The following is a 72,089-nucleotide window of genomic DNA, read 5'->3' as shown; positions in this document are numbered from 1 at the left end:
TTGTAGAATTCGTGCTGCATCAGGTATGAATTTTATATGAAATGTGACCATCCCCAAAAAAGATTTCAGTTCTGTTTGTGTAGACCACGTTTATCAATGACATGCCCCAAATACTCGATTTTTTCTTGAAAAAAATAGGAATATTCATATTCATAAATAGATATTCAACAATTTTCTGAAAAATGCTTGGCCCACTAATGATTCCGTAAGGGAGGCGTGTAAAGCCAAACAACCCCTTATGCGTTGATATAGTCAATAATTTTGTAGTGTCCTCCGTAACCGCAATTTGCTGTTATGCTTGGCTCAAATCAATCTTTGAAAATTTATCACCACCTTCCAACTGGGCAAACAAATCATTTATTTTTGGTAGAGGGTAAGTGACTGCCTCCAACACAGGGTTAACAGTTATTTTAAAATCCCCACATATCCTTATGGTTCCATTATATTTTAGTATTGGTACAATGGGTTGCCCATTCTGAATATTCTACTGGTTTTAATATACCCTGATCTACTAATCTATTAATCTCACGTTCCACTTTACTTTTCATTGCATATGGTAATGACCTATGTTTGAAAAATTTTGGTGATGCATTTGGCCTCACTGCAAGACTCAAAGTGAAGTTTTTTAATAAACCTAAATCATTAATGAAAATTTCTGAATATTTTTCGCGAAGGGTTGTCAGTTTGCCATCACAGCCAATCGAATTGAAAGGTACAATTCCCAGATTCAATTTTTTTAAACCGTTTCTACCTAGTAAAGGAGGGCCACCCCTTTCAATCACATATGTTTCTAATACCCCTTCTTTATCATAGTATTGAAAATTCAAATAAAGTTTTCCCACTGGCGAAAATGAATACTCTACATAATCTCGTAGATGAAGGTCAGTGGCATGTAATTTATATTCGCAATTTTTTTTTAATGTAATTCCTCAGATATAGCAGAAAATGCAAAACCGGTATCAACTTCGAACGTAGTCCACTTATTTTCCACTTTCATCGATATCTGTGTAGGGTTTTCATCAATACCAATTTTCTTATTATGCATATGAAACAAATCTTTCTCATTGTCCAATGAGGTATCTGTTTCAACAAAAAAGTTTTTTCCGACAAATTTTCTGTTGGGAGTTTGATGACACATTTGAGCTAAATGACCTTTTTTTCCGCATTTGTTGCACACATAATCACGAAAATTGCACTTACTTGTCTCGTGGTTTTGCCTACCACAAACATTGCAAAAGCGTCTTTTATTGGTCCACGTACTGCTATTCCCCTGGCTTGGTTTTGTTTCCAATCTTATACTCTGAAAATTACTTCGGGAACTCAGCTGATGTATGGTTTTTGGAAGATTCTCTTACTTTTATAAAAAGTTCACAATTCACTGATCTCCTCTAATACTTGTTACAATCCCGTCCTCGTCGCCAATTGATATGTACGTTCGAGGAAAAAGAAAACCATTCATTTCCCAAATAAGGTTTATTCATCAATAAACATTACTGATGTACATACACACTTGGAATAAATATTATAATGACCCTTCAGACCAGTTTTCAAACAAAAACTACTCGATCTTTTTGTAAACTCATAAAAGAAAATATAAAATATATCAAACAAAAACAGTGGCGTTTCCTATTCAATAATACATTACATAAGGAATATGACTGCTGATGCAAATAGGATGCTTGGCCACCTTAAAATTGCTATATTTTGCGTATGCCAGATCTAAGTTAGATTATGGCTCTGTGTTATGGAATCCAGTTTACGACTACCCAAAAACATCAATTGAGAGCGTGCAGAGGAAGTTCCTAAAATACTTATGTCTAAAAGTTGATGGACAATACCCCACGAGAGGCATCGATCATAACATTTCATGACAGGATTTGATATGACATCTTTGGAAAATAGGAGAGTTATTATCGGTATAAAATTCTTGCATAAATTACATAACAACAATATTGACAGTACGGTTCTTTTACCCGAGATCAATTTCTCAGTACCAAGAAGTGAAGGTCGACACAATCTGAAGTTCTATTGCAAAGCATCACGCACAAATTTTATGCTACGATCACCATTGTATTTTATGTGCGGTAAATATGTGTGTAAAATCTGTGAACATTGCGATATTCATTTCGACTCTCTGAACGTCTTGGTATCATATATCCACATTCACTCTTAATAATACTATAAATAATCTTTGTGTCAGTACTGCTACATTGCATGATTTGTAGCTTTTTGTGTTATTTACTCAATTTTTCATTCCTATAGGTATATGTATATTTTACACATTACTATATTCCATTATTTTTGATATTTATTTCATATATACTCTGTTATAATAGCGTTTCCTGTAACTGAGTACACCTGTTGGAAATAAATCTCTTTTTTTTAAAAACCATTCTGTGTGGAAGTTTGATACATTCCCTATACATTGTTTCTTCATTCATATTGATATCGCAATTCGTTTCAAAACTATGAAATATTGAATTAAGAGTTGCATTTCTCTGCGTGTCCTTTAATCTTTATAATTGTTATGAAAAAATTGAACCGATTGATATCACCAGCGAAAGGTTAAAAAAGAAAATAATAAAACAATTCTGTAATATTGGATGTTTTCTTCTTTTGCTTGGACAATAGCTTTCATTTTCCGAGGCAATACGATCATTGGATTTTATTCAATTTGGTGATTTTCTTGAATTTCTAATTCTCATTTGTGATTCAATGAATGCTATCGTAATCAATTTGTAGATTATTTTAACATGAATGTCAATGTCATTGCATTAAATACTAATGATATGATATATATGAAAGGTATTTGATATATAAGAAAGGTTTTAGCTTTCTACTTTTCCATCTTGATCCAAAAAAAAAGCGAGTCTTCCAAAGAAAGGAAAAAAGCAATCAACCACAAAAATTAACTATATACAGAGATGTTTGGATCATCCAAAGAAGTAACTTTCAGACACAAACTGGAAAAAAAGCCCTCAGCTATGTTGAAAAATGTTTCAGCCGGGCTTTAAAAAAATCTGTTTGAAATTTGTTTTTCCGTTAACCAGCTGTCGCACCCCTACGAATCCCTCAGAAGTTCACAACTAAAAGATTTTTTTATTTATATTTGTTGATATCGATAGAACACTTACAAATCGTCATTGTAATATAGGTACTGTTTTTGAATAAATCATGAAATGAATAATTAGAATTTATGATAAATGAAAATACAATTGTCCACTTTTGTCATTATTATTCATATTCGCCAATTTTTTACTTATTTCAATTTTAGAAATATTCATTATAATTTTGAAACCTCTTTAGGTATGATGAAAAAATACACTCTCCATTCATAAAATATGTTTCGTTCAACAGAAAACGAAAGAAGAGTGAAAATAGCCATTTTGTGTTTCTACAACTATCAATATTCAAAGTGTGGAAACTTCTTCAAAAGAGAAAAGAAAATCTGAGGAATCGATACAAATGCTTCATAAAGATGTACAGAAATGTTTTTCAGATACCTCGAAAAAAATCATCCGACTCGACTACAATCAGAAAGTCATGGCGAATTGTTCAGTTGTACAATCATCTCTAGATAAGTAATTTTCCATGATATGTGTTAACAGATGATATTGATGTATTAGCTTGATTTATGATTCGAGCACTTGATGATGAATGGATGTTTTTATAAACCTATCGAAAATAATGTTAATATTTCCACCACGTTAATATCGTAGTATTACAACAAATAATGTCTTCTCCATTCATGTACTACTAGATGTGATACTACATCTGCCTTTTTTTTCAATTCAAATTATACTTTATTGTCTGAAGAATGAATATTTATTGACAAAGCCTTGTGCGAAATATAAATAACATATAGGTAAATGAAATCACAAGAGTATCACAAAAGTAAAGTCACTAAAAGTAAGTGATAACATGAACTGAAAAGGGACATGTAAATAACAATAACCTAATACAAACATTCAGGATATAAGAACATGATCAATAAAATAGAATAAATCAATTTAAACTGAATTGAATCAAATCAATAAAATACCGGAGATATTACAGTTAGTCATATTCAATTAAAATTATCCTCGTAAAATTCTGATAAGCTATAATAATGTCTCACAGAAAGCAAGTCTTTCAACTCTTTCTTAAGAGCGCTACGGTAATTTATGGTTCTTATAGCTTGGGGAAGGTGATTAAACCTTTTTGAGACCGTTGTAAATGATAATGGAATCTTTAACTAGGGTCGAAGAAGGCAGCGGTAATTTGAAGCTTAATCTTTGCCTGGTTTGATACATTGGCTCGTCCAAACTATTTTTGAAGAGAAGGCAGATTGTCTCATATATAAATAAGGATACCACAGGATTCTGTTAGACGCAAAAAAAGGCCGACAACAGTCCCTAGGCTTGGTTTTGCATATGCATCGTATTGCACGTTTTTGTATCAGTAATACTGATTGAAAGCATGTGGTAGAACACACACCCCAGAAGCAAATACCATAACGAAGATGGGATTCAAAAACGGAATGATAAACCATTCTAGCTACTGCAGATCTGAGCTCAAATGCTCGTATTGCTCGTATTGCATAACATCCAGAGGAGAGCTTGGATTTCAAACTATCTACATTTCTATTTAACTTTAAATTATTTTCAATGAACAAGCCAAGGAATCTAGAAGTTGTTATGTTGTCAATTTGAGTATTACTCAGATGTACGGCTGGAATCTGGCAACAATAGACATTAATTTGGTTTTTGATAAATTCAAGCTCAAGAGATTTAAGTCAAACCAGTCTTTCACTTTCGTGATGTCATCCTCAATAACTTCGTACAACGTATGGTTGTTAAGAGCATGCCATAAAATTGTGGTATCATCAGCAAATAAAGTAAATTTTCCTTGGGTGTTAATAGACGATAGGTCATTGATGTAAATTAAGAATGAAAGTGGGGCCAGTACGAAACCTTGTGGGACGCCGCAAGTAATTTTACCTTCATTTGAGTATGAAGTAGTTTTGACCATCTGGGTGCGATATGTGGGTGCGATCTACTAAGTATGACTCAAACCACTCAAGACTTATTCCAGTTATACCTGTTATACCTTATCTACTGAGTTTCCGTAAAAGAATTTTATGATTCACGCAATCAAATGCTTTGGCTATATCACAGAAGACCGCAGCCACTGTTTCTTTGTCATTTATGTTGGAATAAAGATTGTAAGAAATTTTTACATGCATCAGCTGACACTTTCATGGTTGAAGTATCGAGTAAAAAAAGTACTTTCTGAAAATTGTATTGATATTCTCACAATTTATGGTGCCACAACTGCAAATTTGATCCTGAACGATGGAACCAACAGGTGTATACTCGATAGGAATCGGGGTTAGTTATTGAAACACCATTTTCGAGAAATTTATATTACACAGGGTGTTTCCTAACTACGGTATGAAACTCCAGAGGGTAATTCGTTAGGTCGTTTTAAGAAAAAAGGTTCCATGAACATATGCCCGGAGTTGCTTCATTTCTGAAATACAGGGTGTTAAAGTTTCAAAAATACGGTATTTATGAAATATCATAAATATTCTTACAACGATTTGGTTGAAATTTGCTACAATTATTTGAAGTAATAAGACGCATATTCAGCCCAAACTAGATTGAAATCATCAGGTACAGTGGCGTCTCAGTGGGTACCACAGCCAACAGTATTGAGAGAAAAAAGAACGTCACCGACTATTTTTTGTTTTTGAGTTTGTTAGATTGAGCAATTGAAAATACAACTTTTTATGGCTTGTATTTTCTTAATACCAAGCTTCGTTTTCTAGAAGAAAAAAACTATTCTAAAAACTATTCATGGACAACATAAAGTAAAAACCAAAAGTAAATAATGAACAATTTCGACCTTAAAGTAAATCAATGAAATGTCCACCATCTGATGAAATACACGACTGCAATCGATTTGTCATTTGATTTCAAAAACTACACCTCACGATTTGATCTCCATAAACTTCATTTGAAAAATATAATCACAACAATCACAACAAGTGTATACATACACTTGAGAAAGTTACTGTGCGAGCGAAACATGTTGTGATTTTATTTTTCAAATAAAGTTTGTGGAGATCAAATCGTGATCTTCATCAAGCAACGGCCGAATCAATCAGAAAAGTGTCATTGATTGTTTGACACTTTCAAAAAATACCTAATGACATTGCAATGGTCAATTATTCGATTCATCCAGTCATTCACATCTGGTAGAGGAGTTTTATAAACAAGAACTTTCAGTCGATCACATAAAAAAAAATGCAGAGGATTCATATCAGGATAGGTGATGTCGAGATGCTGACAAGCGAAAACATTTAAATGAGCTGGAGTTCCATCGTGCATGAACCACATGTTGCCTCTTACCAAGTACCGGCACTTCTAACAAAATGGGTAAATGTCCGTATAGAATTCCCCTGTTAGTCTTGCTGGTAGAAAAAATCTGTAAATTATTTAGTCACCAATCATTCCTATCCAAACGTTTAGCAAAAATTGTTGCTGAAAACGACTTCCTCTAATAACGTGGAGAAATTCGTCGGCCCAAAAATGATGATTGTGAAAGTTCATAATAGCATCTCTTGAAAAATTTGCTTCTTTCATAAATGAAATAATTGATGAAAAATTATTATTGTGTGCCATCGTATGAATCAACCACCTGCAAAACATTAATTTCGGGTGAAAATTCCTAGGCAGTGGAACTTGGAATTGCTGTATGTGATATGGGTATCGGAGGTTTTCTTTTCAGAACTGTCCAGCTGCAGTACAATCTTCCTGGTGAAGGATCTTATATCGCATTAAATATAGCTTCTTCTAGTTCAGGCGATGTTACAGTTTCTGGTCTTCTACCACCTGCATTTTCATCAAAACTCCCAGTTTCACATAATTTTGCATGTAGCGTTCTAAATGTTTCAGCACATGAAATTATTCTGTTAAGATATCTGTCCAGGTGGATTCTTTGTGCTTCTTTCGCATTTCCATTTGCCAATCTATTAATGAAGTGCTTGTCAGCCATTTCAGAGTTAGTAAAATTATTCATAATGGAATCACTGCTAATTGACAACTCTGACTTTTCACCGATATAACAACAATATTACTGTCATCAGCTGGTATCCAAAGTAGGTGTTCATGATATGCAAAATGGCTCAAATGTTTTCTTAAAAACTAAGCTAGAAATGAAGAGAACACAAGCGATGAAAAAGTTATATTTTCAGTTGATCAATTTAAAAAATAAAAAACTACAACAAGTCAGTGGCAATTTTATTTCCAATCGTGTTGGCTGTGGTGCCCACTGAAACTCCACTGGATCTAATAATTTCAATCTAGCTAGGACTGAATAAGCGCTTCATTACTTCAAATAACTGAAGCAAATTTCAACCAAATCGTAGTTAGTATATTTTTGATATATTATTAATATTTTCTGAACTTCAACATTCTGTATCTCAGAAACGAAGCAAATCCATACATATGGTCATAACATTTTTTTTTCTTAATAGGACCTAACGAAACACCCTCTGAAGTTTCGTACCGCAGTTAGGAAACACCCTGTATTCACCCGCAAACAAAGGCCCAGGTATTTACAATAATTTAATTTGATCCCTATCGAGTACCTACTGACTGGTTTGAAAAAAAATGTTTTTCCGTTAACCAGCTGTCGCACCCCTACAAACGACAACCCTCAGAAGTCGCAATTTGTGTGAGCTAAGGACTAAGGTCTTACTTTTTAACGTGTGATTCCTAACACGGGTTGAACGATAGCAAGTGAAAATCGAGAATTCAGCCTGCGGTTTGAACCATCGACTCACATATCGGCCGATTGACTGAGTGAACAAAGCACTCACGTCGAACCGCCCGGCTACCGACCGATCATCATACACGATCAAACTGTCAATTCCGGGTACCTTTTAAAACACTATACAACTCAGTTCTTCACTTATTCGTTGGCGCCACTAAGTTGTACCTTTTTATTTCAGATTTTGATTGTTCTGCAATTCGAAACAATTTTGTGGATAACTTCAAAGTGCTTCATACGAACAGCAGGTATATACGTTGGGTTTGAATGCAGGTTACTTGAAATCCGAAATATCTCTAACCGCTGTTGAAACTTTCAACTACTGTTCTGCCTCCTGTACATTTTTCAATATTCCACAGTCCATTCCCAGTTTCTGGACAACTGTTACCTACGAAGCATGATAAGATAACGATGCATTTCCCATAAAATTTTCATCGACTCATTGTGATGATAAATATTTTTTAAATTGTTTTCAATGTCAATGTTTGGGGTTTTGGACTTTCCTAAATATTATCCACCGCGACTGTAAGGAAGCATCGCTTCACACTTTCTTGATCAAGAATATATACTGGTGATGCACTGTTTGGATACTTTACTGTAGTAATGAATATTACCAAACCGTTATTTCAACACCTCGAAACGTGTTTCGATCACCAAGTGATCATCATCAAAACAGTTTTGATCTTCCTCTTGAAGATGATCACTTGGTGATCGAAACACGTGTCGAGGTGTTAAAATAACGGTTTGGTGTTGGGAAAAAACTCCAGTAATATTCTATATATCATTATATGTATTAATATATGTATATTATTTCTTATGGACTCTCGAATCTCTTCGATTATTCCATCTCGTTCTTGGAATTTCTTTGAAAGCGCGCACACACTCAAAGTGCTAGGAATGTAACGATGAGTATCAGTCAATGGTGAAAGGATTCTCATAGGAAATTTGCCTTCAACTCAACGTATTTTCATGTTGGAAATTATACTGTGATATGTGATCTAATTCTAGATGTTGCTGTTTTGTGTAATGGAATTGAAGAATGAGGAGTAACCTCTTGATAGTGCTAACTTGATTTGACAAACGTACGTTGGAAGACAGTATTTTTGTTCTTGCAATATTTTTTTTGTTCCAATAGATACATTTCACATCAGAGGATCTGAATTCTACTCATTCAGAAGAATAGTATTTCAATTCGAATATAAAAATACAGCTTTTTGAAGGAACGTTGAACAAATATGAACTTTGGATCATCGTGGTTCACCAGATAACAGGTACCAACAGTATATGAATTATAAGTATAAATCGCAATCTTTTTTTATAATCGCTTTGAGATAATATAAGAAATCACGTTATCCAATCCCAGATAAATCAGTGTCGCAGCAACCTCTCGCAAAACCTTTTTAACTATAAAGATTTGTGATTACTTTGTAATTAATTTTCTATATATTATTTGGGTAACAGTAGCCAGATAGTTTCAACAATTACAACAGATAGCCAGACAAACTCGAAGGGTTGTGGTGTGAGCGCAAGACAATATACATTCAGATGGATATATATTGCCTACTGAGAGTGAGAACCTCGGCTATCATTTTTTGCGCAACTTTCGTTTACTTATTACATATTCTATTATTGAACTGAAACTGAGTATCAATTACTAAATCAAACGAACTCACCTGTAAAGAAGTTCGATTGTGAATATATGAAGTACTCGTGAAGTAAATGAGAACAAGCCTCACATCGCATATAGTTCAAGTAAATGATATAGATTTGAAATTATGTGAAATTATGTACGAGTAGCGGTGAGGTGACTGCCATGAATTTATCGTATACTCCGTTTGATCGTTTCAATGACAAAAATTTTTCTCTTTCCAATAATTCAGTACGTCCAATGCATTCAGTCATGCAATATCCATAACGGATAGCTGGCCATACAAAGATTAATTTTTCAATTATTTGGGCAGACATACCTGTGGAGTCATAAATATCGGAACTATTTGAGATGGTATAAGGATGCTCTTTTGATAATTCAGAACAGAAAATCATGAAGATATTCTATCGTAAATAAGTCATTATTACTGAGAAAAAGACAACAGGTTTCATCAGTTTGATGAATATAAAAAGGGACAATTAAAGCCAAATAGCATGCATTTGTATTCGAATAATTCACTATCAAACAAAAATTTTAAAGACTTCCTATTAGTATTATCGATGTCAACTAAAAAATATGCATTTTCCAGATTCAAAGTAAATGTACAGTGTGTCAATTTCAAAAATTACAATGGGGTATATCTCACGAACGAAAGCTGATATCGAAAAATGCTCGAAACCATTTCTAGGATAGTAAGGGTGAACTAAAATGACATGAAAGAGAACTCATCCCCATCAACCCCCTGGGGCCTCACCCACCAAAACACAAAAAGTTTAAATTGCAAACCCCTATTTGTGATACATCATTGAAAAGACTATAAAAATGCTATCCATTGGCATGAATCATAATTGTACAGAGTGAAGTAATAATTGTGAAAATTTGGCTTAAATGGAATATTTAATGAGGTTTTTGTTGAACTGCAAATTTATTAAAAATGTCATTTGAGTAAATGTTCAAAGTGGGTTCCGTTGTTTTGTAAACCATAATACAGCCTATTTTCAAATTCTGCACAAACTTTGGCAAATGTTGTTCTAGTAATGGCGTGACATGCTTGCGTAATTCTTTCTCGCAATTCCCCAAGTGACGCAGGTTGAGTTTTATAAACAACTGACTTGAGGTGACCCCACAGGAAAAAGTCAGGTGGCGCCAAGTCTGGTGACATCGGTGGCCACTCGATGGGACCTCTCCTTCCAATCCATATGTTCGGATAATTAGTATCCAACCAGTGCCTAACTGGAGCTGCATTGCGAGGAGGTGCTCCATCTTGTTGGAAGTGCAGCAAATATTCGTCTACAGCTAGGTTGCCATGGTCGTCCCTTTGGTTCTCTAATTCATGCACAATTAAAGGTTCGATGGTGTTTTTCAGCATATCGAGATAAATGTTGCCACTCAAATTGCCTGGTATGAACAAAGGACCAATTATAGCATCGCCTAATATTCCTGCCCAAACATTCAGTTTTTCAGGATATTGAGTGTGACCTTCTCTGAATCGATGCGGGATCATTTACATTACCATTCAGCATAAAAGTACATTCATCACCGAAACAAATAATTTTTAACATTCTCGATTCAACGCGAATTCTTTCAGTTCTGAGTTCACAAAACTCAATTCATCGTTCTAGATCATCATCGCCTAGTTCTTGAAGAATGTGTGTTTTGTAAGGTGTAACTTATGTAATTTCAACACCTTTCTAACCGATTCACTGCAGATACTGGACGTGTTGAGGCAGTAGGCTTCATTGCAAAATTTCCAAGGACCTCAATTTGGGTTGCTTCATTCAGTAATCTTGGGGCATTCCTTTTTTTATTTTGCACTGATCCCGTGTCTCTCAACTTCTCAACTAAATCGCGGACGTACACGTAACTTACATTTTTGTTCGGATGCCTTTTATGAAATATTTGAGCTGTTTTTAAATAACACTGGTTCTGGGAGGCAAATATGAAAATTTTCTCCACGCGCTCAGGTATACTGTAAACCATCGTGACTACTACAGGTGAATGACAGTACAGATCGTACAAAATATGAAAACTAATGACATTCAAAAGTATCAAACAAAACAAAAATTATTTTCAACTTGTTTTGCGAAAACGGCAAATTAAGTTTTTATTCAACAAAAAAAGTATCAACGGACACTTATCATTTGAAATAATAGTCCGGGAGGTAGTATTACAAATAAAAAAGTCATAGTAAGCCGGCTGATATTAAAGTTCGTTCAGACTTTGACAAGAGGCTGTATATTGTTTACAAAACAACGGAAACCACTTTGAACATTTACTTAATTGACATTTTTAATAAATTTGTAGTTCAACATAAACCTCATTAAATATTCCATTCAAGCCAAAGTTTCACAATTATTGCTTCACCCTGTATAATTATTATTTATACCATAGAATCGCATTTTTTATAGTCTTTAAAATGGTGTATCACAAGTAGGGGTTTGCAATTTAAACTTTTTGAGTTTTGGTGGGTGGGCCCTAGGGGGTTGACGGGGGTGAGTTCTCTTTCATGTCACTTCAGTTCTCTCTTATTATCCTAGAAACGGTTTCAAGCATTTTTCGATATCAGCTTTCGTTCGTGAGATATAGCCCATTGAGGGTTTTAAAATTGACACACTGAATGTAGAAATTTTGTTGAATAATATTGCATACCGTCTCATTTGAAATGTTATATTTAGGCAACTGATTTCAAATTTGAAATCAGTTGCCTAAAACCGCCTGGTTTAGGAAATGAAAAACTACTACGAGTAGGTAGGTATATATTCTTCCTTACGATGTATTAATTTCTGAAAAGGCCAGAAGCTAATGTAACCCTTTGATGATCAGATGTTTGATCAGATGAGGAATTTCTTTCTGAAATCCAGAATAAAATATTTTTGTCCTTAGTAATATGTTTCCACGTTAGTGAAAAGTTTCGCACACTGCTTAGTATCTAACCATAATTTTCATATAATGTTGACATTTCTGAATGTGAAGAAGTGGGTATTTACCTGAAGATACTTGTCTAGTTTCTCTGAACAGGTGATAGAACTGTCAAAAATGTATGACTTCTGAGCAAACAGTACTAACCTAAATAACAAATTTTATAAAGTTACATAGTAACAATTTCTACCTATAAATGCATTTAATGGAGTCTGGTGAAGTTTTTCACGTTACCAAGTATCTGCAAGGCGATTTTTAGGTTATTAATTTCAATATCTTTGCTGCTATAGTTATGACGATTCGAATTTCATAGTAGCTCATCGTATCTACCTGTGTTGGAGGCATGCGCAGAGGAAATTTCTGCTTTCATGGAATAAAGAAGGCCTGGTATTCATAGGCTTTTGTTTGTTTGTTTATTCAAACGTTTGTTATATAGGGTCTTTCCTAAGCGCTTCCTATCTTTTAATTTGAATGAAACAGTGTGCGTGAGATATCGAAATTTTTTATTCGTTTGAAAGACCTTTTGATTTGTGGTATATAACACCACTCAAACGTCCGCCTTGGCTTCTCTGGATTCATAAAACAAACACGGTGAATAGTTAATGCCAGTTAGGTGGTACAAAAATAAACATTTCTGTTTTTTGAGTCGATATAACCATATAAATGTTGTTTTAAACAATGCTCTGTTGCGAAATTTCGTATTCGTGGCCATGATAGCTATCGGAAAGTTCAATTAAGTGGAACGTGTGAACATATTTTAATTTGAAGAGATAAAAACTATGAAGTACCCATATCGTGAATCACGACCTAATTGATTACAACAATAGTAACTGTGCAGGATTTTGCACATTGATCAGTCCTCATGTATTGAAGTTGGCAATTAGAACCTGATGGGTGTTATGATTGATAGTTGATGTAAAGCATTCCTTTCAAATATGGAAAAAACTGATAATGGTGAGTGAATTTTTGAAATATCTATTGAGATCGGAAAAAATCTCTTCATCGAATATCCTATAAAAATCTGCAGAAGAATTTTATCAGAAACCAGATTACACTGTTTCTTAAATTTTATAAGTACTGAATTTGTATCACTTCAAAAATTAACGATTTGCAAAGTGTATAACCCACACTCATTTCATTCCTTTCTGTTACTTCGATCAGTATTCATCAGCAAATAATGCACTGAAAGTTAACAGACAATATAGAATTTGAGATAAAAAAAACCATCTCAAGTATCTCGGAATCATAGTGGATAAAAACTTAAGATGGAATAAACATATTGAACATGTCGCAAGGAAAATCAGATCACTTATGAACAACTTTGAATTTCTTAATAAAAATTTTAAGTTTATCCCAGTTTAGGACGCTTTACTTGACGCTAGTATAACCCCATATCAATTATGGAATTATTGTTTGAAGAGGAATAACTGATAACTACCTCAACAGATTAGAAGTAACTCAAAAATGGCTCATTAAAATCATTTACAACAAAGAATTCACATACTCGTTTGAAAACTTTATGCAGAACCACACTTTTTAACCTGCAAGCAATTGTATCTACAACGTCTTCTGATATTTCATTTCAAACATATAAACCATTTCCCCCCTGTCGACCCCTCACACAATACCAGATTCCGTTTTAAAAACTCTAAAATACCTAAGGTCAATCCAGACAAAAACCAAAGATTCTTTGTCTACCTTGTCCAGAAGTATTTGCCTATCTTCTCCAGGAAATAAAAGTTTACCAAAATATAAATTCAAGAGAGCTTTGAGAACTTGGCTCTTAACCATTACACCCGATGATGTTGACAAATTTTTAGAAAGAAATCCTAGATGATTGTGGTTTTTTTCAATATTCTCCTGTTCCATTAATACATTGAGCATTACTTTGATTTTTCGAAATTTCTAATGGCAAATAAGCTACTTTCCATATAAATATATTTTGTTGTTCCTGTGGATTTAAATTATATTCAGTTAGTAAACTGTATATCTGTCGTTCAACATATATGTATCAAAACGATTTGGAAAAGCTGAATACACTTATTTGAATTAATGGATCGAAGAGGTTTTGTATTAAAGTGTATAATTCGATTCGATTCATTAATATATATATTTATTTCAGTTTGTGCTATATTCTTTTAAGATCAAAATCGGAAATAGGTTCGCAAACAGTAATAGTAAAATAAGGAGGGTTTAGTTTTTTTTCCTGCACAAGATCCAACCTCAATAGAAACGAAGCTGCATCTTCAGTATTATTTGCTGTTTCTTCTTTGAGTACTGTGTTTAACCTCCTTTTACCTCCGCCTGTGGATTTCTACTTATATCCACTGTGATTTTGAGTTCTCAATTTTTCCCCTATGCTCAAGATCTATACTTACAAAAGTCCCAAAATGTTCACTTGATTGATGCATTAGAATATTATAACAAGAGAAAGCATTTGATATGATGGACAAGTAGTGCCATCTTACTTTAATGATAGCTAATTGATATGGTTAGAATTAGATATTATACCTTTCATATTATATAATTTATATTTTTATAAATTATTTTATTATATAATTTCCTCACCACATACAAGCAACTGATTTTTCCATGGGCTGCTCCATATTTATTTGTATATATTTTTGTTTCTTTATGAATATATGTTGAATAATAAGTGGCAAGTAATGATATTATTATTATTTATTAATTCATCACAAGATGTCACTGATTGAAATTTAGTTATGTAGTTCAAAAGAAACGATTGTTTCAAAGCATATTTAACATTTTTGATTGAGTAGGTCAAAAACTCCTTCGTTGACATGTACTTCCATAATGAAGAACATCTACATGTACAGTTTTTTGATAACATTAATAATTTTGCATGTCATTCTCTCAAGTAAATCAGTGACCAGCTTAAATTCAAGTTTTATTCGGTTTCAAACAACAATCCCAGGTTTAAGTGAAAAACGCTTATGCATTCTAGAAATTGATTCACCTTCATAGATAACGTTTGACTGCTGAAGTAAAAAAACTGCTCTGTGAATCGTTGATTTCCCCCCCATTTTAATAATTGGCATATTGTATAAACCCCTCTCTAGATATCAGTGATGTAAATTAGATACAAAAAATCCAAATTTTCTATATGAGGTTGGTATGGAATAAGCAGAATAACTTTTTACAAACTAACTGATCTGACTCAATTTTTCCAAAGGACAAAACACAAACAATACAGGAAACTTCTTAAGGTGCTCTAAGAGCAGTGGCTGTGCAAAAGTAGCGACTCACATTTGATTTGAATTGCTGGTGATTAAATCCATTTGGAAAAACGTTCTCAAGAAGTTCATTCCACACAAACGAAGTTCTCCAAACGAAAGAATTCTTGAACAGTGAAGTTTGAGGTGTACTGAGTTGAACCTCAAAACGATGAGCAGTCACACTCCGTCGCGTATTTCCGATATGTACCGGTCTGGTGGAATCAAATGTGCCAAGTCATTTGAACACTTCCCGTGAAGTATCTATAGAAGAGAGACAAATCTCCAACCTTTCTTCTTTCAAGGTTGCAAGTGATCGTATAAAATTACTCACATCATCTGTATAAATATCAATAATCCCAAACACAGGTGTCTACTTTCATTTCCTCTATGAGCACTCATCTTACTGAATAGATATTCACATTATGAATGTGATATATAACATAATGAAGCAGTTATTTCGTTTAAGTAATCCCTGTATAGGAAAATACGTTGTATCGAATTAGGATCTTGGCAACATACTTTTATATCAATCGACGTTACAATAAATGATTTTGTTCTTATCAATAATAAAACAAAACTATTCCATAGGATGGTAAATAATCTGGTGTAAACAACACCCCAATCAACAGATTATTGTTCGACAATTCCGATCAACCTTTTCAGGTGCAAGAAGTTCTCTTTAGATTATTCCCTGTTTTATTGTATTTTATATTTTCATTTATGGAGGTTTCGTGAGAATATTAAAGTTCTACTCATGATTATTGTATCAGTTTCATGATTCAGATCTCTACTTTCGTTTGAATTATCATCATAGCACACAAAAATTTCAGCTTCACATCATGTATACCATAAGGCTCTTGTTCCTTCTGAAACAAATGTACCCTGTAGAATGATTCTAAGGTGCTCTAGTCTTGGTTTATTTTGATTCCAGAGTTCGTGGGGTGTGAAATCAATCGTTTTGGTTAGTTTGCCAAATTCACAAAAAATACTCCAACTCATCAGCATATAATGTCAGACGTTACCACACGAGAGGAAGTCGGAATTTACCCTTGACAATCCCAAAATGAGCAATTACAAAATTTTCTTCGATATATGAGAACAAGAAAATATACAACCACCTTCCAATATGCTATAGGGCAATACCAAATTTGGAAAAATTCAGAAAATTAGTTGAAGGAATTCATCTGCAAAAAGCCTACTATGACTTAAGTGTCTTTAGCCTTTAGTTACGAAAACGTATGCCGCCAGATGGCAGTGCGATTTCGCCCGATGAAATAAATACAAACTCCTCCCTAATTCTAACTTGACCAGGCCGGGGCATTCCAGGGCCGAACTTTATTCGCCGACGTGTTCGTTTTTCTAAATTACATTTTAGATTAAAACATGTTCGTTTTCGTGTTGATCTCAAAGTTTGCACGAAAATTGCAGATTATTTGAAAATTATGAATCTTTTATCAAAATTGATAAATGCAAGATGCGGACGAGATTTGTGATTAGGGCCCGATTTGACTTGCTATAAGGAAGTTTTCGGGGTCAGAGATTATGAATCTTTTGTCAAACTTAACGAATTCAAGATGACGGTTCCAAGATATCGAACGAGATATATGATTATGGTCCGAATCGATTTGAAATTAGTATGTGGATTTTTTTGGGCTCGTAGAGTATAAATGTATTGTCAAAATTAATGAATTCAAGGTGACGGACAAGTTGTGTTATCCGATTCATATTTGGTACAATGGGGTTTTCGGGGTCGCACATTATGAATCTTTAGTTAAAATTAATTAATTCAAGATGGCGGCTTCAAGATGTCTGACGAGTATTGTGATTATGGACCGATTTGATTTAAAATTGGTATTTTGTAGTCTCTAGGCGTGATTTTTTTCTATTGAATTTCGGAAATTCAAGAGGGCGGACTAGTTTTGTGATATCTGGTCGGGCTCTATGGAAGACTGGCTTCAAGGTTCGAAGATAGTTATTTTTCTGTTGGAATTCAGAAATTCGAGATGGCAAACGAGTTTTGCTATTAATTGTGAAATTATATATAACACTGGTATTTTGAGGTTGAAGATAATGAGTTTTTTATCAAATTTCAAGAATATTTTGTGATTTATAGTCGTGTTCTGTTCAAAAATTATTTTTTCGAAAACATGAGCAGGGTGTTCAGAAAATCAGATGATACTTATGAATAAAAAATTGAGAAATCAAGTATCAGAAAAGATTTAATGATTCATAGTCAGATCCTCAAAAATAATTCATCTAGGGCTCTCCGGGGTAAATTACTCATATTTTTTCTCAAAATTAATTCATACTACCAGATATATTTTTAAAATTGAATGATTTTAATATAATATTTTGCAGGAAAGGTCCACAGTTTAAATAATATGTCTGATTCCATATAAAGGGTTAGACAATATAAGTCAATACCAATCGTGAATAATTCAATTCCGCTGATGTGTATGCAACTGTTGAAAATAAATGAAATCCAACAATGTTTTTGCTACCAATTTTGATTGTAATCAAATCAAAAATAACGAAATTCGTCCAACATTCTAGAGCCTCCATCTTAGTATTTCTTAATATGAAAATATCATGAAGTTTTGTCCCTAGTAATGAATACCTGTAAAATATCAATCCAATCGGAAGATATTAGACTTGCAAGATTTGATACAAACGTGTTCACACGCAAACATACAGATAAGTAAGTTGAAAACTATCTGGTTATTGTAGAAATTTTAATATTTCAATCTTTCGTTCGGTCAGAATAACTTTTATCTTTTCCTATTCCCAATCCGACCCTGTGCTATATTTTACAATGATACTCTCTCTCTTCCTCACCAGACGTGTGGGAGGAGCTACCTGACGGGCGTGTCATTTAAAAGAAATTCATCTACTATTCTGACTCCAGATTCAAAAGTAATAATTAGTTTTCACTAGTCGACGGCTGAAGCAAAACTTTATTAGTTGACTTTGATAAAATTTGATATTTCCCATTTCGAAAGGCATAATGCAAGGAAATCAAATTCGTATAAATAACACATTCTTATTAAATTAATAACAAAATAAAGGAAACATTAAAAAGAAAAATGAGAAAGTCGTTTAACTGAGAAAAATGATAGGCTTCAATACCGAAATGGAATAACACCAAAATATTCGTTAGTTTTGATGGTGGAATTGAAGAAAAATGCCCAAAAATGAGAGAGAGAATACTTTTTATTCATCTAATATTCGAAAAATATTTTTTTTATTATTTTTCCTTTATACACTCATACAATCTTTCCTCAATCAGAATAAGAAAAATCGTTTCTTACTCCTTTTTTTTTCAGGGATGAAGAGCCTTAAAGTAATATTAAAATGTTGTATTCCAACTCTTAGTATTTCAGATGCTTACATATCTGTAATGATTCATTTATTTACTATCTGTAATGGTTTATATATTGTTCTATTTATGTGTATTCGTATATGTACATGTTGTTTCCAATACAGTAACTACGATACTGGTATCTGACCCTGGTTTAATATCATTATTACTGGGCTCCCCCATGCCCCCTCCCGGGTTGAGTGCCCTAAAGTAGGAGCTTCCCTCCCTATTTATTTAGCGAGGAGAACCTACTACCCCACTCCATCCACCCCCGCTCTCCGAGCGGTCCTCAACTTACTGATGGGCACTTCAGCAAGATTGACATCTGACCTTTTTTGGTTGAAAGTCAGCCTTTAGGTGCTATTCTTTCGCGATCGGTAAAAATTGTTTTGTCATGACTATTCCTAACTGAATTTTAATTACTGGGCGTGGCTTGGTATCTCTTAATTGGGTTATCTAACGCTGTTTGTGTACCTTGAAAAACAGGTAGCCCGATTATCCCTGTGTTTGAAAATTTCTATTGCCTCTCTATAAACTTTCGGATAGTAATTTTGAGTTTTATCGAGTATAATTGTATCTTCGAATGAGATAATGTCAGTGCCTCCTTTGTTGGGAGCATATTCGGTTGCAGCTGATTTGTCGGTTTGCCTGAGTCAACAAATTCTTATGTGATCAAAGTAACAGGTACTCGATGAAACTTAAAATTACCATCCAAGACTATATCTATAGAGGAGCAATAGAAATCCGAAAACACAGGAATAATTATTTCAATAGAAAAGAAGAGGCAATAAACATTGATGTTACTAACATTGTTAGTTATGCGTTCGGAACAACGGGAACAACAACGGCACTGCAATGGTTACCACATCACCTTTGACACTATCTACCGCAGTAGTAGACGAAATGTCGTGCATAAAAACCTGCAGACCACGGCCGAAATACCCGAAAAATAGCTGTCACACAGTAATCGACGGCCGAGAAAGTTTACATTCATTTATTGGTAGCTTTGCTTCAACAACTAGCAACTGGCGGACTCACATAATGTTCTGTACAGTAACTCTGTTTATTTCAGGAAAATAAGAAACTGTGGTACGAAAAAAATACCTTTTTTTTCACGATGTGCTAGACAGCTGACTCACAATACTCTACTTCATTATCAAATCTGACCATCTTGATAACTTTATCAAATTTATTCTTTACACACGCCAAATATTCTTCTATCTGCGTTACTTCATTTTTGGCATTTATTATATGGAATAATATATAGCGAGGAAAGTTATCAATGAATGTCGAAAAATATTGTTCACTTACTGGTGTTTCAGTTTTCATCGGTCCACAAACGTCAGTGTGAATTAAATCAAGACTGTTGTAGTGTTGCCCTTAGTTAAATTACTTACATTATACTTTTCAATATTCTTGCGAAACCGCCTTCGGCAACGCCGTATAGTTTTTTGTCAACCCTACCCATGCGAAGCAGGCACAGTATTTTGTATACAGTAATTTCATAAAGGCTGATTTGTGGTTTGAAGTTTCCTACGCGCAGACCCACGCGTCGATGTCTTAGGTCTGCGCAAACGACGAGTTTAAGACAGGCATGCAATCAAAGCGTTTAAACACTGCTCAACATAACAAATATTCATATAAACTGCTCAAAAAAATACAGTCGATGAAAACCATGTTGGGCACCTAAGAAAATTGTACAAATGATAATTTTGCATTTGTGTAATATTCAAGTAACCCAGATCATTTCGACAATGATGAACTATGTTTCAAGTAGATTTTAAAAATTCATGGGATCGGATGTGACAAAATATACTTTAATTTCAACAAGAAAAAAGACAAGATGAAGAACGAGTTTTGTTATTCATGAACCATGGTACTGTGCAAGAGCTCTCTATGAGGGATAACGAGTCCCTGTGTGTATACAACCGTGATAGCATGGTCTGCACTGATGAGGAACACTTCAAAACGGTTCGCAGTTGGTTCCTTGTTCGAATCAGGCGAAGTCCCACTATTTGTCCTAGAGAGCTCTTAAAAAGTTGTTTCTTCAAAGTGAGAATCTTTGCAATTATGTCTGAGGCGACTTGGATTCCGAAAGGTTAACAGTCGTAAGGTATTTTTGATAGTCAAATTTACATTATATAAGAAGTTGCTGACTAATAGGACATGTTTCATTTAGAATAACTGTTTTTAATCTACGCAGCAACTTTTCGGGGTTGATTAGACATCTAGACTTGTATAGATTCAAATATCAACATTTGTCAATATATGTCGAGTTATTAGCTAAAGAAGTAGTTGTTTTCTGTCGGAAAACATATATAATGGTATAGTCAAAATGCATTTGGACTTGTCAGTGATTTTATCATCAATTTTTACTTGGATAAAAGCTGGAAACAGCAAATTATCTTACAGTGTAAATAATTCATAACTTCCGACTCCGAAAACTCTCACATACATTTATAGTTAGTACATACACACAAAAAAATTATTTTTGTATGATTGAACACTACATACTTAATTACTTTTTTACTTCTTCAAGTCCTGAATAGTAACTACATAATTCAGAAAGAATAGGCTCTACAGATTCCTTAATCTTGAGTGATGAATTCGATTAGGAATATTTTTAATAATTGGTCCTTAATATAATCGAATCGGCAAACTCGTCCGCCATCTTGAATTCTCCAATCAATAAATGAATATGCTATATTTGGCCCCAAAAATCACTACAAAGAAATTTCGCATGGATTCGTACCATGGTTCATGAATAACAAAACACGTTCTTTATCTTGTCTTTTTTCTTGTTGAAATGAAAATATATTTTGTCACATTCGAATATGAACATCTGCCGATTCCATGAATTTTTAAAATCTACTTGAAACTTAGTTCATCATTGCCCAAATGATCTGGGTTACTTCAATATTACACAAATGCAAAATTATCATTTGTACAATTTTCTCAGGTGCCCAACATGGTTTTCATAGACTGTTTTTTTTTGAGCAGTTTATATGAATAGTTGTTATGTTGAGCAGTGTATACACGCTTTGGTTGAGATTGTAGTAGGGAGAAATGTCATTAGTGTCAAATACGTCATCATTATAAAAAATGAAACTCCTGGACACCGACATCAAAGGGACCGACGCTGAGTGAAACTACTGTATACAGAAATACTGTGAAGCAGGTAGCGGACCCTTGGATAACAGTCGGTGTTTGACGGCATTCGGGATTTAGAGTTCAAGTTAGTAACAAGTAATTCGAGACAATTGTGATTAAAAATAAACCGAATTTTTGTATTGTTATTCAATCAAAACTCCAGAGCTAGTCGGCGCCCAACAACATTCATAAGAAACAAAAGTAACCCGATAACAAGACATTGATTTGAACGGCTGTTTTGAAACTTTTGACTAACGCAGATGTTATATATGTACTTTTCTACCCAAACTGGTATACCGAGTCCTAGGTTATTATTATACAATTATGATAGTTGTTATTATGCAGCTTTACTTTCAGTTTCAATACTATCCTGCTTCAATGACCTCCTGGTCCCATAAATGATGGTATATGAATCAAAAGCAGGTATTTTGTTCAAATTAAATCTGTTTCGGAAAATACAATGAATTGAATTATAAACTTGACAACATATATTTTCAAAACAATTGACGTTAACATTAACAACCTTCGTTTACATCAATAACAAAACAAAACTATTCCATAGGATGCTGATTAATTCGATATTAACAACGCAGTGAAAAATAAATTTTATGGAAAAGTAAGTTTTTGAGCTCTTCTTCAATTCTTTCAAAAGCATATTCAAGAAACATCAATTTCACCATTAGCAATATAGCACGGATTGAATTAACATAGAGGATTCGTATCGAAAATCTGAATTCGAACTTGAAACTATCAACTAAAATCTACTCTCTCTGTAACTCTATCTTTTATTTACCCTTTTTCTGATCTGTCTACGATTCCGTCTATTTTTCTCCTTTCCTTGACAATACTACTACAGGCTATAATTGAATAAGTGTAAAACATTTAAGGAGGTGATTCCTCATCGAAAAAAAGATAAGATCTTTCATATAAAGAAATTTTATTGGAGCATCCCTTGTTAAGATACAGCCCCTTAAACATAACAAATTTTTTCACAAACACTAAAAAAGTTACAATATTGAAATTAACCTGACGTTTTGTACTATCGAAAAGACACTTAGCCAGAAATTTATTTGGTTTACCCCATGGTTGTCAGGGGTGGAAAACGCAACCCCTAAAATTTATTTCCAATGTAACTTTTTGTCTTATTATTTGTTTAACATTTAAAATTTATTTCCGGTAGCCTGTTTCATTCTAAACAAAAAATGTATCTTGAGTTTTTTGCCCAAAATAAACCAGTTCGCAGCAAAAAATTATTTTACGAAAAACTACAGAGATATATCGTCATAAATGCGAACTGGATTTATTGTTATTTTGTAGTTAGAACCTGCATTAAACGATTAAAGGGTGATAAACAAAACTAATTTATTAATAACAAAACACACAACATGTAGGAATCATTGTAAATGTTCAGACATCAGCATGCGTCTAGACGTCGCGCGTCGGTGCATTGAGCCACGTATTCGCTCAAATATTCCTGGAGTCTCTCTGATTACTCTGCACGCATCGATGATGCGGTTTCTTAAGTCCTCTACATCGCGAACAGGAGTACGATAAACCAAATGCTGTAAATGGCCCAAAATAGAAAAATCGAGAAGATTGAGATCCGGGAATCGAGCGGGTCAGTTCTGTGGTCCTCTTCGACCTATCCACTGATTTGCATATGTTTCAGTTAAATGCTGACGTGCTACTAGACTAAAATGGTCGGGAGCCCCATCATGTATAAAAAACGTATCCCTTCTGACGCCCAAAGGAACTTCCTCCAGAAGTACTGGATGCACTTCTCTCTTAAAAATTGAACGTATGCCTCACCATTTAATCGAGGAGGTAGAAAATGACGCCCAATTGAATCATCTCTAATAACTCCGAGCCACACGTTGAGAAAAAACTGTTCTTGATGGTTAGTTTCGACAATAGCGGGACAATCTTGTCCCGAGAAAAACTACATTCGTCTGTGAATTCTATCGACTTCAGAAAATCACAATTTCTTCTAATCATTTCCAGCATCCAATTGCAAAATTCAAGACGGTTCGGAAAGTCTCGCGGTGTCTGTAGTCGTTGCAGATGGTAAGGGTATAAGATTTGTTCCTTTAAAATTCGAAATATCGTCATATGATCAACATTTAGCTGGAAAGCAATCTTTCTAGTACTGGTCGTAGGTTGTTCTTCAATCAAATTAAGTAGTCCTTCCTCAAGCTGTGGTGTTCGTACTTCTCCATGGCGACCACAATCCTGCGTTTTTTTGTCTAATGAACCATATTCTCGTAATCGTTGAGGAAGTCGAGCAAATATTTTACGTGAAGGATGCTGCCGTTGAGGATACATTTCAGCATATCTTCTAGAAGCTTCTAATCAGCTATTTCCTCATTTGTGTATGCCATTTTAATAACAAGTGAATTATTAAAGTAACAAATTAAGAACAGAACAACAACACACAATTAGTATTGATTCAATTTCGAAAATTCACAAACTGACAGCGTCATACCAATTTAATTGTCACTAGCGCTAATAGCGACCTACTAGATAGATTAGTTTCGTATTTTCGCATTTATGACGATGTATCTCTGTAGTTGTTCCTAAAATAATTTTTTGCTGCGAACTGGTTTATTTTGGGCAAAAAACCTAAGACACATTTTTTGTTTGGAATGAAACAGGTTATCGGAAATAAATTTTTAAATAGTGAACAGATAATAAGACAAAGAGTTGCATTGGAAATAAATTTAGGGGTTGCGTTTCCACCCCTTACAACCATGGGGTAAACCAAATAAATTTCTAGATAAGTGTCTTTTTGGTAGTACAAAACGTCAGGCTGATTTCAATATTGTTAGTTTTTTAGTGCCTGTGTGAAAATAATTGTTATACAAATTTCATGTACCCCCTTTAAGGGGCTGTATCTTAACAAGGGATGATCCAATCAAATTTTCTTTATATGAAAGATCCCATCTTTTTTCGATTAGGAATCACCCCCTTAAATGTTTTACACTTATTTAGTTACACCCTGTATATCACAAACATTATTTTCATCATTAATTACTTGAAAAAGTTCCTACTTGAGGGCAAAACTTCAAAATTATCTTGAACCGACTACCTATCGATTGTTCAGGATCAGTTTGAGATGAGAAACATTACTTGCATTCAACAAAGTACTCCAAAAACAATTACAGATAAGCAATAAAGATTTCAACCCAGAAATGTGAGAAAACGTAATTCCATTGAAAGTATTTAACATGGTGGAACTGGTTCAAATGAATTTGAATCACACAGTAACATTTTAAAAAGTATTCAAAATTTTTTCACATATAGTCAGTAGGAATTCTTGAAGACTGGCTATAAATCAAATCAACTTCCTACACTGTAGGTTAATGGACTGACACCTATCCGAAAACAACTACTTCCCTGGCTAATACCACGAAGGGCGTTGGATTATATCCGACAGGTGTCAGTGCAGGATTCTTCACTGAAGTTATTTTTGCATATGCTGTTGGCGATACAACTGCCGCAATAGATTTCCATGTGAGAGAGCAAAAATTGGAGCAGTTCCTTTTGAGACAGCTGCCCGAGTGGCTGATGAACTTGGTGATCACAATTTCATCACAATTTCATCTACCAGGATTTATGACCGTTTATGACCAACAGGTCATGATGATACACCAATGTTGCTGTATGCTTTAGGAGATATTGAGTCCGGTGTGGGGAATGAATGTTATCGAATTTATTGAAACCACTATCAGGCTCATACAAGCTAATTAGCTTGAAGCCTCTTCACTCATAATCTGAAATAATTTACATTACTTTGTTAGGAGCTTTTTATCTTGGTTGTTAAATACCACAGAATGTGGCGAAATTTAATGAATTGTAACTGTACCTGAGTTGAAGTATACAAATTGAATTTCATACATGTAATTTGGATAAATACTAGAAGTAGAAAGTAGCCGTCAGTTTTAACACTTGACCACATCCAAAGTAAGATGTAGTAACATACATCTGAACGCAGGAATTAGTTTTCATTTGAGGTTTTTAGATTTTATTGATTATTAATTTACAAACTGTTGAACTGATTGAAAGAAAAGTTCAATTGTATTTATTGCCATCCAATAGAAAATGGTATTATGGATTTTTCTAGATTTGGAAATGTGTTTGACTATTTCAATAATTTTTATAACTATTGTTGATACATCCTTCACTCTCTTTGAATATATAAAAAGAATATCATCACGACCATGAATAGCTACAAATTGATGTACGATAATATGAAATAATAATTAAATATCTATTAGAGTTTCCATTGCACTCAACACACAAACATATAATGTCCACCGCAGCTTGGTACTTCAGGTTTCATTTGACCTGGAGTTCAGGTATCGATTTATTGAAAAAGTCTTTGTAACGCTTCACAAAGGAAACATGTTGACGCATGAGTACTTCTAAAATCCCGTACTTGTATTCAAACCTGTTAGCTCATCTTGCCCTTTCAGTAGAATCGTAGCAAGAAGAAAATCCAAGTGCAATAGGATATTCTGAATGAATTTTCATTGTAATGTCAATCTCGATTCAGTGAGTTCAAGTTATCGTACGTTCATTATTGTATATCATTATTGATGTTTCATATGCGATATGATAAGTATCTGACGTGATGCGAAGATTATGTGTATTTGATGTAGGTTGACCCTGAAGGGTAGAAATCAGGTAATTGAATTATGCCACATCAGATAAAGGAGCTTTCAAATGAACAAGATTATCATAAAAATTGATAAAAACATGTGACAGGTTCATAGTCGTTACCGAAGGCTAACATTTGAGTTGTCACTAGGTGGAAATATCAATGTTGCATTGTGCTGGAATCAGTAAGCAGGATATTTCTTAAACATTTGAAGCGCAAGAAAATTTGGACTCTTTTAGTTCATTCATTTCAAATACTTATCTGAAATAAGCAAGTAAAAATGTAAATTGGCTATTTTGGTTCAAACAAGTTTAAAACATGGTTGAAATGGAACCTCGCCGCCGTAAGAGCGGAACTTCTGCATGGAATGAACTTCCTCATCCTTTTCCACATGTTTATAAATGAAGTAGTAGTAGTAGTAGTAAGATTTATTTTCTTTTTGACAAATTCACAATTTGTATAAGAATAGTCATGTGTATCCTAGATTGTAAAAATATTCGAAAAAAAACAAAAAATACACAATTACAAAGATAAATATGTACAAATAACAACTTCACATACACAACGTCGATACATTAACTACAGCTTATGCACAAAAGCAATAACTGTTAGGGTATTCATTGTAAAACGCAGATAGTGAGTAAAAGCACTTTTCTAATAGAATATTCTCCAGATGTTTTTTAAATTCAACTGTGTCGACAGATTTGTGTTTTATATCGCAGGGAAGTTTATTAAAGAGTTTCAGGCCTAGGTGTGAAGGAGCATTAGTTGTCAGTAGAAGCTGCCAAGCTGTGATACAACATTAATATTTGAGTACTTTTTAGTACTGGTCTTAGAGTTCTGAACATATATCCAAGAGAATTCATTTTGCTTATGATGCTTTGACAGTGATTCCTCTAGTCGAGGTTCTCTTCTATGATGATTCTAAATAACTTCTTCTTTTCACTGTTTTTGACAAGTGAGTCATTAACTTTTATCTCAATTCGCGAGCAAATTTTTTGTCGATGATGAAAACGACTTAATTGTGTTTTTTCTTGATTGAAGAACAGATTATTGGACCCACACCAACCTGATATGGCTTCCACAACATTGGCACATTCTGAGGTTATTTTCAGAAATCAATAAGGATGTGTCATCAGCATAAGTGCTTCGCAAAGCTGCTTTGAGTAACTTTTCTTAAATTGAAAAGGTATATTTTCAGGAGATATTCATTTTTTGGAAAAGAGAGGTTTTGGCTTTCTACTTCTCCATCTTGATACATAAACTGTGGAAAACTTCCAAAGAAAGAATGAAAGCAATATATTTCAAAAATTAACTTTATACAAAGATGTGTAGATCATGCCAAGAAGTAACTTTCAGACACAAACTGGAAGAAAAAATCTTTTGGAAACAGCTATTTCCATATAAACATTGAATTACACGAAAGAAAAAATATATAGAAAAAATACTTTCATATGAATGCTGAATTATACAAAAAACACTCTTCTCTTTTCTGTTTGTATTCCAAACATTCGCAATGGAATCGAATGAGATATCAATCACAGGATTGCTACACAATATAATTAATAAAAGAAGTGGAATTTCACTTACATTGCACACTGTCATTCTCACTGGTAGACATCTGATGTTTCGCCTTAAGACACTTGCCTTATTGGCTCTTCAGTACCGAATACGGATAACATTATAAGAGAAACACTAAATTTGTTCATAAAATCACGACTTTTTATCACGAAATGAGTTGAATCTATCATCGATGACAGTACGTAAATAACTTGATTGAATCCCAGCCATAGGAATCTTGTTCAAATTTAAAGGGTATTCAGGAGAAAACAATTTTTTGGAAAAAAAAGGTTTTGCCTTTCAATTTCCAAATTGAAAGATAAAGCCCTCTCGGAACAGCTATTTTCATATATATGATGTATTGTTTTTACGGGTGTTCATCCGTTGTATACTATTCGATAGTCGACGTTTCGCCATCATCTCAGATGACATTATCAAGACGAGTTACTGCTTCGCTTCGAGATGTGTAACTGATATTAGGTTCTTCTTGTGGTGTTTTTATATGGTTTCGCTTGCGTAAGTTGTATGGATTTGTTATCTGTTTTTCCACCTGAGGGTTGTTAATGGCTTCTGGCCGTTCTCCTACCTGCGATGGTTCATTATCAATTTGTGGTTGTCTTTGGGGGTTGTTTTCAATTATTGTTTTCCAAATGAAAATGATGAAAAGTAAAAAAAAAGTAATTTTTGAAACCGTGAATATTCACCTGATTTTCAACAGATGTTCGATTCTATTATGCTCGAAGGTCCAACTGAATCAGCAACCATAGTTTTTTGGAGAGAATTGAAGCCGACATTCTCTAGAATGTACCAGGAGTCCAATAACTGATGGTTTGATGTCTTCTTAAGGGCCTTTCTGTTGATGCACTAGCGTGAAAAGTGTGGAAAAACGGAATGAGTTGGAGCGAAAGATTTTTGTAATCCTCCAGTTTTAACATTATGTGTTCTAATTGAATTATTAGTATCGTTTTATCCTAAAGAGTTTTTTTCGGCAATATGCTTCAAGAAACTGGTACTCGATCAAGACAAAATAAACAGTGTCTATAAGGATGTTTTTGATGTCAGCTTATTGTAATACATCTCAGTTATCTCATTTTGTAGATAAAACACTTTCGCGAATGTTTATTCTATCATTAATTGATATTTGAGACGAATATATAATATATTTCCATTGATTTCAACGTACGATGAAATAGTGGAGATTAAATTGAATAATATTCATATCAGATAATATAACCTTAAAATAATGAAGAAAACGGTCATACTTACCCCCTGCCTGGCCCGTTGATGACAATCATCCTCAGAATTGAATAGGTAAAGTACTGAATATGACACATCATTGGAAATGAACTTGGAAAATCGCTCATAATTTAAAAAATTTCAATTAGCATCAATTCTCTTCAGATACTCAAAGTGTCATCAATTAACTGTCTGACATTTTGAAGTTACTTGTTGGCATTGTTTTTTTTCTTCTACGAGGTTTCATTCATTATATTATAGTTGATACGTATATAAATGATTATTAATTTTTTTTGTTCAAGCTTTCGAAATTTTATCAGATCTTCGTCATATACCGAAAAAAGCAAAGTAACCTATACAATTGAAGCCATAACACATTACTGATATATGATGAAAAAACACTTATAAAGTTGTTAATACGTCTAGATATGTGAAAAATATAAAACATTCCTTGTATTAAATGAAATTGAGAAAAATTGTCAATATATTCGAAAAACCAATATGATTGTTAAGTGTTTGTGACTATAAATGTTTGAACAAAGTTCGAGATGAAGATTATATAGTGTTAACATGAAACGTCTAATCAGAGATTTATTGTTATATCGTTATGGTAACTTTCGAACATAATTAAACTTCCCTTTTCATTTTTCATATTTTCATGAATGAGAATTCTATTTGTGAAAAACCAGAAACAGCATTTTTAGTTTTTTCTCTATAACTCGAGAAGAGTGAAAGTCTCTGGTAAATTTTCTATACTGTTCCACACTATAGTTACCATCTTTACCTTTTATTTGACTTTATATCTGTTAGGACTCTTTCACACGGGGAGCTTCACATCTCTCGTTCCTAAACGGGAGTTTATCTTTTCTACCTAAAGCCTATTCACACCAGGAGCCTTTTTAGTTCCTGGCTCCTTTTGAGGTCAGTCGTAGAATAGATCGCACGCGAGCTGTTGCCATATACCTTCTCGACCGTCGACACAAAACTCGACGACAGAAATGTCAACGATCAAGAATGGTATGCATAGAGTAACGTAATCTACGTTGAGCACCTTGCAGACTTTTACCCAACTTTTTACAACTTCATTTCGGTCCTTATGAATATCGAGACGTTCATCCCAAAAAGCGGGTCGATTGCAGACAGCACTAATTAACAGCTCCAGATCGTAATCTGCCATGATAAATAGTGTGAAGCGTCAACTTGGAAGAGCCGTTTTCACTCCTCGTGTGGAAGCCCCCACTCATCGGTTAGCATTTTGTGGAGACGTGGCTCCCCGGATTGAGGAGCAGGAGATGTTCTTGTCTCCCGAGACATGGCGGCTCCTGCTCTTCGTCTGAAATATCCATTGGACTCGTTGCATTTTGGCGCTAAAAGCCTTCCTCTCTCTCGATAGCGAGAGACGTGAAAATTCCCATGTGAAAGGGGGTTAACAGTACGTTTTCTTCGGAATGGCCAGATGTTACACTTTATACTGCACAGAAGTATTCTTAAAAAATATGATATGATTGACTATAGCATATCGGGTGGATATATTAAATACGAATATCTAGGTTGATAGCTAATACCAACAATAAAGCAATGTTACCATACGATAAAAAAATGGCTTGTATACTGAGCGATTCAGAAATTACAATATTGTTTTCCGCCAATCTCTCCACATACAAATCAATGATTAGATTCACTTTTGAAAAACGATCGCTCAGGGACCTGAGCAGGTTGATATGTGAATCATGGGTACACCAAAACTTCAAAGTGTTTTAAACCATCTGTGTATCAAAGGCAAACTGTGAAGTTTTCGGACACCAGGCAATTTTTCCTCACGTGATCAACAGTCTGACGATGATTACATGTATCCAATAGATTTGTTTGGCTACTGGATCCCAAAATTTTTCATGAATCCTTCGACATGTTCATGGAAACAGTCTTGCTTAGTGTAAAACATCTTCCAAATGAGAATTACGAGTTATAAGATACACCTAGATTTTTCACATCCACTGCAAATGCAATAATCTCATCTTTGAGGTAAATCATCTAGATTCCTCTTCTCTTCCACAGTTTTACACTTCAACAGACATCTGTTCTCCCTTGAACCAACTGAAAGCATCGTCCAGTGTCCTCTGGAGTATATTACAGGTTACTTTCCTGACTTGATCCATGCATGTATGACAAAGTCGTCTGCGTAGGCTTGCAGGTCTAGTTCTCTTCTGTCTAGGACATCAAGCAAACTAACCATCAGGAGTGACCACAGAAGAAAGATAGTATCTGTATCTGTAGAGTAGGGAGAGTAAGTGTGGATCCACAGCACTTAGGCCACATGTGACTCTCGAGGAGTTGTCCTCAGGAGACATCTCCTTTATTTTGGCAGGTGTAGGCCAAGACTCGCCGAAAACGCACTCTCTTTGGTAACCTTGAGGTGTCTCACGGTGGCCTCCGCGAAGGTTTTGGAAGGTGCAGCGACATTACTGTCATTGCGCGGCTTCTTCAACCTTCTTGGGGTTCCCAAGTGCACAAGTGAGTGAGCTTTTCTGCAGGGACAGCCGGTTCCTTGCCTTCATTCAAGGCGAAGCTCTTGGCGCCCGCCGCAGGAAGTGCCCTTGCTGTTGAAGGTGGAGTGGGGGAGGAGAAGGAGAGTGCACTCATAGTTGCTGCCACTCCTACCTCTTTCGCTCTCTTTCTCCTTTTGGCATCGGCGCCGCAAATGCTCTTACGCCTTGGCCTTTGTATTACATCACGAAGTGATCTGCTATGTCCAGCCTCATTCCCAGAGGTAGATTGGGATGGAAATTTCTGTTCATCCCCAGCCACCGCCTTAGATTGAGGTGAGCACTTCTGTTCAGCCTCAGGATTGGTTTTTGTTGTTTCTGTTTTTGTGTTTGTTTCATTCATGTGTGTTCCCACGAGTAGCTTGGGTAGGCTGGTCCACGATGGCATGTTTTGCAAAGGCTTTTGGGGAGTTTAAGTTCCCCTCACCCTACTTATTTCTGCCACTGACCAAAAGTCCGGTGACCCCATCCGCAAGGCCACATTGGCTTCCCGGACAGGGCGTCCAGTCACCTGGCCGTTCCCCTATCCGCCACCTGGGGACGGCGCCCGATAGCTAGCACAACCCACGACAAGAGAAGATAGTACTTCGCATTGAATGAAACACCTGATGACCCTGAGCCTAATGATCTCATCTTGAAGAGTCATAGTTAGTGTTCTGTTAAGGAGCATGATATAGATTCAGCGATTTGCATATCGGTGGTCATTCAGAAGGAATACATATGAAGCGAAATGCATAGTTTTTCTCAAAAACTTATATGCTGATAATACTTCTCTTCAAGAATTCAGATGATAATTCAATGGATATTCAGGAAAGAAAAATGAAACTTTCTATGTTTTTTACCACTTTTATTTGTAACTAACGTTACAGCAGTTTCTTCCTATACGGACATTTTCAAATTTATACAAACTTATTGTGAAAATTTTATAACTAATATTGTGGATAGTGTTGATAATTCTCAAATGACGAATTATAATGGGAAATAATAATGAAGAATAAAGTTACTCCCCAGAAAGATATTTTTATTTTCGAAAATTATAATTTTGTCATAACGATAAAATTAAATTTTTTATATAAATCAGATATTTTGTTTGTCAATCAAATACTGAAATATATTATGAGAAATAGCAAAGTATTTTTTCATGAACTTTCATCATGATATAACATTTATGAAAAAAACATACTCTTTTGAATACTTATATTATTCTCATCTTATGAGAAATAGCAGAGTATTTTTTACCGAACTTCCGTCACATGATCTACTTGAGTATGCAGGTACATAAGAGGGACTCCAATAGGCAAAAAAGTATCAAGTCTCTCATGTCGTCGTTTGTAAAACTGAAGGTCGAAACAAAAAGTTATGTAGCCATTATACAACTATTTTAGAAATCCAGATCAACATTTTTCCTGACATGACTTCATTATTTGAAGTGTTCAGATAACACCGTAATGTATTTAGTCTCTCGAATTATATATTTGATACTATAAAACCTATTCCGTGTGGAATACTGTCTACACAGGTGATGTATACATACCATAATGGGTCTGCGGAACCCTACTTTAGGTGTCATAGATAATGGAGGTAGAATTGCAGAAGTATTTTTTCTTCAACAAGATCTTTCATTTTACTTTATTTAGTATTGACAATTTTAAAGTTACTGAGAAAAAATTAAATGCATTTTTCATCCTAATTTTTCAGTATCAATTGCAATTTTGTGTGCTGTTAAATTATTGAAATACAATTTAATTTTACTGCTCGTCATTCTGAATCCAGAGGGTTATCGCTCAACGCTTAATGTCTATTGAAAACGAATTTCAACTTATGGAAAGAAGTTGAAAAGCATTTTATAGAAACAAGAGTGGTGGCACAAAACACAAAACAAAGAAAAGTCTCTTCGTCAACATAAAAATAGTATGACTGAGAAGAGAAAGCGATGCAATTTTAAGAGAAAATCAGATGTGTGAAGATGAAGTCAGTTTTCAAAAGGAATTACAAAACTGTGAATTCAGGCGGAAGTCCAAGGTTAATTCTAAGACGTTTGAGATGAATTTCAGACGAAGGTATCGGTATCACAGAAATATATCTGAATTATGTAAAATATTTATGATAATAATTCGATTAACCGTTATCTAGTATCATTGTTTTCGTGAAATAATTGAAATCGGAAAGAATGTAATCTACTCATTATCGGCATCAACAAAACAGAATAAATAAGCTACTTCAGTTGTTGATACCGATTAATTCCTAAATTATCCATAGAGTAGAAGAGACCACTAGAAATGGCACGTCGCAAGGAATGACCTCGTTACGCCTCAGCTGGCACAAGTTACCACTTTCGAGGATTGTCGCTCGTAGGGGGTGACAAGGGTTAATGAAAAAACAGATTTAAACAGATTAAGTAACGCTGAAGACATTTTATTGATAATCTCAATCCGTTATTCAACTCCATCTAAAACCATGTTATACCCTTCACGCGTTGTTTTATTGGAAGTCGATCAGAAAAGAAAGTTTAAATTGATAGATGTAGCTGATACTACGTGATAGAAGATCTGATATATCTAAACACCACTGTAGGTAATAACAGATGGTCGTTAACTGAGTACCTGAATCTGAGTCTGACTCTGAAAATCGGCGAGTATACTAGGTCGAATTGATCATTTAGTAGATTACATCTGCAGTGCTTATACTTATGAATTTCAAAAGATTTCAAATAATTGAGTTTTTAATCCTTGCTTGCATAGTGCAAAATTTTCGTATTGTTCAAATTCGGGAAATTTTGGTTGCATTCCAAGGAATGGTTCGAAAACGTTGAATCATTTCTACCTAGTCTGAAGGACCTTTCATATTCACCATATCGTTTTGAGGAATTTTAGTCACATTGTCCTATATAAGGTTCGTTCCAACCAGCGTCAGAAACCGTTTCTGACAGTCAGGATTCTGCGCAGTAATGTGATTGCGTTCCAACGTGAGTTTCCAACCATTAGTAAACTATCAGTTTTCTATTCCATCCAAGATTCAAACCTGTTCGAAATCTATCAGAATGGTTTGAGGATTATCTTCTAACCATCAATCTGACGCATGCGTGTTCCGTATTACTGTTTCTGTTTTATGTTCATGCAACTTACAAACAACACAACCTGCAAAAATTGTTATAAAATAAATTATGTATTTGCTGGCGCAGGAAAAATTGGGAATTCTTTAAGTGAACCTATAATATGAACATCTTTAATTACACAAATTAATTATTGCGGTGACCTCCCAGTTCCATGTTGATAAGTAAATAGAAAAGAGATATAAAATACTGCAACCTTCTTTTACTCTCCAGAAATACACTTGATTAGATTTATTTTAAAAGAATTGAAGGGGTTATATTTTTAGGAGTGACATTCGTTGTGGAATGTTTGAAATACAAACTGAGTAGAGAAAAGTATCTTCTGTATAATTCAGTGTTCATATAGAAGTATTTGTTTCGAAAAAAATTTTTTTTCTTTCGTGTAATTCAATGTTTATATGAAAGTAGCTGTTTCAGGAGGACATTCTTTCAGTTTGTGTCTGAAAGTTACTTCTTTGCATGATCTACACATCCATGTATAGAGTTACTTATTTTCAAATTGATTACTTCCTTCCTTTCTTTGGAAGATTCCCTCATCCCCTTTTTTTGTATTAAGATGGAGTAGTAGAAAGCCAAAAACTTTTTTTCCCAAATTATTTTTAAAGGTTATGTTGAAATTCCATGCCAAACTTCAGTTGAACTATCAGCTGTTCCAATCAGAAATTTCAAATTAATCAGAAACCAATATTTACCAGACATGCGCGTTGACAACGATTTACAAACAGTTGGAAATCTGTTTGTGACTCAAGGTTGGAACGAACCTATAAACACCATTACACTCCGGACACTAGAGCTCATAAACCTCAGTCTTCTCCCTCTTGTCCACTGTATCTTTGGCATTAAAAAGGACATTAGCACAGTATTTCTGTATACAGTAGTTTCACTCAGCGTCGGTCCCTTTGATGTCGGTGTCCAGGAGTTTCATTTTTTATAATGATGACGTATTTGACACTAATGACATTTCTCCCTACTACAATCTCAACCAAAGCGTGTATACACTGCTCAACATAACAACTATTCATATAAACTGCTCAAAAAAAAACAGTCTATGAAAACCATGTTGGCACCTGAGAAAATTGTACAAATGATAATTTTGCATTTGTGTAATATTGAAGTAACCCAGATCATTTGGGCAAAGATGAACGAAGTTTCAAGTAGATTTTAAAAATTCATGGAATCGGCAGATGTTCATATTCGAATGTGACAAAATATATTTTCATTTCAACAAGAAAAAAGACAAGATAAAGAACGTGTTTTGTTATTCATGAACCATGGTACGAATCCATGCGAAATTTCTTTGTAGTGATTTTTGGGGCCAAATATAGCATATTCATTTATTGATTGGAGAATTCAAGATGGCGGACGAGTTTGCCGATTCGATTATATTAAGGACCAATTATTAAAACTATTCCTAATCGAATTCATCACTCAAGATTAAGGAATCTGTAGAGCCTATTCTTTCTGAATTATGTATTTACTATTCAGGACTTGAAGAAGTAAAAAAGTAATTAAGTATGTAGTGTTCAATCATACAAAAATAATTTTTTTGTATGTATGTACTAACTATAAATGTATGTGAGAGTTTTCGGAGTCGGAAGTTATGAATTATTTACACTGTAAGATAATAGGTTGTTTTGCTGCTTCCAGCTTTTATCCAAGTAAAAATTGATAATAAAATCACTGACAAGTCCAAATGCATTTTGACTATACCATTATATGTGTTTTCCGACAGAAAACAACTACTTCTTTAGCTAATAACTCGACATATATTGACAAATGTTGATATTTGAATCTATACAAGTCTAGATGTCTAATCAACCCCGAAAAGTTGCTGCGTAGATTAAAAACAGTTATTCTAAATGAAACATGTCCTATTAGTCAGCAACTTCTTATATAATGTAAATTTGACTATCAAAAATACCTTACGACTGTTAACGTTTCGGAATCCAACTCTCCTCAGACATAAGTGCAAAGCTTCTCACTTTGGAGAAACAACTTTGCAAATAGTGGGACTTCGCCTGATTCGAACAAGGACCCAACTGCGGACCGTTTTGAAGTGTTCCTTATCAATGCAGACCATGCTATATATGAATATTTGTTATGTTGAGCAGTGTTTAAACGATTTGGTTGCGTGCCTGTCTTGAACTCGTCGTTTGCGCAGAGACTGCAACTCCTGGGTCTGCGTGTAGAAAATTCAAACCAAAAATCACCCGAAGTGGGATTACTGTATATAGTATACTGTGACATTAGATAACAGGAAATTAAATAACCTGGAATGTGACCTGAATGCCACCTCCACATTGTTTTTATGGAAAATTTCGAAATTATCTCTGTTTTTTTACCAAAATATTCAAAGTTACGAATTTCTTGTTTTCTGGTTGTTTGATCTGGGGGTATATTAATCTGTACGCAAATTTGAGGCTTTGTTTTCTGACTAACTTCTGATTCGGGTCTGCGTTGAAACTATTATTTTGTCCTATCTGTATAATTAATTTAATTTCTCTATCAACACTGTTGATAATTTCAATTTATTGTATTCGTTTGACAATGTTTTTATATGATGAAACTGCAGTTACCTTAGTAACAAATACAAGTGGTATAAAAACAGAAATATTTATTTCTCATTATTCATGAAATATGTAAGTTACTGTTTGAGAAAAATTGGATGGTATTGATCCAAAACAAGCACTTTTCTCAGATGCCAGAGCTGCAATACTTTTCCCGACTCGCGTTTCAGCAACCAAGTTGGCATCTTCACGAGATAAGTAAATTAAAGTGCTTATTTTGGATTCATTCTGAACCCAAGGTTCCAATTTCATATTTAATTTTTTTATGGCTGGGATCAACCTCAAACTGCAAATGAATTTATCTTCCCCTCTTAAAAGCTCATATAAAGGTATTGATGGAAGTTGCATATCCCAGAAATCAATAATAAAATTTCCAACATATTTCTGTAGAAATGAACTGGGGAATCTGTTTTCCTGATATCTTCCATGTTGCCTTAACGAAAAAAATTTCTCAAGAACTTCGTTTAAGCTTCAAATTAGAAAAAATTGAACCATTCATAGGACGTAATTAACCATAGCTAATTTTTCTTCATCAACGATTCATATATTTTAATATTTTTCAACGGTTTTAACCCTGTAGAGCCCAAGAACAAAACAATAATGATCCAACAGTAGATAAAACTGTTTCAACCTCCCTCAGATCTCATCAGTAGTGCTAGGCTGAACTACGAATGTAATTTTGAACTGAAGTGTCTTTGAAGGAAAAGCCTGAGTAAACATGGTCAACTGCCCTTATGAAAATTATCCCACTGCGATCGGTTGCGAAGTCAATCTTCGACATTGGCTGTTTTTGGGACATAATTTCATCTACACATCTTACAGTGAAAGCTGTAGAGAAAGACAGAGAGCGATTTTTCATTTGGCGGTTGATGTTGGAAATCTGACTTGTTAACAAACTACCATTACTTATCAAAAAAAAATTTAGTTATTTGTCGACACCATAGCTACATTTTTATAATGAAAGATGTACATGCTTACTTATAATTGGGGTTGTTTTCTAGGACAGTTGAGTTCGATAATACATTCGTGGTTCAGTCTGATGATATCTATGGAAGGCCGAAATCGTGCTGACTATTATTGAATCACGAGTACTCTGTTTTTGGGCTCTGAGAAATATGAATCATTGTTCAAGAGAAAAGAACTGGTGTTGAATTGTCCTGTGAATGGAATAATATTTTCTGATTTCAGGTTTTTACGAATGCCCTCAAGAATTGTCAATGATATTACTCACACAATCAGATAGCTAAATTTATCCCTCCAGTTTTTTTAATTAAATAACTTTTTCATTGCTTTCTGAAATATGCAACTACCGTCAGTAACAATCACACAAATTTGGAACTGGAGAAAGTAATCCATTCATAGTTCAAGGTCGATACCAGCTCATTTCTACCAAGCAAAATCTTCTATTGTTCATTTTTATTGACTTAGGATTGAAGTTAGAGCTTTTTTAAACCTCTAGAAGTTGTAAGACTCAAGGAACCGTCAGTAAAACATTTTTTTCATATATTTTCATAGTAGAATAAAAGTTGTTATGACAGAGTGTAAATATTTTTCCAATATTGCTGCAAATGAAGAAGATATAGCAGAATTTGGAAATTTTGAATTATAATATACGGAAATGTTATTCAAAACTCACTTAAGTTCATTTCAATAAATGATGAATACGTTCATTTATTTGAGATCAGATCCATAACTCGTAACATCGATAACTTTCAGTTTTTAGACAGTCTTCTAATAATGACAATTGTTGACTTTGAAATTACTAGTTTTCAAATTTTTATATTCATGCCTCTTCTGATAGAAACATGATGACGGAAGGACAAAGTAATTCTGATCAATTGATTTTTCATACGATAGTAAATTCTTCCTCTGAACATTCAACTACGTATTTGAACTTATATCTATATAATCTTAGATAAATATTTGTTCCATATCAATTCTATGTGATTAGCGTTACTGATTTCAATAGCGTGCTTTTTGAAGATTATCTTCTAATATATGATTTAGACAAAAACTAATGAACTGATAGCGCATCTGAAATGAATTTCGAAATGATGAACCTTGTTCTTTGATTTTCTAAAATAGTTTCTGCAATGTTTTTTTTATAATGATATATTTTGATTTGCTCAATTCTATGATGTTCCTTTCTCAGTGAGGAAAATTGCAAAATTTTGGATATAATTCAGGTAATCACCAGGAAAATACATGTTTTTCGTCAGTCATTTATTAGATTCTTTCATGTAGGAATGTTGCGAAAGTTTGATTTTTACAATTTTTATTCAAAATATTCACATATTTCATGACATTGTGATGAATTTTTGAAAACAATAAATCACTGTGCAACTGGGAAAATTCAGGAATCAAGGGAAACAAGGAATCTTGTATACTTTTGTCATTATCCAATTTGAATTCATGATATCCCATGATTTATTTATACTATAATGACTAAATTAGAATGATTTGTAGCTGTTATGGTACAATTGTCGATATAAAATGAAAAAGATGTTCCTAGGAATGAGATAATTTGGAGCTTTTCATTTTTCGATGATTCAAGCTTGACTGCTCATTTCGAGAATTGCGTTGTTTCAAGGTATAATAAGTACCCTTTTATCAGAATTCTTTCAATTTTTATAGGTCAAAAACTGGGGTACCGGCATGTACAAGTTGGATTGCTGCTTCTCATGCTTGCGATTGGAATAGGGATGAGAGTACACCTATCAGTGGCGATAGTAGCAATGGTTGATAATACAACAAGCTCGAATCCTGATGTACCGGTAAGAGACACAATATTTCAATACAAGTAGAACTGAATAGAAAATACAGTTTTACTCTTTATTCCAACAATCATTCATTTATCATTTCATCCACAATTCATTTTGGTGCAATTGCATTGTTTTGCATTCGTTTGACAAACACATACAAGGCAAAAACAACAAGACCTATTCCTCTCACCCCCTTCGCGGAGTGAAATTAAATGGGGTCGGTAGTCAATCGATATCTCATTTGAATGTTCATCGATTTCCCTTTTCAACTCTCCCCAGTTTCGCAGAAGAATACTTTATTGAAAATTCTGGCAATATACGAAGTGGAAAGCATCTTTACACTTTTGATACAATCTTTTCAGTATGTAGCTAATAACTCGGGTTCAATTCAAGAATTAATTTACTGGACCATTTACAATTAATATCTACTCTAGAATTCGATAGTGATAATAAAAAACTGAACGCAGTATTCAAAAATAGAAAAATCACAAACTCCATCCCTATAAAACTCTGTGACGTCGACAAACGCTTAGAATTTTTCAAAATAATGAGTGAACAAATAAAAAATGCTAGTACTTTAGACCAAACAACTTAAGCAAAACTTCTAGTGACGAGACTTGGGGGCAAGGAAGATTGCGACCTCGCCTTCGAGTCATGTAAGTACAGTTCCAAGTGATTCTTGAAAACGGCAAATTCCATTAACGGGGCCTCTCAGTCAAAAAATGATAAATCAAAACTCTGCTCCACTTTGCCAAGCTTTCCCTTCTAATAGGAAGCTTCTTTAGGGCATATAATTTATTGAGTTGTGAGTTTTTTTGCCAATGAATAACATCAGAAATCATACTTACAGTAAAAATAAGTCATTTTTACCGGTATAATTCACCGGTCAGAGATGTTTCAAAATAGTGGGGGCCAATAATTTTATTATCAAGAACACCAAGCCATACGTTAACACCATGTCTCTCTTGAAAATTGGTAATTCTATGTAAATATTCATTTTCTTGTCGCCACTGATAATGTATATTCCTGTTGAACCATCCGTTATTGGTAATAGTACTTTCATCACAGCACAATTTTTTTTACAAATTTCATTACCTTGGCGAAATTTTCTAATGAGCCATCTACAAAAAACTTATCTCCTGTTGAAGTCCGTTAAACGCAAATGATGAACTTTCCTGACTCGATTGAATTTATTTTTCTTCAAAGTTTTCTGTACAGACGTAGTGGATATGGCCGAATTATGAGCAATCTCCCTCAGATATACTTCCTTGTTTTCAATTTTTTTATTTTCTGTAAATCCTAAATCAAATTAATGTCACTTTATCATTATTGTCAATCATCTTTAAACTCACCTAAAACGCCGATTTCATTTTCGTCACCACATTCAGTAACCGTACATTTTCTTTCAGAGAGTTTTTCAAAAGATCCATAATTTCGTAAAGTATTTTCGATTCGTTGATAATATCTATGATTAAGTTGTCGTCGTTCAGGATACGACAGAAATTTGGTAGCATTCCTCAAACATCTCGAATATACAAAAAGCATATCCACTTTTTCGTCATTGAAAAAATTCATGTGACTCCCTTAAAATCGCTCAACGATTTGAATAACTTTTATTTTGTGTGTGAAAATTAACTTGACATTCACATTCATGTATTTCATGGCTAACTTGTGAAAATCATGTATGACTTTTTTAATACAGTATTTTTATTAGGTAGTTCTTGTCGATATCATCATTTTCTGAACAGAAATTTTTGGGTAGCTACAAACTTTCAAAAGACATTTGGAAATTATGAATGGCTTGGTATTGATACAAAAATTATTGGTCTCTCTTTTTCAAGACGACCCTGACAGAAATTTAGTTGGTTTTCAGTGAATACAAATATTTATAATCTCAATGAACGACATTATCGACAGGATAACTCTGGATTCCAGTAACATTCGGAAATTCGATCTCTTAATAAAAAACGATAGTGATGATGTGGTTTCGGGAAGAAATGTCGGGAAATATAGATGTGATATATCAACGAATTTGTAATTATAATGACTACGAAAATGTATAAAATAATATACAAGTCCGTATTTAAAAACCATATATTGATAATGTTATTCAATTAACGGAACGTTGCATTGGAAAATGAGTTCACCCAGATCATAAAGCACATGAATTAATGCAACAAAAATTTTCTGTAATTTTTTTGATATTATTGAAAATGGAGGCGGTAAAGCAAAAAAATTAAATCTGTCATTTTCAGTTTTTTGCAAATATCTCACAAACCGTTGATGATTTTATGGATCTGAAAATATCATTGTGTTGCATCCCTGAAAAGGTACCTTTCGATCCATTTAACCGTCCTTGTAGGCCGTTTCCGAGATAGCAATTAGTGGTATCAGCTGAAGTAAACTGCCTGTATATATAATAATAATGAAAATAAAGACCTTTTCACTTTGGCCAACCCCATTCAGGTGGTAGGTGCATTTTGAACATTTCTATCAGTCTCCAGAGTTTCATCGTTCTACCTCGAATATTACGGAAGATACGGGGTGAGAAGTGAGACAGACACACTGTATGAATATGATCACTTGGTGATCAAAACACGTGCCGAGGTGTTGGAAATAACGATTTGGTGTTATGAAAAAACTCCAGTAATATTCATTACTACACCAAAGGTTCCAAACAGTGCATCATAAGTAATATTGTGTGGCCTTTTATACGGTCCGAACGCCTCAATACACGCGCTTCAGGTACTTTAGGTGAACTTGCCTGTATTTGGATTACATCAGGTACTATTCTTTGTGTTGGATCTTCTCTAGGATCATTGTTTCTAGGAGTGTGTCTTGATTTGTTTAATATATTGAATGTTAGGTCTTGTTATGTTTTGATTTATACTTGTTCCTCGATAAATGATTTATGACTGTTAAATTTATGGATGTTTAAGTTTTCCCAAATGTCCATAAAGCACATGAATTAATGCAACAAAAATTTTCTGTAATTTTTTTGATATTATTGAAAATGGAGGCGGTAAAGCAAAAAAATTAAATCTGTCATTTTCAGTTTTTTGCAAATATCTCACAAACCGTTGATGATTTTATGGATCTGAAAATATCATTGTGTTGCATCCCTAAAAAGGTACCTTTCGTTCCATTTAACCGTCCTTGTAGGCCGTTTCCGAGATAGCAATTAGTGGTATCAGCTGAAGTAAACTGCCTGTATATATAATAATAATGAAAATAAAGACCTTTTATTGATTTTCAATTATATTCATATATGTGAATTAAAAAAAAAATAAATGGGCGAGATTCAGTATGGCAATCGACATCGAAAGGTACAGACTGACATATATATATATATATATATATATATATATATATATATATATATATATATATATACATATATATATATATATACAGTGTGTCTCACTTCTCATGGAAATACCCCAGTATCTTCCGTAATATTCGAGGTAGAACGAGGTACCACCTGAATGGGATTGGATGGAACATCTCATTTTTAGGTAAAACATATTACGGCGCAAAATAGTTCGCTTCCAATACCTGAGCTCCTTCTTTCTATCTGGAGAGTACTCTCAGGTATGGAAGATACAGGTGCTGAGGAAAATGTCACAGCACCACATTCTCAGATCAGGTATTGAGATAGCAGTGTATGAAAATTTATCGATGGCGGCATCTATTATAACTGAAGAAGATTATTCGTAAAACTAATTCTGGTTGCTAAACATCCAAAATATATACCAACCAGAAGTGAGAGCTCTCGATTGATGAGCAAAAACTGCAAAAATGGAAAAAATCTATATTCAAACGTTCACATCTCGAAAACTTTACAATTCTGAGCTTTGGTTATGGATACTTCCAATCAGCACATCAAGAACTACAACAAATCAAAATTTCGGCAAAATTCAAGGCAAGCCATTTCTCATAAGAAATGTGCGGGATACTTTATCAAAATATTGAGGAAACATTCTACCATCCGAAACAAAATTATTCTTCATACTCATTGCAACACCGAAACAACTGTTGATTTTCAAAGAAAAAATCAGGTAGAATTTAGATTATTTTACCTACTTGCTGAATTGTTGTCTGAAATCATTTGAAGGGATTGAATTACATCAGTTTCATTGAATCATGCGGTGCCCTGAAATCACCATGGAAAACAGTTGCTCATTGATATTTACTGTCAACCTGACAATATTGTTGAAAGATCTTGTTGTATCAACCCCCAGACCAGTTTTCATTGCATTTGTTGTTTCTAGTATTGCTGTTCTTTGAATCAGCGTTGTTCATGTTGTTTCTGCCATGTTTTTGTTCCCATTGTGTTTATTGTTCCTGTATTTGTGTTGGATATTGTTCCTGTGTTCCAGTTGTTTTCTGTTCGTGAGTTCCAGTTCATATTTTATTATTTCTGAAGTTCCAATTTTAACTGATATTAGCTCATTTTGATTGACAAAGTTCAACATGACACGTCTGTCACTTCAAGCAAAAATTGAAATTGTTTTAATTGTTGGTGAAGGGGTGAGGTCTTACGGTGAAGCGGCCGCTGAATTTAATAGAAGACACCCGCTAGAGGTAGCTGTACACCCTGGAACTGTACTTAAAATATATAATCTATTCGTGAGCACCGGCCAAGTAACAAAGGACAGAAAAATTGTAAAACATCATATTGATGATGATACGATATTGGCGGCTCATCAAGCTGATCCTAGAATTAGTTTAAGAAACTTATCGTTTCAACTCAATATGAGCCGCAGTAAAATATGGAGGTGTTTGAATAAAATGCATGCGATCAAACCCAAATTTTTACATACTTTGCACGAAGGAGATGAAATCCGCCATATGGAGTATTGTTTATGGATGCAGGGAAATTATCTCAATGACAGGAATTTTTTAAAGTATATCTTATAGTGATGAGGCTACCTTTACCACGAATGGTGTTGTATCTTCCCAAAACATGAGGTTTTGGGCTGAACAAAATCCAAATTGGGTGGTGAATTGTAGAGAGCAAATATCTCAGAAAGTTAATGTGTGGTGTGGTATCCTGAAGGAAAATATTATAGGGCCATTTTTTTCGATCAAAATTTAAACGGACTACTATTCGTTGATTGTCTTGAACACATTTTCCGATGTGTTGGAAGAACTACCTTTGGATGTGAGACACAGCATGATTTTTCAGTTAGATGGTTCATCAGTTCACAATAGTGGCATAACAAGGGTTTGGTTGAATAGGAATCTATGGATAGGACCATATGCCTTCTCGTAGTATGCCCACCACGATCCCCAGATTTGACTCCACTGGATTTTTATTTATGGGGAAACTTGAAAAATGAACTTTATAAGTTTATAGGCCAACAAATAAGGAAGATCTGCGTGCAAGAATTGTACAAGCGTGTAGAGAAATCACACATAGAAAACTGAGAAGAGTTGGAGGAAATAATAGAAGGCGCATAGAAAATGTGTTCGATTGGAGGAAAATGTCATAGAAGGCACGAAAATATTAAATTGTCAACAGTTAAATCATTTGAAATTGATTGTTTTGTTTTTTAATTGAAAATGTGATTTTGAAAGTAGTAGTTACTTCGAAAGCATTTTGAACTACAAAACATTTTTCGCCACAAAATATCCTTGTTTTTGTTGAAAATGAGAATATGAACTAACATTAACCATCCTAAAACCTCACTGATTACATGTTTCCATTCCTCTTACAATATAACCATGTTCTCTCTTATTGAGAAGGAATAACTTTCCTGACAACAAAATAAAAAAGAAATTATGTATGTGAAAACAAAAGTCGAGTTTCTCTTAAACAATTTCGTTCATGTTTTGATGTCAAAAAGAAGAAAAATCTACTTCAATTATTACGGAAGATGCGGGAGTGTTTCCATGAGAAGTGAAACAAATTCGGATTTTTCAGGACTGACATTTTTTCAGGAAAAAAGTGTAATCGTAGTAAGTTGGTAGTCCTGATCACGAATCTGAAGGAATTTTGAGCCTATTTTGCCCCCTAATATGTTTTACCGTAAAAATGGGGTGTTCCATCGCGAGTGGCGGACAGTGTATATCACTTTGGCCTACCCCATTCAAGAGGTAGGTGTATTTTGAGCATTTCCTTCAGTTCTGAGAGTTTTATCGTTCCACCTCCAATATTACGAAAGATACGGGGTGTTTCCATAAGAAGTGAGACAAATTCGGATTTTTCAGGACTGAAATTTTTTCAGGATAAAAGTGTATTCGTAGTAAGTTGGTAGTCCTGATCACGAATCTGAAGGAATTTTGAGCCTATTATGCCCCCTAATATGTTTTACCGTAAAAATGGGGTGTTCCATCGCGAGTGGCGGACAGTGTATATCACTTTGGCCAACCCCATTCAGGTGGTAGGTGCATTTTGAACATTTCTATCAGTCTCCAGAGTTTCATCGTTCTACCTCGAATATTACGGAAGATACGGGGGTGAGAAGTGAGACAGACACACTGTATGAATATGATCACTTGGTGATCAAAACACGTGCCGAGGTGTTGGAAATAACGATTTGGTGTTATGAAAAAACTCCAGTAGTATTCATTACTACACCAAAGGTTCCAAACAGTGCATCATAAGTAATATTGTGTGGCCCTTTATACGGTCCGAACGCCTCAATACACGCGCTTCAGGTACTTTAGGTGAACTTGCCTGTATTTGGATTACATCAGGTACTATTCTTTGTGTTGGATCTTCTCTAGGATCATTGTTTCTAGGAGTGTGTCTTGATTTGTTTAATATATTGAATGTTAGGTCTTGTTATGTTTTGATTTATACTTGTTCCTCGATAAATGATTTATGACTGTTAAATTTATGGATGTTTAAGTTTTCCCAAATGTCCATGCGGTTTTCCTTATTGACTTGTTTTATGAGTTTTATGTTCTTTGGTGGGGGGAAATTATGTTTGTTTTGTATGGCGTGTGTTGCGAGGTTTGATTTATATACTATTGGGTTAACGTATGCCTTTTTGTGCTCATCGTACCATTGGATCGGTTTTTTCTTGGTTTGATATAGAATTTGTTGCAGTCCGAGCATTGTATACTGTCTATCCCGTTTTGGTTTTTGTCATCTTCTTTTTCATAGCTGTTTATTTTTTGTGTTATTTTCGTGTTTGGCTTGTATGTGATGTTATGTTCAATGGCTTGAAGATGTTTGTTAGTTTTTTGGTTTGGTGTCCTACGTACGTAAATGCTGTCCATCGTTGTGTCGTTTTGGCTGTTGGGGTGGCTTGATCCTTGATCTGTATTTTTTGTTTGATTCTGTTTTCTAATTTATCTATTGTCTTTTGGGTGTATCCGTTTTCGTTCGCTATTTGGTATATGATTTTTCGTTCTTTGTTTCGGACATTATTGCTGAGTGGTATCCTTAACATTCTATATATGAATACGTTATAGGCAGCCATTTTTTGTCATGGTGGATGGTTTGAACTTGCGGGTATGGTGGACCTTGTTTGTATAGGTTTCCTGTATATTGACATTTGAAATTGTGTTTTGTTGTGGTTATATCCGATGGTTATGTCCAGGTAGTTAAGTTTTGAGTTGTTTTCTTTCTCAATGCTGAACAATAGTTTTTGATTTATTTCGTTAATTCCTTTTGTTATTTGATCTATTCTTATTTCATTGTTTTGTGATATGTACAGTCCATCGTCAACGTATCTGAACCATTCTCCTCTTTCATCATGTGTTTTTATTATTGTTAAGATTTTCTCATCTATGGTTTGCAGGTATATTTCGGATATAATGCTAGATAGTGGGAATTCCATCGCTAGTCCATCTGTTTGTTAATAAATTTTTCCTTCAGATTCGAAATAATTTTGATTGAGTATTGTATTTAGACTGTGTTTCATCTGTTTAATGTAGGTTTTGGTCGACAACCCAAAAGCCCCAAAACTCAACGCACAGATGAAGATATATAAGGAAAATAAACCTATAAGATCGGTTATCAATTTTACCAAAGCACCTTCATACAATATTTCAAAAACCATAGCCGATGAACTGAAAAACAAAATCAACAGGAACAACAAACACAGCGTCAAAAATTCAATGGAACTCACAGACAGAATCTCGACGACAAAGGTCAGCCCGAACACTAAACTATTCTCATTCGACATAAAAAACAGGTACCCCAACATACCAGTCAACGAAAGTATAAACATCATATCTGATAAACGAAAACACCAAAACATAGACAAAACCTACATCAACCAGATGGAACATAGTCTAAATACAATACTCAATCAAAATTATTTCGAATCTGTAGGAAAAATTCATAAACAAACAGATGGACTAGCGATGGTTTCCCCACCATCTAGCATTATATCCGAAATATACCTGCAAACCATAGATGAGAAAATCTTAACAATAATAAAAACACATGATGAAAGAGGAGGAAAGAGACACACTCCTAGAAACAATAAACCTGGAGAAGATCCAACACAAAGAATAGTACCTGATGTAATCCAAATACAGGCAAGTTTACCTAAAGTACCTAAAATACCTGTATTGAGGCGTTCGGACCGTATAAAAGGACATACAACACGTTCAGATAGAGTAGGGCCTAGAGGATGACAGCACGACTAGCTGTCGAAAGCGCTCGCAGATAATTAAACAGAAGTTATAGAGCTCCAAATCATATTTATAACAATAATAGTAATATATATATATATATATATATATATATATATATATATATATATATATATATATATATATATAACAAAAACGAAGAGATATTGTATCGAGTGGGTATGATTTAAAAATCAAAAATGAAACAATTAGTGGACACAACACTCCAAAATTGGGGCAAACCGCGGACACGTGTTTCTGGCTATTTTGTTTTTGTTTGTTTCATTATATATATATATATATATATATATATATATATATATATATATATATATATATATATATATATTGTTATTGTTTTCTGTCAGTCCTACATCAATCAAGTTCTTTTGAAATCAAAGCAGTTTAAAGTAAAGTGCAGATAGCAAGTGTCATAGTAAGAGAAGTTGAAAATGAGTTGGGAAGATCAAAGAAATAGACATTTGCGTACACTTTGCCAGATAAACTTGAGTATTCTCACTTGATTATCATACCTTATATTTAACAATTTCAGTTATAGTTAACGCCTTACAGAAGTCTAGTGCGGATATTGAAAGTTTGATCAATTTGTCCCATCCGTAAGACCCAGGACTTTAGCATAGATGCTGAAATGCAGTGGATGAGTATCTCACGGTTTGTTTTCGAGAATGCTCACGCAAACAAGAAAGAATGTGAAATTATCCTTCTCAATATGGAAGTTCGTGTATGTTCCAAACTGAATGAATGAACAGCTTTTGTGAACCGTACTGAAGCCTAATTCTGAAAATAGAATTAAACTCTGTTACTTTAATCAAAACATTTTTTCAGACTTACAAATGGTCCAATAAAAATCTGATTCTCTCATCATTTTATTGGGGATACGTTTGTCTTCAAGTAGTGGTAGCAGATTTGGGTAGGAAGTATGGTCCTAAAAGATTCTTACTAGGAGCTATGTCCATAAACTCGACAGCGATGTGCCTCATTCCTGTAATTGCCTCCAAATTTGGATCAATTGGAGTCATAGTTTGTAGAGTAGTTATGGGATTAGCCCAAGGATGCTTCTATTGTAACATTCACAATACTCTCACCAAATGGATTCCTGTTTCTGAGAGGACTCGACTGACTTCTTTGGCATTATCAGGTAAGTAGGTCTCAACTCCTAATTATGCTCTGTGTTACTAAAGAAAACTGTTACCACTATCATTTCAGTTTTTTACATCAACAATTTCACTTTTATTCTATATATATATATGAAAAATTTCACCTTTGAAATCAATATAATTGTGATTCGATATACATCCAACTCATTTGCCATATTGACTGATTGCTAATCATTCCTTTTGATGATTTGGAATGGAAAGTTTGCTGTGAAACGTTGACATTTGTTAAAAGAATACGTATCTATCTGTAAAGATGATAATCATTTCTCAATACTAAGTTTTCATTTTCCGAACAGGACTCAACAATTTACATTGTAGAGAAATCTAATGTAGAAACTTTTTCCACTCCTCAGAACTAGAGCACTTTCATTCCATGTTTCATCATTCAAGTTGGCATCGTCGGTAGGTGTCATACCAGAGATTCCAATTCTACCTTCGATTTTATTCACAAGTGATCAAATTCACACGTCCGAATCTGATGATGTTTTTTCAACCTAATGTTCAAAACACGGGAAATTGAAAACATTGTTCAAAATACATTTCAGAAAAAATCAAGAGTCACCCCCAAATTCAACCTAGAAGTGAGTTGTATGAAATAATTGAATACTGATTTGAAAGAAAGTTAATAATGATTATCTACAGTTCAATTATCCATTGTACTTGAATTCATGATTGTTTTTCTTTATATTCTTGAAGAATTCTATTTTAATACCCCCTTTTTTCTAATAATATCGATTCAGACAATGAAATTTCGAACTACTGATATTCAACAAGAAGTGTCATTGATTTCATTCAATAAATAGTATTCAGGCCTTCTTACAGGTCACTGTCATTTGAATCATCACATGCAGAGACTTGGACTATCGGAAGACAGTGTGTGTCGCCTCTGTCTGGAAAATGATGAAACTGCAGAGCATATACTTTGTGCCTGCCCCGCTGGGGACCGAATCAGGTTCTTTGAGTTCGGCAGATCCGTACTTTCACCATCTGACCTGAAAAATCACTCACCATACAAAATAATCGGCTTCGTTAAGAAGCTGGGTTTATTTGGCCGAGTGTGAATAGGTGTGACCCACAATAAACCCTTATGGGTTACGGTGGAGGGTCGAATAGACCCCCTCACTTCAGACCTACCTACCTACCTACCTACTTGAATTCATGATTGTTTCTCTTTATATTCTATTTTAAAACCCCCTTTTTTTCTAATAATATCGATTCAGACAATGAAATTTCGAACTACTGATATGCAACAAGATGTGTCATTGATTTCATTCAATAAATAATATTCGAATTGATATTTCAGGTGCCGCTTTGGGAACCATCTTCACCATGCCAATAGTTGGATTTATTTCATCATCTTCTCTAGGTTGGCCATTTGCGAATTATTTATATGGAGGTTTTGGATTCACATGGGTCGTTATTTATTTTGTTTTCGGTACCAGTACACCTAGAGAACACCGAAGTATATCAGAGGCAGAGCTAAATTTCATCGAGAGCTTCAAGGAACCGATTGGAAAGAAGGTGAATGTAATATTTCAAGATTATGACATCTGAAGTGACTTCATTGCGATCCAGTTTTGCCTGTACATGAAGCATCTGATGGTGAAACAGAAAACGAACACAAAACGTGTAGAAATTAGAATCAATTCAAATAAGTCGTTTGAAAGAAATCCCTTGTCTGTGAATTGAAACTTGTGAGAAAACAAAAAAGTTCCCAGGCCTGCCAAATTTTAATAACGAGAACAGTCTATTAGTTTTTCAATGCTTTCTTGAGCCGGGACAGACGGGGTTTTCTCCCAAATGACTGATTTGATAATAATCAGTTTATGAAAAAAAATATTTTGATATGATTTTTGCTGAGAGTATATTAGATTCATTTTCAATAAAAATAGTTTTAAGAACTAAAAAACACGCTTTTGAAGAACATCGAACTGAAAAGTTAAAAATATTTTTTCAAATACGCTTAAAACAATAACGAACGAAAAATTCTAGTATTATTGTGAAGAAAGCGACATGCGCTTGATATACAAAAAATATGGTATAAAGCGCCCACGCTTTTTTCACAATAATACTACTATTTTTCTTTCGTTGTTGTTTTAAACTTATTTAAAAAAAATTCAGTTCGATGTTCTGTATAAGCGTGTTTTTCAGTTTTTCAAACTATATTTATTTTTCATTTTTTAGTTTCGTATGCTATGAAAGCGTGTTTTCCGTCTTTCTGAACTATATTCATTTTATCTAAACTTTGGGATCAATCAGCCGTATATTGTTTAGAAAACTGACCATTGATATTTTCGTACAGCGTCATCTGCGCGCAAATAGATCAAGCAATAATTTCAATATATCAAGAAGGTTATGTACAGCGCCATTTGCCTGCGAATAGATCAAGTAATAATGTCGATATATAAGGAGGTTACGTACATCGCCATCTGCCCGAGAATAGATCAAGCAATAATGTCAGTAATTCTGTCAAAAACAGATCCCGAGCTTGCGAGTTACATACATACATACATACATACATGTATACAGGTGAAGCTAACATGAAGCTTGTAAAAATATAGAACATAAAATTCTGATATTTATGATATCCAATTCAATTTATTCAACAACACGAAATCAATATTCACGATAATCAGGTATATTACATTTACATATATCCCAACACCCCCTATTAACCCCATAGTGACATCCGTATGCGGATTCTCGGCCACCTCAGATGGCGTTGAAACGGCCTATATAATCCGCATAGTCCCACTACCATTGTTGACGAATAATTGTGTGATGATTTTATATATATATATATATATATATATATATATATATATATATATATATATATATATATATATACATATATATTTATATATATATATATATATACATATATATTTATATATATATATATATATATACATATATACACATATACATATATAATCGAGAAAGGTTAATGCTGATGGAAAATATTCTGATAATTCCCATATTGATTTCAATTCAAGAGCCACCGGTAGATAGCTGCTTCAGCAAATTGGGCATCGTCAGTACCGGGCAGGCGGTCTTCGATTGAAGACAAAATGTGAATAACCAAGAAAAGTACTTAATAAAAAAAACTGCGTGAACGTAAGCGAGACATAAGTGAAACCACCTATTGGTGTGATACCCAAGTCAACTTGCCATGTTTCATGTCAGTGTTGGTAGTTTGACCAATAAACCGACAACTGCGCTAGCAGAAATTTGGGAAGCTAACCTGGAATGCCATCGGAAAACGAATCCATTTGTTTCTACAAATGTTATATTGGAGCTCAATAAAGGAAGAACAAAGCTCGTGAGTGACTTAAAAACTCGCGAGTTAATAACACACGGTGTGTCGAAACAACTGTAAGCATTAAATGTTAGTGTAGTGAAAATTGTGAAGTTTTATTTTTACTCTACCCATTCAATTGAACTGAATTTACACATATTAGAAACCGAAACTGTAGAACACTTCCAAATGGATTTATTGAATAATTATGTACTATTAATGATCGTTTTATGTAACAAAATTATGGTTCATTATGTCTAAAGTGATTATTCAGTGACGAACAAATAATCCTTCACAAAAACATTCATGCTCATATAAAAAGAGGGAAATTATATTTCTCTTTGGCTCTTGAAACATCGAATATCAAATGAGTGTTATTGTATTAATCAACAAGTCATCAACCAAGACTTCAATATTCACTAATTGTAAAATTGTTCAATTCTACTAATCTTTTTGAATGCCTTAGAATATGAGAAACATATTGCCATTACCACTCCTTATTGTTTTGAAAAATATTAGGAAATTTCGTTGGAGAATTCTGAATTCGGCGATCACACTTTGATTGATGTAGCCGTTACTACGAAGTAGGAGATTAACATGGAAATCATTGATCCATGATCCATGAAATGTATACCCTAGCCAAAAAATTTGAATCATTCTGCTAGCAAGCAACAACAAGTGGCTCATACATTCAGCACTACGAACTAATCATGTCTGTAAAAAATAGGATAGATAGTTATAAGAAATCGGTTATACAGAATGTGTCGTATTGATCGTGATTCATTTTCTCTATTTCAGCCTCCTACTCCTTGGAAATCAATTGTAACGTCCGTACCAATATGGGCAGTTTTATGTTCGCAAGTAGGTACTGTATGGGGATACAATACTTTGCTCTCAGAAATACCAACTTACATGAATAAAATTATTGGATTTAACATGAAACAGGTGATGATTTTTTGAAAATAAGCTCAAGTGAACGTGTATTATGATGGATATTTCTTCCAGAATGGGCTCCTATCGGCAATTCCTTACTTGACCAATTTCATAATGACCTACGTGTTTTCCTATTTATCAGATTATTTGATAAATAACAACATCATTTCCACAACTTGGTGTAGAAAGTGTGCATCCACAATAGGTGAGTTTCATTTTGCTATTACTATTTCGGTAGAAAAGAATGGTGAAGGTTTTTCATTTCAAGGTTATATTTCGAAACTGAATCAGAACAAATTTTTTGCAAATTTAATTTTTTATACTCTATACATGATAATGAAATAAATGAGGCAAGTTTGAACCTGATTGAGATAGATTGCAAATGAAGTTTGAAACGATTTTTTTCATTTGACCACTTACAAAAAAGGACCTGTGCCAACATGACACAACATGGGTCATTTCATGAGTGAAACTCATCAACCAATTGAGAACCATTGATTTTGCAATTTTGTTTGAAGGAGAGCATTTTGTGAAGAAGTGTATCTCTACTACTAACAGAACAAATTTTTGTTCACTATGAACGAGAATCTATGATAAATTCACGATGCATTTTTGTCACAGCCGATCTATTAACGAAAAAAAAATAATGAACTCGATACTACAGCTGTTCAGACCCATCAACTCATCAACCAATTAAGAACCATTGATTTTGCAATTTTGTTTGGAGGAGAGCATTTTGTAAAGAAATGTATCTCTACTACTAACAGACCAAATTTTTGTTCACTATGAACGAGAATCTGTGATAAATTCACGATGCATTTTTGTCACAGCCGATCCATTAACGAAAAAGAATAATGAACTCGATACTACAGCTGTTCAGACCTACCACAAGTCTCATCAGTGGTGCTAGGTTGAATCGACGATGCATTGTTGAACTCAACTGTTGTCAAAGGACGAGCTTCAGTATAAGTGAGCACGAACATCTTTCCTTACGAAGATCATTGGACAATTTTCAAGTCAAATGGGCTTTGATTAGTTGGAGACGATCCTGTCCATTGATAAACTGTTATTTTGTAATATGTCCACGCATGTCGGCACGAAGGGAAGACATGGACGCGCGCGCAGGCAGGGATGGTAGTCCAGACTCGCAAGAGGGAGGCAGTACAGCGTCACTCGTAGAATAAGACGAAATTGTTTATCAATAATTCATTAAAAGTATAATACAGTCCACATACATCATTTCACAGTTTGTGCATATTCAACAAAGTTCGTTCAATCATATATGGGATCGACGAAAGATTCATCGAAGATTCAACGAAGCTCTCGAAGGTGGCTAGTTGAGAAACCAAGTTTCCATATCGACCGCCGAATGAGATTCGTCCTCTTACTTTCTTTGCAGCTTTCTCTGCAAAGCAACTATTTGAAACCTAAGCTAACGACTTGCAACTATACAGTGTGGTCCACTGAGTGTGCAACAAATGGGAAACTTTTTTATTATCGATTTCTCAGGAAATTTTATTCTTGACAAAAGTTGATGCATGTTCTAAAACTATACCAAGTGTACCTGAAATAGCTTTATGACAAACATCATACAGGATAGGCCAAAAAACATAAAGTTCGTTCAGAAGTAAAGTACCCTTATTTCAAATAATATAGAAATATGTTGGAGAGAAAAGTTGCTCAGAATTGAAAGTTATGTTTAGATACAAAGTCATAGCCTGCTATTCGATTTTGTTTCTTTTGGAAAATTTTGAATTACCCGTATGATACATATTTTTACTATTTTGATTTAATATGTATTTGAAGTAGCCACAATCAAATCAGTTTGGAGTATTTTTTATCAAATTGAAGTGTATTTGTAAAATTTACTTGGATTTGTATTTTTTTAGGTGACCGTCAACTTCAAGTTTGTTGCAACAATATTTAGCAGAACTCTAGAATAAAACAAATACTCTTTTCAACAAGGCAAATACTTTACTGAGTATAATGTTCATATAAATAAACTGTCAAAATCTATCGCGGATATCCATGAACAAAAATGAACCAATAAGCGATACTACAGAAACATACAGTTGGTAACTTAACAGGTGATAACAATAAAAATTATCGAAGCGTCTCTGTATGTCCACCTTCTCTTTCGATGCATCTAATTGTTCGCTCATAAAATTCGTTCAATGTAGATCACAACACATTAGCGGGAATATTTCTGCAATGAACTCGTATTGAAGTTTCAAGCTCATCTACATTATTGAAGGGGCGATCTCTGTAGACTTTTTGTTTTAAGTATCCCCCATAAGAAATAATCTGGAGGTGTAAGGTCTGGAGAACGAGGAGGCCATCGAGGATCGGTATTTCGTCCTTTTTTTATGCCGGTATAATCACTAATTTCTTGGGTGGACCTTCTAGGATTTTCTACTACTGAAGTACGTCAAGCTGGTTTTCTTCTGTGCATACAGGTTTCGTACGCTCCGTATTATGTTTATATTCTAGTGAGCCGGTCTGTTTGAAATTCTTTAAAATTCTACTTACACTTGAATAGCAAATTTGTTTGTCTGGATGCCGCTCGTTGAAAATATTTGCAGCTTCGCCCATTGTTTTATAACTATCACCACAGATTAAAACTAATTCTGCCTTTTCAGTTAACGTTAATAATACTGGGCGAGGCATTTTTGATTAAGGACAAATATGAAAACGTTTTACAGCCAAGTTTTAAGAAGTCACACTATCAAACTACAGTATGGTTTTGGGGCGTATGTGTTTTTTGTACATGGCTATTCGCGATATATTTTGGATTGTTTTTTAATATCAGTTCTAGTTGAGGCATTGTTTTCAGAATGAAAGAAATTTTATACTTTAATTGACAGTTTATTCCTATGAACAATTAATTAGTAAAGTATTTGCCTTGTTAAAAAGAGTATTTGTTTTATTCTAGAGTTCGGTTGAATATCGTTGCGACAAACATGAAGTTGACGGTCACCTAAAAAATACAAATCCGAGTAAATTTTACGGGGTAATTTTAAATTTTCCAAAAATAAAAATTCGAATAGCAGGCCATTACTTCGTATTTCTACATAACTTTTGATTCTAAGCAACGTTTTTCTTTAACATATTTCTATATTTTTTTAAATAAGGGTACTTTACTCTTGAACGAACTTTATATTTTTTGGCCTATCCTGTATGGTGTTTGTCATAAAGCCATTTCAGGTATCTACACTAGGAACATGCACCAACTTCTGTCAGAAATAAAATTTTGTGAGAAATCGATAATAAAAAAGTTTCCCATTTGTTGCAGACTTACTGGACCACACTGTATACCTGGTGTATACTCGATTATTTCTAATAATCGCAGATAAATCCCAAAGATGGCGTTTTCGTGAAGAGAATATACATGCTTGATTATACTTAGGGTTTTCCTAAGAAGATAGTTGAGTCAATGTATTGGTTCAATCTAGCATTACTGACCTATGGTGGGTCCAAACTACTCTCTCTGGTGCTGAATCGTGAATATTTTGTGTTTGGATACTTTGAGCAACACCAGGGGTTCACCAAGTTTCTCGTACATTTGAATCGATTATTATCGAAAATACAAAGTGTAGATATTTAGCACTCTGAACACGAAGAAAATTGTCGCCCAGGATATATCCGACAAATTAGGAGAAACGAAGCATGCACTCCCGTTATTTCGTTCATAGATTTCCAAATCCTCGATATAATTCAGAGTTCTATGTAAAACTATACAGGCGGACGACATTAATTCATCAACAAATGAAAAATTTCAACCGGAAAAAAGGGGGAATTACCACTGAGAAAATCTGGTTACCTTTGCTCAGTTGCTCTCATATCAGGCACCCAATTCAATGAATAGGAACGAAGTAACACCCACTATCAATGGAAAAAACGGTGAGGCGAATCATTTCTATAATATCTCTTTGAGGACAGCGAGAACCATTCGTTCATTGCCTCTTCATTTTTGTTAATGTCTACCGTAGACGAAACGTCAGGCACAAAACCCTCAGACCAAAGCCAACTAACCCAGAACATAGCTTTCACACATCATTCATTATATTTATAGTTTATAGCATTAATTTAGTCTTCGAAGAAGGAACTTCACCAAGAAAAGTTGCGAAAACAGCCACAGCTTATTCATTCAGAAATCACAGAAGAAATAGCTCACTCTTCTTGCGGACATTTAATTACTGTTCTGTTTTTATTCCGAACACTTGTGAAAGGAATACATTTCAAAATAAATCACATTAACACTATAGCAAATGTATATTTATTACATTAGATCGACTAAGGTCATTTTCATTTTTTAATTTGGTAGTCACTGCTGTATTGGCTTTTTTAATATTTCAACCCGCTGACGTAAGTATTTGTGGTATTGATTCCATTTATGAATTGAAAATATAAAATTTTCTGCAGCTGAATATAAATCATGAAAAAATATTCTACTACGGAATTCACAGAACACAGATATGATCATGATCATCCAAAAGAGAGCTCAATTTCAGGAAGTGTCAACTTATTCAATACTTCTCACTTTGAGAAAGCAAATAAATTTGTTTAGAGCTTGGTTTATAAAAAAAGGTCCTTCAGTTATATCATGCATTTGTATTAATTGTTTTTTTTTTATTTCAGCGACTCTAATCCCAGCAGCATCATTTCTCATACTTGGCTTCCTATCGAAAAGTGGTCCAACTGTATCAGTTTTGCTGTTAGTAACAGCTGTAGGAGCTCAATCAGCAGCCACTAGCGGATATATGGTGAATCACTTGGACTTGTCTCCAAACTTTGCTGGAATTATAATGGCAATGTGCAACAGTTCCTCGAATTTCATATCGATATTTGCACCGATATTAGTGCAGATAGTAGTTGATGATGAGGTGAGAAAGTCCACATGAAACATACAATGGTTTCTTTGAAGTCATGTGAAGTTAATTACGTTTTTGATTCATATATGTTTCGTCAACTGACAAAGTGGAATTTTGAATTTCAAAATTCGAGAAAATAGTTGAAAATATTGATGCGATAAATAAGTTTTGGAAAATTCTGTAGATCGTAGGACATAATTTTTTATCGTCTTCTGAAAAACTTCTGAATATTTGAAATATCACATAAAAATCAAGATATTCCTGAAACAATAGTGTAATGAGACCCAAATATTTGAATTTGTGATTTTTTTTTTCAATCTAATTAGAATGATAAAATCAAATAACTTCTCATATCTGAACATCACTACGTATAGATAGATAGCTTATTTAACCACGTTAAGTAAAAAAATACATTTGTAGCAAGTCAAAACAATAACGTTTGAGTCATACAAAGATATGAACAACCAACAAACATTTCGAATAGGTTACAAATAAGATAAAAAAAAAACACAACTATCACCAGTGGTGACGCAGATGAATATGAGAGATACAAACATGATTCAAATAATATTGTAACTAAAATTGAAAAAAAATATGTGGTAATTAAAGGCAACAATAATTAAAATGATTAAGATTCAAACATGTGAGTTGGTGTGGCCAGATACTCGTTGACACTTAAAAATAATGTATTGTCAAGAAATTTTTGGTAAACCTCTTGAAACTAAATATAGGTAGATCTTCAACAGTAGGTGGCAATGTATTATAAATGTTAACATTGAGTTATTGATCGAGGATTTGTGTAGTTTCAGCCTGCGTGGTCTTAAGAGATTGGCACCTCTAGTGTTCATGTTCATGAACGTGTGAACTGGTCAAATGTTCATTTTGGTGGTGATGAATTTCCAATAGAGACTGAGTAGAAATAGATATTTGGGAAGTTTCGAGCCTAATTCTTCGATACGGTATGAACAATTCAGAGTAGTTTGACAGTTTCATCTTTTGCTATATTATTATTTGTAGAGAATGTGATAGTTTGAGATTTATCTTTATTTAGTTTCAGAAGGTTAGCATTGAACCATTTCTCAGCCTGATTCACCGTAGTTTTCATTGTGGCGAGCAAGTTCTCACAATTTTGGTCAGTACACAAAAGAGTTGTATTATCGGCATAGATTACGCATATGGTAATAAGTGGAAGAAGTTATTTATACAAGGTGTAACATAAATACGTTAGAATATTGAAGTGACGTATTCCTGAGACAATTTTAAGAAAAAAATTCTATATGAACTTGTGTCCGAAAATGCTTCGTTTCGGAGATTCGGGGTGTTGAAATTGATTTTTTTTGTTCGCTTTTTAAAAATAACTTTTGCAAAAAATAAGTTATTTGCACAAAATTCGGTTCCCGGGTTTTTTTCGACATAGAAAATCATAATTTCGTATTAATTTTTATAAAACATCTAGAGGGCGCTGCGTACGCTGTCATTATTTATTTCAAATTGCCTTAACTTTTTTGACAGTAAACTTTTGGTACTTTTCATGAAAAAACCTAATTTCCATATCTTTTCCAAGTAAAAAAGGTACACCCCCTTTACAACGCTGGAGGTGATCGTTTTCGAGATATTTAGAATTTTCTATATCGATGCATATTACTTTATAGCCAAATTTGATTTCAATAATTTTCGTCACTCTCCGCTTGCAAATTAAGTTAATTAAATCAAGTAGGCTATGGAAGTTTGTTTGTTTGTTCGCTGTCACATTTTCAACTATTATTTGACAAATTCACAGTTCGGAGTTTATAAAGTGATTTTTTGGTACCCTGCCCGACTTTACGAATGCTGAAATGGCTGATATGGTTTTTGCATGCGGCTTGGTTGACGGAAATTCAAGCGAGGCCAGACGTATCTATCAGGAAAGGTATCCCGCGTGACTCCTTGTGCAGCGACATTTGCGAATCTTTTCCGGCGACTTTCTGAATGTGGAAGCTTTGAAACAAATTCTGCAGTAGGACGGCCACGGACTACAAGAACTGTAGAATTAGAGGAGGCGGTTCTCGAAGAAATTATTGAACATCCAGAGACAAGTACAAGAAAAATTAGTCAAACTTTAAATGTGAGTCACATGACAGCTTACAGAATTTTAAAGGAACAGCAATTATATCCTTATCATATTCAGCGTGCCCAGGCACTTACGCTACATGATTTCCAACCACGTATCGAATTTGCTCAATGGCTTCAAAGAAAAGTTGAACAATGACCGCAAATTTTATCGAAAATCCTATTCACAGATGAGGCTAATTTTTCAAGAAATGGTATCATGAACTTCCATAACAACCACATCTGGGCGGAAGATAACCCACATGCGATAACGCAAACTCATTTCCAAGACAGATTCCCTTTCAATGTATGGGTAGGCATAATTGGGGATTATTTAATTGGGCCTTATTTTATTCCCTTACGTTTGAATGAAGATACATGCCTACATCATTTGGAACACGAGGTTCCACAACTTATGGAAGATGTTCCCATTGGTCTCCGAAGTCACTCTTGGTTTATGCACGATGGAGCTCCTGCTCATTTTAGTGTGATAGCAAGAAATTTTTCCGACATAGCATATCCCCAACGATGGATAGGAAGAGGAGGCACTGAGCATTAAGAGAGTCATAGTTACGACCGCACCGAGTGGCCTGGGGGGCCGGTTAGGCCCCCCAGACGCACCCTGGCGTTGGATGCGATCGGGTGTGGAGGGGTGGATTTTAGGGAAATCCTTGCGGGTACCGCCCCTCACCCCGCACCCACAGGATTTCGCAGGGCTTCCTCCCGCTCACCGAACCCGGAATTGCTTCCTTACATCTACTTAGTGTGGCTAACCAAGAGACAGGACCATCGGCAGCGTTCGACCGAACGTTCGTACAAGTTAACTAAGCTCTTCTTTCGCCAGAGAGTGCTCGCGTCGCATACCTGCCCCCGCCAACCATGCCAAATCAATTGGGAATATGGTCCCTGAAGTGGCCGGTCGGGGTCCTAAGCTCGGATACTAGTAGCTCTGTCCAACCGGGGTCCGACACCTAAAGCGTCTGCCTTGGTGCCCTCCAAGACTAGACTCGGATACTAGAGCCCGGAAGGACAAGAGCCCCGACACCTCGAACGCTCGGATCCGTACAGAAGCAGGCGAGGATCACGGAACAGCATAAGCCGTCCAGTGCCTCAGAATGGGGCTGCAATGCACCCATGAATGGATTACCGCAACCCTGTATCCCTTTACCCGCTAGCGGAGCCGCTGTCCCTAAGAGGCCAACGCCAGTTGGAGATGAGGCTCACTAGACTCCAGCCGCGAGCGGGCACTCACCTCCCCCCTAGAACTCATGTTAGGAAAGTTCCCTTTCCAACGTTTGATGAGTAACCGTCGAGGACTCTCACGAGCATCCTCTACCACACATCATATGTCGAAGATGTCGCACCCATTACCCGTGTAGGTGCGGGATAGGACGGTTCACCAACAACTTTTGGGTGTACGCCGTGTGGTCTGCACCACATACCCTTACGTTACCCCAAGGGGCACTCATGTTAGGAAAGCTACCTTTCCAGCGTTGGATGAGTAACCGCCGAGGGCTCTTGCGAGACACCTCTCCCACACATCTAGCTTGAAATCGGCCAACGCCTGTTATCCGCAGGTGCGGGATTGGGTGGTTGACCGATAACTTTACTGGGTGAGTGCCGTGTGGTCTGCACCGGGGGATTGTCAAACACCCATAAGAGAGAGACAGTGATCCCCCGCCGCTCACCCCGAGGTCACTGGACCTCAATCCCGTCGATTTTTTCTTTTGGGGACACCTAAAATCACTAGTTTTTGCTAGCCCCATTGAAAACGAAGAAATGTTGAGGGATCGCATCATAGCTTGCTGCGAAACGATGAGAAACATTCCGGTCATTTTTCAACGGGTGCGGAATTCTTTGATGAGGAGAGCAGAAACTTGTATTACTGTTGGGGGTCGTCACTTTGAACAGTTGTTGTAATAGTTGTTTCGTTCAATTTTTATATGTTAATTTTCCTAATAAATTACATAGTACTTCTTCGAATTGTTTTTTTACAAACTCCGAAATGTAGCACTTTGTAATTGAATAATTAAACCTGACATTTTTTTTAAATTTGGATCGAATAAGCAGTTCGATAATGCTCGGTTTAGAAAAAGTCTGTACGGGTATACTGCGTATAAAGTTTGATGAAAATAACTAAAATTGCAAAAAACTTCAAAATTTCAACAATCAGTATTTCGAAAACGAATCATTCTCCGGTAAACATTTTATAGGAAAAAGTTGTTTATTTTGACGGGATGCACCACGTACTTAGTTTTTGTAATGTTCTTAGCAACTTCACTTAGCGCCCTAGAAGCTAAGTAATATGCATCGATATAGAAAATTGTAAATATTTCGAAAACGATCACCTCTAGCGTAGTTGACAAATTGTACCTTTTTTACTTGGAGAAGGTTTAGGAATTAGGTGTTTTCATGAAAAGTACCAAAAGTTTACTGTCAAAAAAGTTAGGGCAATTTGAAATAAATAATGGCAGCGTACCCAGCGCCCTCTAAATGTTACATGAACATTAATACGAAATATGATTTCACACGTCATTGCAAGAGTTATTTTCAAAAAGCAACCAAAAAAATTTCAACACCCCGTATCTCCGAAACGAAGCATTTTCGGACACAAGTTCATATAGACTTTTTTTCTTGAAATTGTCTCAGAAATACGTCACTTAAATATTTTAACGTACTTATGTTATATCCTGTATGAATGATGAAAAAAGTAGGTCCCAGAACGCAGCCTTGTGGTACTCCAGATTCGATTGGCAAAAGATCTTTTTTTTATTTTCACCAAGATCAACGCATTATTTACGATTGTTCAACTAAGAGCAAAAGAGGGAAAGTGCAACTCCTCTGATCCCGTATAAATTCAGTTTCATTAGTAGATTGTGGTGAGAAACACAGTCAAACGCTCTGCTCCAATCGCACAATGTGGCCAAGCTCTGCTGTTTTTGTTCAAAACTATCAACTATGCTCTTGACCACAAGAACAACAGCTTGTATAGTAGAACAAGATTTTCAAAAGCCATATTGATTCGTGTTAAGGCGATTGTGAATATCAAAGTAGATATATAGTCTTTTTTTTTTAATAATTTCAATAATTTTGTCAAATATAGGGACGATGGAGATGGGTCGATGATTTTCAAGGAGGTTTATTTCGCCCTTTCCAAAAACTGGAATGACCTTACGGATTTTAAATTCACCTGCGAAAGTACCCGCTCTTATACATGCATTGAATAGGCATGTGAGTGGTTCGATCAAAAAAGAACTCGTTTCTTTTATTATTCTACTATTCAGGGTATAGACATCAAAGCAACTGGCATTTTTCAACTCATTGATGGCATTGAAAACTTCAGAGGTGGTTACCGGTTTAAAGAAGAAAGATCCTGCTGAAGAAGGTTTAAGACTAGCATCTAGAGATGATGGGCAAGCAATATTATTATTAGAAGATAGTTGACTAATTATAGTTTCAGCTATGGTAGTAAAAAACGTATTAAATTCATGAGGTGTGATATCACCACAGGTTTAAGGAGAGTTATTTTTAATTTCTTCAAATTTGATGGGTTTCCAGCTATCTCTGGTTTTATTATCTGAGTCACTGATGAATTTACCAAAAACAGACCTTTTCTATTCCAATATAGCTTTATGATATACATAGTTAACATAATTAAAAACTTGTCTATGATTAGGATCGTTAGTCACGTCATAGATTGTTTTTATGGAATGAACTGTGTTTCTTATTTTTCTTAAGTCATCGTTGAACCAGCTAACAAGAGTTCAGTCGGACTCACAGGAGACTTATCCATTGGGAAATGATTTATGGACTAGACTTACATAGAGATGCAATTGAAAATCTACCATAACGTCAGAAGAGCTATTGTCATTGAATATGCTCCAATTAACTTTTTGTAGCGATGTCTGGAGTTCGAGAATACCTGAGGATGTTATACTTCTTCTGTAGAGAGGGACATTTGTAACTTGCTTGATATTATTTATGTTTATAAATTGCGCATAGTGATCAGAGAGGCGTAAATCAATAACGTCAGATTCATAGCTGTTTCCATTAAAGTTTGTGGGTATATTGTCTATACAGCTTTCTGAACCATTATCAACTCTGGTATATTCTTTGATAGTAACCTCAAGTCCCAAAGAATTTGTTAGACAAATCAGATTAATACGATTCGAAGAAAGTCTCAAGAAGTTTATGTTGGAGTCTCCGAGTAATATTAGTCGCGTATATTTTTGTGAAAGATTAAAAGTTCTTCAAGCTTACCCAAGAAAACAGAGCAATATTCAATGCAAGCAGATCTTTAGACTGTGATAATGGTAATTTGTGAGATAAGGAGTTTGATGCCACATACTTCAAAATCACGCTCAATACAAAATGTTTCGAGGTCAAGAGATTTATGTTTGATATCACTACGGATAAATATGGCTTGGAAATAGAAACGAAAATCTGACTTGATCAAGACGGAAGCGAATGTACAAAATTTCCATGCCAAATGATAACCAATTTTAGGTAATACGTTCAAAGAGATTCACCTCAAGAGGAAGTTTAAGAGGAAAACTGGATATTTTCATGGCCTTTCCTTTGGAAAGTTGAGACATAAGTGATTATGTATATGTGACCACGTTGTATCTAAAAAAACTGCATCGATTTTTGTCCATCTACGGACGCGAAATCAACATTGAAATCTCCTGCTCAAATTAGTGGCAACGTATGACAGGTCTCTTATATTTCTTCAGAGCCTACTCGACCGTAAATGTGTGCTCGCATCCCCTTTCTCTCTCTCTTACCCCTATGGTAATATACGAAACGTAACTCTCTCTCTCTCTTTCTATCTCCACTAATTGATATCTCCCTCTCATCTTATGTTCGCCTCGCCTGATCACACATTTCGTAACCTAACCTATCCTAACCTAACCAGCTTACTTCCCAAGTCGCGCGGGTAAAACAGTTTTCCTTTAAAAGAAAAATCAAAGAGAATTTCGATAACAAGAACATTCTATCATGTTTGCAGCCGGGACGTGAGGGAAATTACACAAAAAAATCGAAAGAACGAAAATTGATTTTTTTTGGACAAACAACTCATTTCTCTCTTCTTGACTTACCCTAGCCGTATTTGTATTGGCATGTATTGTTTTAAAGAAGATTTCTATTTCTCGTTTCGTAGTATTCCTGTTACCTGATGATATAGGGATCAAGAAATGAGACAGATCATTGCAAAAAAAGTGTTTCATGATTTCAGAACTATGGACCTCAAAGAAAAGAAAAACTATTTTATTTTCAACTTAATTTTTTTTCAGAGTGACATTTCTGAATGGAGGATCATTTTTACGGTCGCAGCAGTGATGTTATTGATTCCAAACATATTCTACTTATTCTATGGATCTGCAGAAATTCAGCCTTGGGATTCTGTATCCAGTGAAGAGAAGAAAGCAATACAAGAGAGAAATAAGAAAATGTCGGTTATTTCGATAATGTCACTGTGAAATACGGGAAACCATTCCTATGTTATTTTGTATATAGTGATAACCGATCTTCATTTGTAATATAGAGAGACAATTTTTAGTAAATTATGCACAGTATTAATAGTATGAGGTGAAAATAACGAAAAAGCTCTATACAAAAATATATAGATATAGATCAAGTATGAAAGTTTTTTTTATAAAAATTGGAAAAAATTTATAATAAGAATGACTTACATGCAAATCACCTTCAAACTAATGTAGAACTGATACTTCTACGTTTGTTTGTTTGAAGGTGGTTCACAATGCTTCATGATGAATTTCATTAGTTCAAACTTCCATTGTATAGTATGATATAATATGATTTGGAATCCCTGAAAGAACAATTTTTTCCTCACCTTTCTTGCTGATTATAACACCCAAGAGATTTGTATTTTATATGACAGAATTATGAATTATTTTTAATAAAGACAACTACTCCGTAGATCTTATTATATTGCCCTGCATTGTTAACAGTATCATATCCTGGTAGCTTGAATATATTTGTGTGTGAAATATACCAAGTTTCTTTAAATATAATAATATCAAATTCATGTTTTTGATTTTCTACTTCTCTATCTTGAAAGATTCCCTCATTTTTTTGTATTGAAGAAGTAGAAAGCCAAAACCTTTCCTTCCCAAAAAAATATTCTCACCTAAAAATATACCTTTTAAATTTATTGAAATTTATATTGAAGTTTTTCTAGTATTATAGAATTTTTTTAATAATACTCCTAAAGTTATCTTGAAATATGGAAAAGTTAGGTTCCATTTTTGTTTTCAAAACTGAATCTAATTCATTATCACCATTTATCTCGATGGTTTTATATTTCGAAAAGTCAAAGTCTCGCAAATACTGATCCATAAATTATTCCTATCAGAACAATAACACTTACAAATTAGATTAACCCCTTAATGATACAGTGTGTGAAATATTTTTCGTTAGTTTATGTTCAGCCAACACAAACAAACTGGATGATTTGCTCATTTGAGAGCATGCCGCGTATAATTGTGTGAAAAATATGGTGTGCTCAAATCCAAGCCACAATCGAACACTGTTTGGCCTTGGGAGCTATTATTAGTCATTGCAAATGCCAATCTAATTGGAAATTGCATCTGATAAACGACATTTTTCATTCTGTTATCAGGCGCAAGAACGAATAAAGTATGCCACGTCTGGTCGAATTTTTTTGATTAAACATATAAGAATATTTGTTTCAGTTACCTAGCATCGCGACGTATATGCACTATATCGCGTTCTTCCAATTTTTCACCAACAATGAGACATTCGCGATGTTTTGAATCATAATTGCATTACTGCTTTGTCGAAAAAGATCAGATCTTCTTGTCCGCGGCATTGTTAATAATACCTAATACCGTCACTGAAAGATTTGTATTATAATAATTCTTGCGTAAAAACAAACACATAACCGGTCAACTCTGCGATAATTCAAAACAAACCATAGACATAGACAACATAACGTGAACTGTCACTTGCACTTTGTTATAACAAATGAGCTGTCAGTTACGTTTTATGATAACACGCCAATATTATTACTGATAATTTGCCTCTCTCATCATTATCATTTGTAGTGATGAAATTTCATATTTCAATACTCCCAACGAAGACAAATCGAAAAACTCAAAATTCATAAAAATGTTCTAGTCTTCTTAAGTTCTTTCAATATCATTATAATTATTATTTTCATTGATGAAATACCATATGTTAGTTCTTATTATCCTATTTCCGATGAAGACAAATTAAAAAAAAATCATAACAACGGCTCCAGCTGTTCCTGAGTCATTTCATTATTATCATTATTATTATTTTCATTGATAAAATACCATATTTCATCACATATCATCCGATTCCTGTCGAAGAGAAATCCAAATAGACAAAATTCATGAAAATGGGTCTTCAGTTCTTTTATTGTTATTATTATGAATTATCCTATTTCAATACCTATCATCCTATTTCCAACGGAGACAAATCCAAAAACACAAAAATCATACCGATTGGTCCAGCCGTTCTTGAGTTCTCTATTATTATTACTACTATTATTATTATTTTTGATGATGAAATATAATATTTCAATACCTTTTATCCTATTCCCGATTAAGACAAAAGCCAAAACAACAAAAATCATTAAAACTGGTCCAGTTTTATTATTATTATTATTGTTAATATTTTTTACCGTAGTAAGCGCTGCTCAGGCCCTATCCCCCGAGCCCCAAAACATTCGGGAGGGCGCGCCAGCATTATCAACCAACGATCACTCGCCACACCGTGGGGTAATAGATCATTGGGTCTGAGAATCATGTGCCCTGAGCAAGCGCAGTGAGCCAAGAATGACAGCGTTCTGCATCTGTCCGGCTGAGATTTCTGCCTTAGTGCGGCAAGCCGGTATCATTTTGAGATTCCAGAGTAGAAAGTGAATCATTCCACCAAGGACTCCAAAAATCTTGACAGAGTTGTCTGGATAGTCTACGGAGTTCGAAGAGAAAATCTCGATATTTCATCCATCATTCCTTCTCTGTTTGGACAATACTGGTCTCGCCAGGAGCTGAAAACTCCACGACAAACACCGGCTTGCTCTGGTGATCCGCAATGAATACATCAGGCTTATTAGCTTATATGAGCCTGAGGGTGGGGAACGAATAGTTCCAATAAATTCGGCACTTCCCGTTCCCCAAAACGGATTCAATATCCCCCGGAGCGTCGGGCAACACCGGTGTCTCGTCAATACCGTAAGAGTGCCGTAGACGGTAATATAACACTCTTAGGGCCGCGTTATGACGATGGATATTGCAGAGACCGCATATGCTGGACAGCAAGTGCATTAGGGTCTCGGATGCCTCGCGGCAGGCCCTGCACCTTTTGTCAGGAACCTCTATGGTGTTGAAGACTATGGTGTTGAAGACACCATCCTGGCAAGACAGGATGAACCCCTCAGTTTCCGTCCACCCTACCTGAGGAAAGCGAAAATCAGGCGCTTTGATAAGCCAAGGTCTTCAATGTTATTAAAGAAGACCCTTTGTGTTTCCGCAGAAGTCAGGTGATCTCTGCGGCTTTTATATGAGCTTTTTGCTGAACGGGTTCCACCTCGTTGACAGAGTTGTGATCACCTCGTTCAGTGTCGCAAACTAAACCGAGTTTATTAGCTGCTCGGGCAGCTGATAAACTCGATCCCTAAAGAGGGAAATGCTTCATGCGGACCATGTAGAGAAGGGTATCCGAACTCCTGATGACTTTACAGGCAACATCCACTACAATTCTGTCAACAATCCGTGGAAAGAACGATTTGGGATGCGACCTCCTTAAGAGATGCATCATTTTGCGAGTCATACGTCAAATTGATACAGCTTCTCCCGAGTCCACTTCACTACTTCAAACCAGTAGAGGCATGCATGTTTGTTACAGCAACTTTGTTCTTCCTCAAAAGTTTCGATGACCAGGATCTGTCGGAGTTTGTGCTGATACTTACCGCGAAGAAAGTTCTTCACTGCTGTTACCCCTTGTGAGTAGCGTTTTTCCACCCCTAAGTAGGTATATGTCTCTCCAGTATCCAAATGGTGAAGGATGATTCCACATAACAGCTGCACATCTTTTTCGTAGTCCCCGCATCGTATTCTTTTGAGATGGAATATTGCACATTTGTCTATCCCGAATTTCATACCGATTGAACTTTATGCCTTTCCTCCAGAGGCATAAAGTTCAAGATCCTCCATATAACAAATGGGTGACTTTGTGCCTCCGGTTTCCGGGGATGCCACATTTATACCTTCGAGTATTTCTGAGCGCAACGGATAATAGTGAGATGCAAAAGAGAAAGGGACTGAGGGAGTCGCCCTGAAATACACCCCTTCGAAAAGTGACCCACCCTGTTTGGACAAGATGTTATGGTGAAGCGAGTTCGCCAGAGTGGTATCAGTTATTCAATACATCTCACTATTTTGTCGAGTACCACAAGGCATCTGAGCAAATGTAAAATGAGCTAATGCTCATGCGATGTTGTATCAAATGCCTTGTGGCAATCGATCCAGGCCATAGAGAGGTTACTCTTAAAATGTATTGAGTCCTGAATTACACATCTATCGATGAGCAGGTTCTCTTCACATCCAGGGACTCCTCTCTCCGACCCTCTTTGCTCATATATCCGTTGTAACACTTGGTCAACTGCGGTGAATATCCGTACGTATAAGATGCTGGTAAACAACGGTGCTGAAAAAATAAAATTTTACACTTCATTGCGGAAATTTCTTGACGTAATAACTTTCTTACTAGGCGTTGAGTTGGAGCGTTGAATTTTATTTTTTCTGAATTATTTTCTGCTGGTGAAGAATTTGGACTTTTTTCAATTTTGCTCGATTTCAAATCTTGGCGATTTTCTGTTTATATCTCTGGTCTGTATATATTTCTGTATGTATATCCTCTAGGAATTTGAGATTTTTTCTTGATTTTTGCATTCAAATGTTTCGTTCTTTCTTGTTTTTGATGAGCAATTAGAATGTTTTGATCTTCGTGACCTTCTGAAAAGAGATCTTGAGCAATAATTTACTCCTTTTTCTTCCAATTTGAAACCGTTTTTCAAGACTTATTGTTTCTTCAAATAGGAGACAAATTCTATTTTGATTATCGGTGGTTTGTTATTGATTAATTCATACAGGTACATATTATTCATATCTCTTTTTCTATACATACTCCTCTTAGTTTTTTGACACTAACTATAACAAATTGAAGAAGCGGCTCTGATTCTGGCACATTCACATTTCGTGTTTTTTATCCAAAATATAATATTTCTTTTCTAATATGTCCTGGTACTCTTCTAATATATTTAACTTTTCACTATATTCTTCTTGAAGCTGGGCAACTTTTCATTTATGATAATTTCTCTTATTTTCTTTCCCTCCTCTTTTATGACTTTCATCATATTCAGTAAATCTTCATTTGACATCTGATTCATTTCTGATTTCAACCGTACTAATCGATATTGTTAGTTTAATAAAATTGCCGAATGTCGCTGTTACTGCTCATTGCAAATAACTTACCTCACAGCCAATTCAT

At 34.7% G+C, this 72,089-nt stretch overlaps 1 protein-coding gene across 1 annotated transcript; it reads left to right on the top strand.

Annotated features, from left to right (window-relative positions):
* Positions 1–13,179: 13,179 nt before the first annotated feature.
* On the top strand, positions 13,180–67,469 carry LOC111510403 (putative inorganic phosphate cotransporter). Its single transcript, XM_023166314.2, has 8 exons — positions 13,180–13,336; positions 40,436–40,575; positions 50,005–50,317; positions 51,640–51,857; positions 54,436–54,582; positions 54,643–54,775; positions 59,209–59,453; positions 66,824–67,469. Exons 1-8 carry the CDS (start codon positions 13,318–13,320, stop codon positions 67,007–67,009), a joined length of 1,401 nt encoding a protein of 466 aa, XP_023022082.2. The 5' UTR covers positions 13,180–13,317; the 3' UTR covers positions 67,010–67,469.
* The last annotated feature ends 4,620 nt before the right edge of the window (positions 67,470–72,089 follow it).

Source organism: Leptinotarsa decemlineata, unplaced genomic scaffold (assembly GCF_025532065.1).
Source record: "Leptinotarsa decemlineata unplaced genomic scaffold, Ldec_3_MD MMD2_tig00026299_RagTag_RagTag, whole genome shotgun sequence".
Classification (NCBI taxonomy): Eukaryota; Metazoa; Arthropoda; class Insecta; order Coleoptera; family Chrysomelidae; genus Leptinotarsa; species Leptinotarsa decemlineata.
This window is presented reverse-complemented; position numbering and strand designations above follow the sequence as displayed.

Excerpts from the sequence above, each read along its gene's own strand:
- LOC111510403 (XM_023166314.2), top strand. Across the intron at positions 40,576-50,004 it reads GCTCGAATCCTGATGTACCG|ACTTACAAATGGTCCAATAA; the intron begins GTAAGAGACACA and ends ACATTTTTTCAG. Across the intron at positions 54,776-59,208 it reads AAAGTGTGCATCCACAATAG|CGACTCTAATCCCAGCAGCA; the intron begins GTGAGTTTCATT and ends TTTTTATTTCAG.